General features: G+C 48.5%; 4 protein-coding genes across 6 annotated transcripts; 2 read left to right on the top strand and 2 right to left on the bottom strand.

Annotated features, from left to right (window-relative positions):
- Window positions 1-15,450: 15,450 nt before the first annotated feature.
- Window positions 15,451-17,103, bottom strand: LOC133925837 (stearoyl-[acyl-carrier-protein] 9-desaturase 1, chloroplastic-like). The gene is made up of 2 exons (XM_062371589.1): window positions 16,312-17,103; window positions 15,451-16,218 (listed from the first exon to the last, which is right to left on the bottom strand). Exons 1-2 carry the CDS (start codon window positions 17,086-17,088, stop codon window positions 15,649-15,651), a joined length of 1,347 nt encoding a protein of 448 aa, XP_062227573.1. The 5' UTR covers window positions 17,089-17,103; the 3' UTR covers window positions 15,451-15,648.
- An 18,064-nt stretch (window positions 17,104-35,167) lies between these two features.
- Window positions 35,168-39,667, top strand: LOC133925813 (protein trichome berefringence-like 7). 3 transcript variants are annotated; one of them, XM_062371566.1, is made up of 4 exons: window positions 35,168-36,493; window positions 37,426-37,584; window positions 38,427-38,704; window positions 39,361-39,667. In XM_062371566.1, the coding sequence occupies exons 1-3, from the start codon at window positions 35,676-35,678 to the stop codon at window positions 38,605-38,607; spliced, it is 1,158 nt and encodes a 385-aa protein (XP_062227550.1). In that variant the 5' UTR covers window positions 35,168-35,675; the 3' UTR covers window positions 38,608-38,704; window positions 39,361-39,667. The 3 variants fall into 3 exon arrangements, with proteins under 3 accessions (XP_062227550.1, XP_062227557.1, XP_062227563.1); XM_062371573.1 differs by lacking the exon at window positions 37,426-37,584; XM_062371579.1 differs by lacking the exons at window positions 38,427-38,704; window positions 39,361-39,667 and having other exon boundaries at window positions 37,400-37,536.
- A 5,433-nt stretch (window positions 39,668-45,100) lies between these two features.
- LOC133925804 (probable pectinesterase/pectinesterase inhibitor 51) lies at window positions 45,101-54,108 on the top strand. Its single transcript, XM_062371556.1, has 2 exons — window positions 45,101-46,484; window positions 53,038-54,108. Exons 1-2 carry the CDS (start codon window positions 45,566-45,568, stop codon window positions 53,721-53,723), a joined length of 1,605 nt encoding a protein of 534 aa, XP_062227540.1. The 5' UTR covers window positions 45,101-45,565; the 3' UTR covers window positions 53,724-54,108.
- Window positions 54,109-57,970: 3,862 nt separating this feature from the next.
- Window positions 57,971-63,475, bottom strand: LOC133925793 (UDP-glucuronate:xylan alpha-glucuronosyltransferase 1-like). The gene is made up of 5 exons (XM_062371547.1): window positions 63,225-63,475; window positions 62,662-62,794; window positions 60,494-60,694; window positions 59,733-60,367; window positions 57,971-59,386 (listed from the first exon to the last, which is right to left on the bottom strand). Exons 2-5 carry the CDS (start codon window positions 62,700-62,702, stop codon window positions 58,371-58,373), a joined length of 1,893 nt encoding a protein of 630 aa, XP_062227531.1. The 5' UTR covers window positions 62,703-62,794; window positions 63,225-63,475; the 3' UTR covers window positions 57,971-58,370.
- Between the last annotated feature and the right edge of the window lie 7,161 nt (window positions 63,476-70,636).

Below are 70,636 nucleotides of genomic sequence, written 5' to 3'. Positions count from 1 at the left end.
ACACACATGACACAGGGCAAAGTACCAACCGCAGTTCGTTGAGAGGTGCTAGAACTGGGTGGCCATGCATAACTACGCCTAGTCTATAGGCAGTCAACCGGTAAATCAAGCCCTCCCGTTAGACAACGCTCAACAGTTTTATTCGGAAACGAAAATTTCGTTTCTTCCGGCGTTTCAATAATTTCTCTTTACGGTTTCAATTATGAAGAGATTTTTAAAATCACTCCCTTCAAAATAGGATTCTCTCTCATTTTCTTTTACGATTTCCTTCAAAGGGAAGCTATTGAAGATAAGAGAAAATAAAGAGAATGAGAACGAGAAAAGAAATCAAAAGGAGAATTAAATGAAGGGAATATGATTGTCGGAGAGTGAACTCCTGTCGCAGGGATCCCGAGAGACCCCTTTTTAGAGATTCGGCCGGGGGGATGATCCTGGAAAAACTTGTTTGGGAAATAAGCGGGAACGGAAATAAATGCGATGGCTGGCGGGAGACGATCACCCTAATGCAAGAAAAAGTGGGTACGCCGGGTTTTAGACAGGTTCGGGCCGCACGGAGGTGTAACACCCTACTCCTGTATGAGCACTATATTTATCCTTGAAGGGAATTCTTCAAGGAGGTATCTGGTTCTAAGGGGAGAGCTGTTTACAAAGAGCTTGAGGCTCTTATGTTCTAGCTTAACTTGAGCTGGGTCGAGTGTCTGTCGATCTATCTTTGGCCTGGTTCGTCGGAGATTGTTGGTCGTCTGGTGGTCGAAGGCCTTTTTTTCTTTTTTTTTAGTGTTCTCCATCCTTTCCTTTTATAGGCGCGCCGACCTCAACATATCCTGAATGGGAAAGAGGGGACGCGAATGCCAAGGTGCCACGGAGAAAGGCGTAATCATTTCATTTTGGCGAAGTGACAGGGGCGGTGGAGAAATGCGGCGCGCATTCGACCACCAGCCGTTGCGGAAGCCTCGGGGCGCCCTAAAAGGGGCCCACCGGTCAGCCCCAGAGGTGCCCAGTGCGCCCACCCTGTCTTGTTCTTCTGCCAGGGCAGGGTGGCAGGCGGAGTGCTTTGATTCTGGCAACGTTATCCCGAGGCACCTGGATGAAACGGGACGGGACCCGTGCATTTAATGGACCCACGGCCCCCTGCTAGTGCATGGCAGGGTCTGACACTGGGGCGTGGGCAGCTGAGAATGTCAGGATGTCAGACCGCGCGTGCCTATTAAATGCGGCATTGGGCCTTTGACTGGATGACACCCTGACGACGGGACCCTTCGGGTCGTTGAATGATCTTGCGCGAACCTTCGGGGCACCGAGTCCTCGGGGGCTGCCACGTGCAGCCCCGAACACTCTCTCCCGAGTACTGCGGTGGGACCTTCGGGGCACCGAGTCCTCGGGGGCTGCCACGTGCAGCCCCGAGCACTCTCTCCCGAGCACTTCGGTGGGACCTTCGGGGCACCAAGTCCTCGGGGGCTGCCACGTGCAGCCCAGAGCACTTTCTCCCGAGCACTTCGGTGGGACCTTCGGGGCACCGAGTCCTCGGGGGCTGCCACGTGCAGCCCCGAGCACTCTCTTCCGAGCACTTTGGTGGGGCCTTCGGGGAACCGAGTCCTCGGGGGCTGCCACGTGCAGCCCCGAGCACTCTCTCCCGAGCACTTCGGTCTTAGTATTTGGACCCTGCAGATCATCGGGGAACTAGGGTGCTCGGGAACCAGAGGCGGCGGCCCCGAGCACCTTCTCCCGGGACTTAGCGTTTTCTTACCTCGCAGGGTGGTGACATGTGGTGGATAGCCGGCCTGGCCTCGGGACTTAGGGACCCCTGGTTCTGAATACACTAACAGTAGCCCCCGGGCCCGTTGGTAGCCGATGGGACGGAGACTGCGAATGGGCCCTTCGTCGCGACCGAGGCCAAGGCTAGCGCGGACGCCATGTGGCAAGCTTTCGAGAGGTGGCCCTTGCGGACCTAGACCTCAAGTACGTTCCAACGGGAAAATGAGTGGATGCGTGTCCACACAACTTCCGAAGGGTATGATAACCATACGGGCGGCACGCGCGGTCGCCGCGCAGATCGAGGAAAATACGCCTGGCAACCGCTGACATCGCGCGATCGGCGGGAGATTCGTCTGACAGTTGCGTCGATCGAGGCGACGCTTCGCCGAGCGAACCGTCTGGGGCGGCAGTTTTCGAATTTTGAGATATAAAAGGGGGAACGGATCGGTCCGTTTCCCCTTTTTACGCTCTCTTGCACTTGCGCTCCTGCCTTCTTGGTGCTCCGAGGCCCTCAGGAAAATCCCAGGCGACCGGAGCATTCTCCCTTCTCCCTCTTCTCCACCAAAAAAACACCTTCCACCCTGTTGAGATGACGAGGGTTGGAGGAGGACGCCGGGATAGGACTTCGGACAGCATCTTGCCGGAGTCTCGTCTGAGGAACGAGGAGGCGGCGGATAAGATTAGGAAGCTGTTGGTACCGGAGGGTCAGGAAGGTGCCGTGGTGGTGAGGCCGGCGACTCTGACGCCGGCGACGACCGTCCCTGGGCGGATCGTTCTCTTCACCTCTTTCGTGGCGGCGGGGCTAGTGCCGCCGTTCTCCGCCTTCTTTCTGCAAGTTTTGGAGACGTACGGCATACAAATGGCGCACCTAAGCCCCAATTCCGTCGTGGCGTTGGCGGTCTTCGCGCATCTCTGCGAAATGTTCGTGGGGGTGATGCCGTCGGCGACGCTGCTTCGCCATTTCTTCGTTCTCCGGCCGGTGGGGAAGAAGAGGGGGCACTCCACGGCGGACGTCGCGGGGTGCTGCAACCTTCGGCTCCGGGAAGGCCTGGGGGATCATTACATTCCCCAGGTGCTGCGCAGCAAGTGGGAGGAGTGGCGGTGGGACTGGTTCTTCGTCGACATCGACCCCCACGAGCGCCTCGAATTGCCAGAGAGGGCGGCGGAACCTCGGCGATCGACGTGGGAGGCGCCGCCGCCAGAAGACGCGAGGCTGAAGCCGGTGCTGGAGCGCATCGTGGAGCTGCGCGAGTCCGGGCTGACCTCAGTCATGGTGGTTGTGGACTTTCTGCGTCGTCGGTTGGCACCCTTGCGAGAGCGGGCCCGACCAAGCTGGTTCTACACCGGGCCGGAGGACATCACCAGGACCCAGATTGGCGCGAGCTGGGATCTGGGGCAGGCGGAGCTGCGAGGGATGACCCGAGTGATCACCGGGACGGAGGACATGAGCCGGGCGGAGCTCCCGTGGCCGGAGATGGCGCTCTGCGCCAATCTCAACCGGGTGGCCATCATGGCGGGGCTGCCGGAGTTCGATGCCCAGGGGCCCGTGGACCGGCCACGAAGCCGGAGTCCCGAGGCCTCCGACCTCCCCGGCCTGGAGGAACTTCTTGGCGAGGAGGTCGCTGGTAGTTCGGCGCGGGCTGGCGACGGGGCTGCCGCAAGCAGCAGCCGCCGTGCCGGAGAGGAGGGCGCCACTGAAGTTGTTGAAGAGTTGGCGCCGGGAGACCGGGGAAAGCGACCCCGGGCCTTGATCCTAGTGCCGGATTCTCCGCCGTCGCCGACGGCAGCGGCGGCATTTCCGGTGCTGGAGCCGCGCCTGGTGCGGATGGGGCCTGCATCGACGCCTGCGACCTGTACGGCGGAGACCGAGACCCGTCCGGCGGCACCCGTGGTTCGCACGACGGCGCCCGTGGCCTGCGTAGTGGCTCAGCCGAGCCCCCAGCGGAAGAGGCGGCGGGAGGAGTCCGGACCGACGGCACCAGACCCGGACATCAGACTCCCAGCGGCCAAATGGCGGTATCGGTGAGTCTTCTTTCTTGCTTTTCCATGGGCATTTTCGGCCCGAACTAAGTTTTGACAACTTTCACTTGTCTCCCGCAGGCCAGCTGCAGGCGCTGCTGTGACGGAGAGAGAGCAGGCGCCGGAGCCAGAGCCGAGCCTGCCCGCTGCGACGGCGGAGGCCGGCATAGGATCGGCGGAGGTGCCAATCGACGTGGCGGCCCCTGGGAGAGAGGCGGAGGTGGCAGCCGAAAGAAGGGTGCCGGCGGAACCTACCCCGGGCGCGGAGAGCCCGGGGCGGATAACGGTGGAGGCGGATGTTCTGCCGGGGCCGGTGGACAGGGCGGCCGATGCGGGAACGCGGCCGCCGTCCGAGACCTTGGCTCCGGCGGAGCCTACCCCGGGCAGGCAGAGCCCGGGGCGGATGGCGGTGCAAGGCCCTGCGGAGAGCTCGTTCCCCCTGGAGGCACTCTGCGGAGAAGCCTGGGCCCCACCGGTGCCCGGTCAGCCCGCCGATCTTTTCCTGGCCGTCATTGAAGGCGTTCAAGTAGCGGTTGGGCGGCTGGGCGCAGTGGTGAACGCCAAGGAGGGGGAGCTCGAGGCCGAGCGCGCCCGCCTTGCACTGGAGAAGGCGCAGCTGGCGGGCGCCCAGGAGGAGGCCCGTGCGGCAGCCGCGCGGGAGCAGAAGCTCCTAGAAGACATCCGCGCGGAAGCCGCGCGGGAACGAGAAACTCTGAAGACCGCGCGGGCAGAAGCCGCGCGGGAACGAGAAGACGCCGCCCGCTTGGCCGAGGCGTCGAGGCAGCAAGCTGCCGAGGCCCTTGCCAGGATGGGGCAGGCGCAGGAGAGGGAGGTGGCAGTCGCAGCCCGGGAGCAGGCTGCGGAGGAGCGGCAAGCCGAGCTGACCCGCCGGGAGGGCGCGGCCGAGAAGACGCGCGCCGACCTCCAGCGCTGGGAAGACGACCTCCGGAAGATCAGAGAAGAAATCAAGCGCTGGGAAGAGGAAGTCTCCATCCGGGAAGTAGACAACGAGCTATCGGCGTCTGAACTCGGTGTCCGGGAGGATTCGGTGGTCCAGCAGGAGGATGTGCTGGCCCGGCGGGAGAATGAGCTGAGTCGCCGAGAGGGCGAAGCTGCTGCTGCGGTGGCCGCCGCGGCTACCAGGGCGGAAGAGAATGCGAAGCACGAGGCGGAACTGGCCGCCCGTGAGCACGCCTTGTCCGAGATGGTGGCCAAGGCGAAGCAGGCTGCCGTCCCCGCCGCAGCTGGCGGTTCTTCTGGTCCGGCCAGGGACCAGGGACTCGAGGCACAGCTACGGGCCGCCAAGGAGAAGCTCGAGACCGCCTTTGTCTCGCGGGTCAACCTTGAGCATATGCTGGAGGACATCCTCCGGCGGATGCGACGGGCCGTGGAGAAGGGTGGTCTCGGACGGCTTGTCGACGACAAGAAGGGCGACGGCCCCGCACGACAAGTGTTGGGGCTGCAGCAGGTCTGCGAGCGCCTCGAGACCCTGCCCTGGGCAGTTCAGGAACTTGCCGCCCGGGAGGGACGTGGCTTGGCACGTGCCGTGGCCGAGCACGTCCTGGCCTGCTACCGAAGCAGGGACCCGAACTTCCCATTGGAGCCGGCGCGGGAGGAAGTAGTCGAGGCTGAGGAGGAGGCCGCCCGGGCAGCGGTTAGGAGTACCGCCTCCGTGGTGGCGGCCGGCTTCAGGCGAGAGGTGCCGCCGCCGCCAGCCCCCGGGGACGACTCGGAGGATTCAGCCGACGCGGAGGATTCAGCCGACGCCTCTGCCGCCGACTAGGCCTTCTGTGCCCTCTTTTCTTTTGTTGTAGATGTAGGAGTGAATATTAGGAGTGAACCCTTAGAAAACGCCTTGTATATGCCTTGTGAATATAATGGCAGCTTTTCCTTGGGCTCGCAACTCCAATTTCTCTGTGTGTTTGATGTTTCTTCTGGTGCTCTGCCTGGAAGTCCCGGGGAGTACTCAGTCGGGCCGTTCCCGACCTTCCCATCCCCGAGAAATGAAGTTGTTCCGGTCGCTGGCGTTGGCGCAGCCAGCCCTCAAGCTCTCGCGAGTCCGCACTGCCTAGGTTAAGAAACGAAGACACAGACTCCCCTGCCCGGGAGATAGATCGATCCTGCTCGGAACACGCCGTGCCTAATGAACACTTTTTCACTTTGCGACCACTCAGTTAGTAGAAGGGAGACGTGTGCGGGCGAGAATGTGACCAAGAGTCCTCGCGGTCCGGTGCTGCCCGGGCTTGAAACAGGCCGGACCGAGCACTGACAGCCTGCCCCCGAGACCTGAGCTCCGGACTACCCGAGTAGCTCGAGCGATAGGATTACCCAGGGTACCCGAGGACTCGGTAGTGCTCGGGGTCCATAAAAGCAGACCGAACACCACGACGACCACGAAGGGCTTCGGTCAGACATTATCGTAAGCACGGTACTCCTTTCTACAAACCGCTATGTCGTTCTGGGAAAAAGTAGACACGCGGCAGGGTTTTTGCGTGCAAGGAGACCACCTCGCCGAACAGATTAAAGCGCGAGAGCCCCCGAGAATGACTCGGGAACATAAATTTACTGAAAGCAGACTTGTCTGAATATAACCACTCACCGAACAGCTGTTGGCCTTCCGGCCAACCGATCCAGGAGGGGTGTGCTTCCGAGCTCGGGGGCCCGGGGACTTGATTCTTTCAACGGAGCGCCCGAGGGCCCAGAGGCATACGAGGCTCCTAGGGTCGGGTGGCCTCGACCACCCAAGCCTAAGTGGTAGGACCACTCGAAGACCCTTGGGGCCGACCAGAGACCGGGGCATTGAAGCCCTCGCGGCCGAACTGCTTGTGATTGCCAGCCTGTGACTTGAGAGAGAATATAGAATTTCTTTGTCTGGCGCGCTCTGTTAGTGCGGTACTTGCTATAGACTGTTCTCGTTTTTGACCCGAGACCTCTCGAATATCCAAACCGGCGAACAAGAGCGGACAGAGGCATAACCTAGAGGTCCTATGGTTCGGTGGCGTCCGGGTATGACAGACCAGACCGAGCACCGAGAGCCCGCTCCGAGGGCCCGAGCTCCGGACTACTCGAGCAGCTCGAGCGATTGGATTACCCAGAGCACCCCGAAACTTGGTAGTGCCCGGGAGCCTGCCACGACACCGAACACCACAGCCTACCATGCCGGACGTAGGTCAGCGGCGACTGCTCGCATGCATACCGATTGGGATTCTTTTGTCACCGGGAAAAAAGAGAGAGCGAACTTTTTCTCGCACAACCGAGCTCCTCACCAGACATATTAAACATACGGAATCCAGAAAAAGTATTTTGATATAGCGATTGCTTATTGAAAAACTTAATGTGCAATATTTACAAGGTTGGGTGACATCGACTTACCCCACGGGGCGAAGCCTTCAGACTGCTCGGGCGGGGAGAAGCCCCCGGCCTTACTAACCTGAACCGCGAGCACGACCATCTACGGGTAGAAGCGTCGAAGATGCTCGATGTTCCACGGATTCGGGAGTGGCTGTCCTTCCTCCGTCGCCAACCTGAAAGAACCTGCCCGGGGGACCGCGATCACGGTGAAGGGACCTTCCCACACAGGGGACAACTTATTCATTCCTTCGCGCGACTGGATGCGTCGGAGAACTAGGTCCCCCACCTCGAGAGACCGGGCCCGGACATGGCGCAGATGATAACGCCGCAGACTCTGCTGGTACCGAGCCGCCCGGACAGCAGCACGCCGCCGGCGCTCCTCCAGGTAGTCTACGTCGTCGCGCCTTTGATGCTCCTGCTCACCCTCAGAGTATGCATGCACTCGAGGGGAGCCCAGAGTGAGCTCGGAGGGGAGGACTGCTTCGGCGCCGTAGACGAGGAAGAAAGGAGTCTCCCCGGTAGCGCGGCTTGGTGTAGTCCGATTGGCCCATAGCACGGCTGGCAGCTCGTCCACCCATCCCTTCCCGTGCTTAGCGAGCACGTTATAGGTCCGGGTTTTGAGGCCCTTTAGTATCTCCGCGTTGGCGCGCTCGACCTGCCCGTTACTCCGAGGATGAGCGACGGAAGCGAAGCAGAGCTTGATGCCGAGATCTTCGCAATAGTCGCCGAACAAGGCACTTGTGAACTGGGTGCCGTTGTCGGTGATGATTCGGTTCGGGACGCCAAAGCGGCTAGTGATGCCGCGGATAAACTGGAGCGCCGTGTTTTTGGTCACCTTGATGACTGGGACCGCCTCCGGCCACTTGGTGAATTTGTCGATAGCGACATATAGGTATGCATAGCCCCCGACTGCTCGGGAGAATGGACCCAGAATGTCCAAACCCCAGACCGCGAAAGACCATGACAGGGGAATGGTATGGAGAGCCTGAGCTGGCTGGTGAATCTGCCTTGCATGGAACTGGCATGCCCTGCAGCGCCGAACCAGCTCGGAAGCATCCTGGAGAGCTGTAGGCCAGTAGAAACCTTGCCGGAAGGCTTTCCCGACCAGCGTGCGGAACGATGAATGGCCACCGCACTCGCCCTCGTGGACCTCAGCGAGAAGATCGCCGCCTTCTGCCCGAGAGATGCATTTCAGGAGGATACCTCCTGCGCTACGTCGGTAGAGATCCCCATCTACAATGGCATAGCGTTTGGACTGCCGAGCAACCCTTTCGGCAGACGCCTCATCCTCGGGTAGGAACTTTTCTTTCAAGTACCCTCGGATGTCAGACATCCACGAGGCATCTTGAGAACATTCGGCGAGCACAGCGCACTCGTCGGACGGCGGCGCCCTGACGGGGCTTCCCACTGAGGGCACCGCCGGGGTCTCCTGAATTGAGTTCGAGGTTTCCCCTTCATCCTGTTCGGCAGGCAGGACGGAAGGCCGTGCGAGTCTTTCTTCAAAGACTCCGGCAGGGACGCGCGCACGTGATGAGGCCAGGCGAGAGAGCTCGTCGGCCGGAGCATTGTCGCGGCGAGAGATATGCCGCAATTCGAGGCCGTCGAAGCGTCTCTCGAGCTTTCTGACTGCAGCCACGTACGCCGCCATTTGAGGATCCGTGCACTGGTACTCCTTGGACACCTGGTTGACGACCAGCTGGGAGTCCCCTTTGACCAGGAGGCGACGAATCCCGAGCCCCACCGCAGCTCGGAGGCCGGCGATGAGACCTTCATACTCCGCCATATTGTTGGATGCGCGGAATTGCAACTGTACGACGTACCGGAGCTCTTCACCCGTTGGGGAGGTGAGAACCACTCCGGCCCCTGCGCCTTTCAGCGAGAGGGAGCCGTCGAAGTGCATGACCCAGTACCCGGGCGCGTCGTGCCCGGGATAGGCAGAAACCTCTTCTGGGACGACGCAGGGGACGGGCGTCCACTCTGCCAAGAAGTCGGAGAGTGCCTGGCTTTTAATTGCCTGGCGACTGACGAAGTGTAGGTCGAACTCCGCCAGCTCTACTGCCCATTTGACAACGCGCCCGGTGCCTTCCCGGTTCTGGAGAATGGGTCCCAGTGGATAAGTGGTAACCACCGAGACTTTGTGCGCCTGGAAGTAGTGGCGCAGCTTCCGGGAGGCGATGAGCACGGCATAGAGCAGCTTCTGAGCTTGGGGATACCTTGTCTTGGCCTCCCGGAGGACCTCGCTGACAAAGTACACCGGTCGCTGTACCCGGCGGGCCCGGATGGTGGCCCCACCCGGGGGGCTGCCACAGCCCCCAGGGTCGGCGGTATGGTCGAGGTTGGCCGGGCATTCGAGCTCGATTCCTTGGCTGGGAAGAGCAGTGTGCTCGGGCTCGACCCCTCGCTCCGGGGGAGCCACGAGGACAGGTGAGTGGTCGGGGGCCTCTGGGAGCTGGGACCCAGCACCCGGCCCTGAACACTCGTCTCGCTCCACCACCAATACTACGCTCACAACCTGAGGAGTGGCTGAAACGTAAAGCAGCAGGGGCTCACCTTGAGAAGGAGCCACCAACACGGGTGGCGAAGTAAGGTACTTCTTTAAGTCGCGGAAGGCCTGCTCGGCCTCCGGCGTCCAGTCAAAATGACCGGATTTCTTCAGAAGCTTGAAGAGGGGGAGCCCTCGTTCCCCGAGCTTGGAGATGAAGCGCCCGAGGGCGGCCATGCAGCCGGCGAGGCGCTGGACTTCCTTGAGTCGAACCGGGGGTCGCATCTGCTCGATGGCCCGGATCTTCTCTGGATTGACCTCGATCCCTCGGCCAGAGACCAAGAAACCAAGGAGCTTGCCCGCCGGCACCCCGAAGACACATTTCTCCGGGTTGAGCTTGAGGCGGGTAGAGCGGAGACTGTTGAAAGTCTCGGCAAGGTCCTCGAGCAGGGTGGCGCGGTCTTGGGTTTTGACCACGAGATCGTCGATGTAGGCCTCGACGTTGCGGCCAACCTGCGAGTTAAGAGTGATACGAATGGCGCGCTGGAAGGATGATCCAGCGTTGCGCAGGCCGAAAGGCATTGACATGTAGCAATAAGTCCCCACCGGGGTAGTAAAAGCAGTTTTTTCCTCGTCCCCTACGGCCATGCGAATCTGGTGATACCCAGAGTTTGCATCTAGGAAGCACAAAAGATCACATCCCGCAGTTGAATCTACGATTTGATCAATGCGAGGTAAGGGGAAGGGATCTTTAGGACAAGCCTTGTTAAGGTCGGTGTAGTCCACGCACATGCGAAGCTTGCCGTTGGCCTTCGGGACGATGACTGGGTTTGCTAGCCAGTCGGGGTGGAGGACTTCTCGGATGAATCCGGCGTCGAGGAGCTTGCGGACCTGCTCGCGGATAAACTCCTGGCGCTCTGGCGCCTGCCGCCGGACCTTCTGCTTCACCGGGCGGGCGTCCGGACGCACAGCCAAGTGATGCTCGATCACCTCCCTAGGGATCCCGGGCATGTCGGACGGTTGCCAGGCAAACACGTCCACGTTAGCCCGGAGGAAGGCGACGAGCGCGCTTTCCTATTTGCTGCCCAGGTCGCTGCCGATTCGGACAACCTGGGTAGCGCCTTCGCCCACCTCGACCTCCTTCGTTGGAACAGAGGTGTCGGCGGCGAGTCGGGGTCTGGATGAAGAGGGTCCCGGGCCCCCTGAAGAGCCATCAACCTAGGCCTGTGCTGAGACCAGAGCCATGTATGATTGTTCGGCGCAGGAGACGGCGCCGCGGGAGTCGGCGACCACGGAGATAGAGCCTGCGGGGCCGGGCATCTTAACCGTAAGGTATGCATAATGCACGGCCATCATGAACTTGGCAAGCGCCGGACGCCCGAGGATGGCGTTGTAGGGGAGAGGGAGCTCCGCAACATCGAAGAGGACGCACTCCGTGTGGAAGTTGTCCCGGCTCCCAAATGTGACAGGCAACTCAACCTGCCCGAGGGGTAGGGAGTGCCCGGGAGTTACTCCACAGAAAGGGAGTGACGGCTTTAGGCGTCGGGAAGATACTTGCAGCTTCTCAAAAGCCTCCTTGGAGAGGAGGTTGAGGCCGGCACCACCGTCGATCAGCACTCTGCCGACCTTAACATTGCAGATAGTGGGAGACACAACCAGAGGTAGCCGTCCCACGGCTGCAGTACTGACGGGGTGATCTGCCATGCTGAACGTGATCGGAGCATCCGACCACCTCAGGGGTCTTGTGGCCTCCTCGCTCGGGGTTGCCGAGCACACTTCGCGCCGCATGACCTTGATGCCACGGCGCGAGCAGGGTGTGTAAGCGCCCCCGTCGATGAAGGCAACCGCATGCTCGGGCTCCTGGAAACCGAGCTCGGCGTTGTTGGGGACGACCTCGGCATCGCCTCCTCCGTGGGACTCGTCGCGCTCCCTCTGGCGCTGCTCCACGAGTCCTTTGACCGTACGACACTCCGTGAGGTCGTGCCATCTGGTCAGGTGTATGGGACACCATTTACCTGGCTCGGGCCCCGCGGGAGCGGGGACCCTCGCTGGAATAGGAGCTCGGCCAGGGGCCGGGGCTCTTGCTGGAGCTGACGCCCTAGCCGGTGCCGGGGCCCTCGCGGGCACAGAGGCCCGAGGAGGAGCCCGAGCAGGGGCCCTGACGGGGCGCCGATCGGCACCCGGCCGACGCTCTTGCCGGCGATCGGGCTCTTGCGGCTCCCTGTGAGCGGGGACTTGGGCTAGCTCAACGGGAGCGGCCTCGCGCTTCCTTCTCTTTTTCTTTTCCCGCTTATCAGAGCGGGAAGAACTTGGCTGGTCGGAAACGGGGCGAGGAGCATGCCATGCCCTGGCCTCCGCAGCCTTGGCGCACTTATCGGCCAGTGCGAAAAGCTCCGCAGGGGTCTCGATCTCGTGCGTACCTAGCTTCTCGAGCATCCGCTCATCACGGACGCCCTGCCGAAAAGCAACAATAACAGCATGGGGGGCCACTCGCGGAATAGTGTTGCGAACCTGGCTGAAACGCTGTATAAATCGCCGTAGCGTCTCCCCTTCCTGCTGTTGGACGACGTGGAGGTCGCACTCCCGACCGGGACGTGCGAACGTGCCCTGAAAGTTGGCCACGAATTGGTGGCACAGGTCATCCCAGGAGCTGATAGATCCTGGGGGTAAGTTCATAAGCCAAGAGCGGGCGGAACCCCTCAAGGCAACATGAAAATAGTTTACCATCACCTTTTCGCTGCCTCCGGCCGCTTGGACGGCCGTCGTGTAGATCTGGAGGAACTCGAAGGGGTCGATGGACCCGTCGTACTTCTCCGGCAGCTCGGGGCGGAACTTGGAAGGCCACCTCACCCGGCGGAGCTCGGCGGTGAAGGCACGGCAACCGGTGCCGTACCCCGCAGCCCGAGCGGGGGTTCTTGGTGGCGAGAAGCGGCGAGCCGGGGATCCCCGGTGGTCGTGGGCCGGGAGAGAGGAAGCCTGGTCCTCTGCCCCAACCCCCTGCCGGGTCTCCCGCTGACGTTCGAGAGTGACTCGGGCATCTTCGTGGCCCCTCCGCTCATCAAGGTGCAAACGAAGGTCCCGGGCTCCGGACATGGCCAGGGGGACGGCACTCCGCCTGGAGACCCCTCGGCCCGTGCGGGTGTTGCCCGCTGGGGAGCCGGCTCTGGCGGCACCGTGCTGAGAAGTGGTGCGAGGACTCCCGGCCTGCACCTGGCGACGAGCAGTGCCGACCAAAGCGACGACATCTTGCATCCACCGGCCTTCCGGAGTGTTTGGCGTGGCCTGAATGGGCGGGTGTCTGAGGAGAGCTTGTGCTGCAAGCAACGCGCTCCCTGGGCTGGCCTCACTGAAAGCGAGCCTGCACCGAGGCGGCACCCGACGTGGTCCAGAGGCAGACCTGGCGGCCGGGGTCCCGACCACCTGCTGGGGGTCGGAAAGTACGTTGGCAGCGACGGCGGCGCTGATGGGCCCAGCGCCTTGATCCCCTTGGGCGGGAAAAGCCGCACGCGTGGATGGCGGCTGCCGCGGGTACGCAGCAGCGACGGGGCTTTCTTCGTGGGGCAGCGTTCCGTTACTGGAAGCGGAGCCGGAACGCTGGAGACGGTGCCCACCTACCATCTTTTCCTGTGGAGAAAAAAGTGAAACAAACAATCCAGGGATATTCCCCCCTACCTGGCGCGCCAGCTGTCGGAGAGTGAACTCCTGTCGCAGGGATCCCGAGAGACCCCTTTTTAGAGATTCGGCCGGGGGGATGATCCTGGAAAAACTTGTTTGGGAAATAAGCGGGAACGGAAATAAATGCGATGGCTGGCGGGAGACGATCACCCTAATGCAAGAAAAAGTGGGTACGCCGGGTTTTAGACAGGTTCGGGCCGCACGGAGGCGTAACACCCTACTCCTGTATGAGCACTATATTTATCCTTGAAGGGAATTCTTCAAGGAGGTATCTGGTTCTAAGGGGAGAGCTGTTTACAAAGAGCTTGAGGCTCTTATGTTCTAGCTTAACTTGAGCTGGGTCGAGTGTCTGTCGATCTATCTTTGGCCTGGTTCGTCGGAGATTGTTGGTCGTCTGGTGGTCGAAGGCCTTTTTTTCTTTTTTTTAGTGTTCTCCATCCTTTCCTTTTATAGGCGCGCCGACCTCAACATATCCTGAATGGGAAAGAGGGGACGCGAATGCCAAGGTGCCACGGAGAAAGGCGTAATCATTTCATTTTGGCGAAGTGACAGGGGCGGTGTTGAAATGCGGCGCGCATTCGACCACCAGCCGCTGCGGAAGCCTCGGGGCGCCCTAAAAGGGGCCCACCGGTCAGCCCCAGAGGTGCCCAGTGCGCCCACCCTGTCTTGTTCTTCTGCCAGGGCAGGGTGGCAGGCGGAGTGCTTCGATTCTGGCAACGTTATCCCGAGGCACCTGGATGAAACGGGACGGGACCCGTGCATTTAATGGACCCACGGCCCCCTGCTAGTGCATGGCAGGGTCTGACACTGGGGCGTGGGCAGCTGAGAATGTCAGGATGTCAGACCGCGCGTGCCTATTAAATGCGGCATTGGGCCTTTGACTGGATGACACCCTGACGACGGGACCCTTCGGGTCGTTGAATGATCTTGCGCGAACCTTCGGGGCACCGAGTCCTCGGGGGCTGCCACGTGCAGCCCCGAACACTCTCTCCCGAGTACTGCGGTGGGACCTTCGGGGCACCGAGTCCTCGGGGGCTGCCACGTGCAGCCCCGAGCACTCTCTCCCGAGCACTTCGGTGGGACCTTCGGGGCACCAAGTCCTCAGGGGCTGCCACGTGCAGCCCAGAGCACTTTCTCCCGAGCACTTCGGTGGGACCTTCGGGGCACCGAGTCCTCGGGGGCTGCCACGTGCAACCCCGAGCACTCTCTCCCGAGCACTTTGGTGGGGCCTTCGGGGAACCGAGTCCTCGGGGGCTGCCACGTGCAGCCCCGAGCACTCTCTCCCGAGCACTTCGGTCTTAGTATTTGGACCCTGCAGATCATCGGGGAACTAGGGTGCTCGGGAACCAGAGGCGGCGGCCCCGAGCACCTTCTCCTGGGACTTAGCGTTTTCTTACCTCGCAGGGTGGTGACATGTGGTGGATAGCCGGCCTGGCCTCGGGACTTAGGGACCCCTGGTTCTGAATACACCGACAATGATGGTCTTACCAAATTACTAAAAATTCAACATAAATAAACTATTATGATAAGTCATACGTTCACATGACTAGTGGAAATTTCCTTCTCAAAACCCGATACCAACAACCGTTTCCTCCATTATATGATGTTATCAGAGTAAAGTTGAAAATTTACCCAGGCCTTAGCTATGTTTTACTTAGACTAGCCCTAGGTCTGGATTATATAGTGATAACTTGTATCTTGATTCCTATATGGTTATATTTGTATACTTACGTTCTGAAAAACAATATAAATACTAATCATGGACATACGATGCCAAAGGGGCATCAGATTTTTCATTATCGTCGGCATTCTTTTTCTCTCTATTTTTTCTCTAAACTTGAGCTATTACAGTGAGTTGGCTCTCGCCGTACTTGTTCGTGAAAGATTTTTTTTTTTTGCCAACAGTAGTCAATATATTTCTAGGATTTTTTTTTTGCCAAAATGGACGCAGGGATATGAAATATATGAGATGCACATATCTTCTCGATTTCAAACTTGTAGTCTTGTAGGAAATCTTATTATAAATCCAATGATCAATGGATGCTTATTGGCTTTCAATTATCCCATGTCCGATTAACTAAGTAGTGGGTACTGGGTACTGACTACTGAGCCCACAGAATGCTAAACATTTTTTGCTCCGTTTTATATGCTCGTGTCAGTTACTCGTAGGATCGAAACCGAACAACCGAATCATATCTTGTCAAGATTCCAGAACATACATTCTGCTGGCTTTTTTAAGGGCTTCGAGTATCAGAAAGCATAATTACGGCATTGCGGATACATAAACACAGTGTGACAATGGCACTGACAGACAGCGCCATGGTGTGATCCTCTCAGACTCGGAAGTCAGCAACCAAACCAAGTGATTAGACAATCACTTCCCTATCAAAGATCCAGCTGAACTTGACATTCCTGGGCTCATCCTTCTTGGCCCTGTCCTCAGCTCGCTCCGAGGCCCGTCGCATCCTCTGCGCGAGCCCGCAGACGAAGTCCCGGGCCCTGCGGCCCTCGCCGGAGAGCCCGCTCTCCAGGGTCTCCAGCTTCCACCGCTTGACAAGGAACTCGACGATGTCCGCATAGTCCCGGGCAGTATACACGCCGATACGCTGCGCGACGGCGGCGAAGTGTTCAAACAGGTTCGTGTCGCGGCCGTCGTGCATGAGGTGCGCGGGCATTGTGATCCGCTTGCGCATCATGTCCGCGATGGCGAGCATGGCGCCCTCCGGGTCAAGCTGCAGCAGCTGCTCCACGATTCTCCCGTACGCCGTCTCATGCCGCTTCTCGTCGGCGGCGATGGTGCCACAGGTGCGCGCCAGGACTTCGTCGCCGTGCGCCTTGGCGAGCCGCGCGGTGTTGCCGTGCGAGACGGCCGTCGCGCGCTCCTGGAAGCTCGTGTACACGAAGCCCAGGTACGGGTTGTTCTCCGTCCTCGGGTCCTGCAATTCAAAGCCCAGCCTCAGCGATCAGCACGTGAGGCTTCAAAGAATGCAATAGAGCATTGCAAGACCCAAGATGATGGCGATCCGTACCATGCCCGAGCCGATGAGGTACTGGACGGTCTTCTCGACCATGCGCATGTCGACGCGGCCGGAGAGGTACATGTACTTGCCAAGGATGTCGCCGTGGCGGTTCTCCTCGGCAGTCCACGCGCGCGTCCAGACCGCCCAGGGGCACGCGCTGGCCCCGGTCTCGTCGCGGACGCCGTCGAGCGTGTTGATCATGGTCTGGTACGTGGGCAGCGCCTCCTCCGTGACCATGTCCCCGACCAGCACGACGAAGTACTCGTCGGGCAGCCCCGCGGCGCGCGCGCGCAGCTCGCGGACATCGTGCTGGAACATCTCGGAAGAGGAGTCCGGCAGGAAGTCCGTCGGCTGCCAGCACTCCTCCACGGGCTTGAGCAGCGGCAGCAGCGACCGCGCCGCCCAGCCCTCCAGGGATCGGAACACCTCCACCTTCTCCGGCGGCATCGAGTGCGTCACGCGGGCCCGCACGGCCGGCGCCGCAACGGCTGCGGACACGCGGCACTGCCGGCGGCGCGCGGGGGTTGGCGCCATCGCCACCGGGCCGCGGGCGCGGACGACGATGCCCTGGGCCTGCATTGTTAGCTGTGCACGGTGCGCGGGAGGAGGTGAGTGACTGTGGAGTGACAGTGAGTGAGTTGATTTCTTGGACTGCGATCGCCGGCGCGCGTATATAATCTGGAAGACGGGATGCGACAAGCTGGAGCGTGGCTGGTGGGCGGAAAACCCGTGGGTGCAGTGGTTTTGCGAGAGGTTTCTGCAGGATGCCTGCCTGTCTGTGTTCATGGGCTGCCTGCTTGGCTGGTGAGTTGTGACGACCGGGCCGTCGGCCGTCGGCCGGTGACCCGGTGGATTGTGATCTCGGCCATCGGTCTCAAATTCGACGTGCAAATGGGTCCGACCTGTCTGGGTCAAATTGGAAACAGATTTCTGAGTCGAGTGCGACTACTGCAATTGTTTTTTCTTTTTTCTTTTTCTTTTTTGGCCTAAATACAATGGGTTGACTCCTGGTGGCCCTGGCCGCTGTGACTTGGTTGATTTGCTTGCTTATTTTGGCGTTTACCGAGTGGCTGAGTTTAATTACGGGAGGCGGATTAAGGTGAAACACCGTGGTCCGCCCCTCGATTTACAGCTGAAGTGAATGGCCGCAGTTGCCAAGTGGCCTTGTACGCGACACGCGCTGCAGAATATTGTCGAGTCGAGCTCACCACCACCGGCCGACAAGCTCATCCACTCCTGTCCTCTTAACTGTCCAGTGGCTTTGGTTTGCACTCAAAAAGAAGAAAAACGGGAGGCTTTCGTGGTCTCGTGGGGATCAGCGTGGCGCGGAGTCTCAACTGGCACTTGCCTCACGTGCAAGTCTGCGATCGCGTATCGTACAAATCGGGCGTGCGTCCTGCTGCCTTGAGAATGGCCGATCCTTCTGGAAAACCGGTTGTTCTTCGGCTCTTCCGGGCATCAGTCTCGTGTCTGGGGCACGGTACGACAGCACGCTACGCTCACGGGAAAATATCTTTGACACGAGAGCGATCGTCGGGTTTATGAGACTGATTCCATCCAGGGTTCTCACGGACGAATTGGAAACCACAGGTTGCTCCGTGCTTCACTTCAACGAAGACGTAAAGGTTGATTCTGTTGATAGGAAAAATGGTCCGATCTAGCTTTATTTTAACGTATAATAGTTCGGTGTGGAGAAATTATAGTCTTGACTATCCGATGAGTTACGTTAATTATTGCCAAAAAAACATATTCTTCGATAAATAGTCTCGTGAGGCGTGAAAGAAGTGTCGGATTATCCGATCAACGTAGCTCAAGTTTGTGTTGAAAACATAGTCTTTGAACAAATTAGTCTAGTGGTACATCCAACGGAGGTTGGACTATCTGGTGCTTATAGCTTAATCTTCGCTGAAAATATGCTTTCTGCAAGAAGTAGTCCAGTAAGGTATGCAGAGAACGTCGGATTATCTGGTGAGCGTATGGACGATCTCTCATAGAGAATTGCTCTCTGGAAAAATCACTCTGATGTATGTTATGGTGAATACATCGGATTATCCGGTGAGTGTAAAGACGATTTTGTGTAGAGAAGTTTGCTCTCTAGAAAAATTAGTCTGGTGTGTTATCCGGAGTAGCGTCGGATCATCCGGTGAGATTAATCAATTTCTTGCAGAGAGTTTGCTCTATAGAAAATATAGTCTGGCAAGAGACTCCATTGAGTACAATTCACATGTCGAAATATCTGGTGCAGATTAGGAAAGAGTTCAAGACTCCAGCTAATTGAACTCGTCAGATGGTCCAGCGTTAACATTTTTGTTCTTATAGGACTATCTGGTGTTCAGACCAAATTCGAGTCGGTTTAGATTGGAAGATCTGTTCAGGTTTTTTTTTTTTGCGTTTTTAGTCGAACAGAACGTGTTTAGGGTCGGAATAGAGTTCTAGTTAAATTTTATTCCAATCAAATGATATGTGGCGGCCAATACATCTCGGGGTAACAAGAATGTATTATTCTGAGGGAAATCAAGATTTAGTCTCCGATTCATATTTCATCGACCATCTCTTCCTAATTCATATATTTTTTTTAAAAATTATGTTATAATTCCTCACATAAGGACTCCGAAAATATTAGATCCCCACCTGCAGAAGCAAATTGTTGATAAAACTCCAAAATAGTTTTTTCTTTTGACTCGATCCTCTTCTTCTCCTTGGCATTTGGGAAAGACAAAAATTTATGTAGGAAACATTATCTAAAATTTCTCTTAGATTCAAACTCTCTCTTTTTTTAACAGAACGTGTTTAGGGTTAGAATAGAGTTGTACTTTGATTTCTTATGACTAAGACCATATCCCCTTTATAAATAGTTGATAGTTGCAGCTGATTACAAGAAACAACTCAGTTAATCGTAATTATTGCATCTACTTTTCGTTCTATTTTACTTATGCACTTTAGGGTAGTTTTAGAGTAGTTCTTCGCTGCTATTTTGAATCTCCGTGATTTGAGGTGTAATTCTTTATCGATTTGCTCGTAAATCGTCTGGACGACGATCTCTAAAGTTGTCGATCAAAATCCTTTGCTTATTTGTTTATAAATAAATCATGTGTCGCTGTGAAAAACGATAGTTATACATAATGAATTCATGTGTTGCGTGGGATTGTCAAATTGCCTCCCAACAGATTCTTTGACTTATAGTTCTTGTCTTTCGGTTTAACAGGGGTTGCACCCATGCTCAGTCTTATGGAGGAGCTTCAGCAAGAATGTCGCGGTGACGCATGGATGACCGGATCCACTACAAGGAAAAGAAGATCCTACACGCGAGGCGCAATCGGACAGTAAAAGTGGGCTCATGGATTAGCTTCTCTCGATTTCCAAATCACCGAACACCCCGTTTGGATCCATGAATTGGGCCCTGAATTGCGGAATTAAATCAGGCCCAATTTATTCCAGTTTTTTGATATTTAAGTGGGTAGCAATTGACTTAAATGGCCATTTCCACGGAATTGGATAACAGTTGGTCCAAGCCCTACAAGATTGAGAGCCTTAGGATGAGAGTGGTACCGAAATATCCTGTCCCGTTTTTTCTCCATCATTTTTGTTTTTTCATTCTTACATAGGAACGGGAGGGTGATGTCCGAAAACAGGATCAAAAATGATTAAGACTTCATCCCACTTGTTTTTATCGAAATCCCCCTCTTTATCCTAATTTACACTTGTACAGGCCCAGCTCAGACAACTCGCCAAGTTAGCCCACTGTCCACACACCCTGAGTCAGCGCCTCTCCGGCTCCCGAGTCGCACTGCCACCACTCTGCGTCTCTGCCCGTCCGATGGTCTTGCTACCCCCACGGCGCCACCGGCCTCGCCTCACCCTTCGGCCCGCCGTCGAACCATCTTGCCCCACGGCGTCGGCACACCGCCCATCCGTCCCTCCTACCTCATGGCACCGGCGCGTCGCCCGTCCGCCCGTCCTACCCTGCGGCACCGGCGAGTCGCCCATCCGCCCGTCGTGCACCACGGCACCGGCACACCGTCCATACTGCCCCGACGAACACCACCGACTCGCCCTCACTGCCTTGCCTCGCCCACTGTAACACCTTGAGTTTCAACATTTATAAAATAGTCAAAATTCACTCCTATTTTAATTGTTTCCTAAATATTAAACCATTATAAAATCAAATAAATATATATTTGAAGTATATATACTTGTATGCATATATTCAAATATATTATTTTAGTTAAGTATTCCAGATGAAGGGATCGGTGACGTCCTAAGAGGAGGGAGGGGGTGAATTAAGACACTTAGAACTATTTTAGCTCCAAAAATAACACAAGATAAACCTATATCAAATTCTATCTGAATGTGCTCTAGGTTTATCTAGTGTGTCTACTCTACTGATCAAAATACTTGTAACCTATCTAAGAAGGTTAATTGTAAGAATGTAAATGCGGAAATGTAAGTAAGGTAGAGAGAGAAAACTCGGTACAAGGATTTTTTTTCCCATGGTATCGTTGGCATGAATGCCACCATCTCTAGTTCACGTTGGAGCTCCATAAAGGATTTGCTTCCGGTCGACACCCGGTCACGACTCTTGAGCTACCAAATTACAAAGACAAGGCCTCCAGCTGGATGAGCCATCAAGCCACCAAGGCAAGGTCTCACAACTAGCCTCTTCCGATTCCTTGCTCTCGTGATCACTTCGGAGCTTAAGCCACCAAAACAAGAGTCCCTCTGTCCCCGCACAATCGCCTTGTTGCCGCTCCACACAAGGTCAGAGGGTCAAGTGAAAGGACAATGATGTCGCCTAGAGGGGGGTGAATAGGCGTTTTACAAAAATTAGTCCCCTTTTTCAGTTGGCCTAAACTTGCAGCGGAATATAAACTAACGGGTTTTTCACAAGTGAAAAATCTAAATATGCTAGGCTCAACTAGTGCACAATCACCCTAAATAAGTGTGGAAATTACAATTCTAAAGTGACAAAAATTACTCTAATCTAGCAAGAGATATGCAATAAAACTTAAATTGAAAAAGGCTGAAAACACTGTTCATATACCTGAAATTACTGTTCATCGGATACTCCGGTGAAGACAGGAGTCTCCAGGTTGTACAGGTCCGGAAACTCCGGTGAACTCCGGATTCTCCGGTTTCTGTACAGAACAGAGCCCAAAACTGAATAAAAAGGATGGGTAGAGAGTTCTAGCTCAAACCAAGTGATGTCGTGTGTTCCTGGAGATGATTTCAAGTAGATCAACGGAGAACCTACACTCAAATACACACAAACAAGTAGATCGAGCAATATGTACAAAGATTTGAGCAAGAACTTAAAAGTAAGGAAACAAAAGAGGAGACACAAAGATTTATTTCCCGAAGTTCGGATTCACCACCGTGAATCCTACGTCTCCGTTGAGGAAGCTCCAACGAGCTGGGTCTCTTTCAACGGCTTTCCTCTATCCACTCTTGATTTCTTCCCTTGCGGAGGCGAAATCGAGCCCTTCACAAACTTCCGTGGCAACCCACAACCTTGGGTGCTCATCGGCGACGCCTAACCGCCTAGGAGGCTTCACCTCCAAAAGTAACAAACACGACGACAAACTTCTTACCGAGAACTCAAGTGCTCAAGATTGGATTTTAGCTCACTTGCACTCAATCTTTCAATCTCTCAACCCAACTCACTTTTCTTCTCAAATCACACACTAGAATGGAGTGGGAGAGGTTCTTTTGACTCTAAAAATGTGTTCTTTCGTGCCCTTTGCAGCAGCCCCAAATGATGGGGTGAGTGGGGGTATAAATAGCCCACTTCAAAAAACTAGCCATTAGGCTCTTTTCTGGACTTTACCGGAGAATCCGGCCTACACTGGAGTCTCCGGCCACTCCAGGTACCGGAGAATCCGGTCTTCACCGGAGTCTCCGAGTATAGCACAGCTGACCTCCGAAAAACAGCGATAACTTTTGATCCCGGAGTCCGATTTCGATGATTTTGGACTCTATGGAAAGCTTATTCAGAGGGCTACACATCCCAACTGAATTCATGACCTAAAACACATAGGATCAAACTAGGAACACTCCAAAACCTATTTTGGACACTTCCACACTTTCCGCTTCGGACTCTTAACAACAAACTCTCACTTTGGGTTTGGTTGGGAACTCTTGAGTACTGAGATGCGACAATTAGCTCACGTTGCATCCCTCTTAATAGTGCAGCATACCTATACTCAAATTCAAAGATAAAACTCGTTTGAACCACTTTGAGCTTTTGAAAAACTTTCAAGTACCGCTTCTTTCTTCCAAACCTTGAGGGTTGCCAACTTTCATATATTCTTCACTCCATCTCTTCTTGATTCTTCATATGATTGATGTGAATCATCCATAGCTTCCCATGGTCTCGCACGGTCCATTGGCGCAAAGCCTTTACTCGCTCTTCACTACCGCCTTGGTCCTTCGGCGCCAAGCCATTTGCTTGCCCTTCACCACGGATGGTCCATCGCAGCCGAGTCTTGCTTGCCCTTTACCGTCTTGCCATAGAAAACTATTTTATATTCGACATCATCAGAGAATTCACTTTTTCATATGTGGAGTCCGCTTTTGTTCTTCACTCTTGACATATGTGATTTCAATTCAACTTATGCCTTCTTATAGATCCTAAGCCCAACTCACTCTCAAGCACAAAGCACATGGGTTAGTCCATAAAACCTAAATGACAACATTTATACCTTAAGTTACTTGATCTCCACAAGTAACTTATTAGCCTTCATACATACTGTCAATCTTCATATAGAATCTAACCTCACTCATTCTTAACCACATAGCACATGGGTTAGTCCATAAAACCTAAATGACAACATTTATACCTTAAGTTACTTGATCTCCACAAGTAACTTATTAGCCTTCATGCATATTGTCAATCTTCATATAGAATCTAACCCCACTCATTCTTAAACACATAGCACATGGGTTAATCCATAAAACTCTATTAACAAATCATACCTTTAGTTACTTGATCTTTACAAGTAACTTAGCTTTCAAGCTTATTGCTAATCTTATTGAGCTTCTTCTTCTTCTTATGAGCATCACTAAAATCTCAATGACTTTTGATGCAATTCTTTGAACTCATAGCATTTCTCAAAGAATTCATGCTTCATCATTTATGCATCTCCTATGGAATAACCTAATAGCAATTCTCAATATGATTGTTAGTCCATAGGCATTGTCATCACTTACCCGAGCATCACTTAGAGCTCATTCATCTTGATGTACTTTCAATCTTCCCATTATCCTAGAGTTCATGCATGTCTCTTCCCCATGCATCACCTATTGAACAACCTACTAACAATCTCAACAACATTGTTTGTCCATAGGTATTATCATTAATTACCAAAACCACACATAGGGACTAGATGCACTTTCATCAAGAAGTTTACCAGCGAGTCACCAAGACTTTAAGGTACCAGCGTATCACTTAGTACAAGGTTGGATAACTCCTTGATCCACTCTCTAGACATCAATCATCTAGTAACACTCTCTTTATGCCTATAAGCACTAAACACTCTCTAATCTTGTGCTTAATCATCTTGGATAATCACTTTAAGCACTTTGGTGGTTTGGATATCTTCTCAGGTGTCCATGAACTTCTCTGGACTCCAGCACCTTCAAATGATCGATTGGCTAGGTATTATAGCCTCAAACTCGCACACTAGTCGTTAGCACAATGGCTCTGAAAAGTTGTTAACACCAGATGATCCGGTGAGGACAATGATACTAATACCGGATCATCCGGTGAGTACTCTCACAAACTAGCTATTGGAACCCCACTCAAGCCTCTATGAACATCGAAAACACCAGTGTATACTTTATCTCCATAACCGGACTATTCGGTGAGTTATCTTGAGTCAATTGAGCCTTTCCTTCTTTTCTGTGTATATTACTCTGGTGTATGCATCCGGTGCACATCACTTTATCACTGGACTATCTGGTGAGTTAACTTCATCCAATCGAGCCAATGCAACCCTCTCTGAAAATAATACTCTGGTGTTACATGGCCTTCATCACCGGATCATCCAATGCCTTGAACTTCGTTCTACTTCTTTGCACTGTTCATTGTCCGGTATATTGTCTGGTGTTCATTCCATTCACACTGGACCATCTGATAGGTTGAACCTTTGATCTTCAGCGGTTGTATCCTTCTCTGGTAATAATACTCCAGTGCATTCATCCTTCTCAACACCGGACCATCCGATGGGTTGAGCCTTCTCTTCTTTTATCTGGAAATGCTCTGGTGCAACTCCCACTGATCACCGGACTCTCCGGTGAGGCTTAACCTTCATTCTTCAGCACAACACCTTCTCTGGAAGAATTACTCTGGTGAGCATTCTGCTCAAACACCGGACCTTTCGGTGAAGTCTTCAGGCCTCTCTTGTATTTGATAAATATACTCGGGTGAGTTCAAACACCCAGAGCACCGGACTATCTGCTGAGGCAAATCTTCCTCGGACTTATCCAATTCAGTCCAACTTTGTCCCGACTGTGGTGACTTCTTCATGTATTATATCTATGAGACCTACTAACATATATTTTTGACAAACATGTTACACCTACTGACTATGTTATCATTAATTACCAAAATCACAATCATAACCTAAAGGGGCCATTTTCGCTACACCAGAGAGCACCAAATTAATTTCTAAAGTAATCTTTGCAATAAGTTGAGTATAAGTATTTTAGTTTATTGCTTTTATGGTTCTTTGAGTGGAGATTTGAATTTAAAAGTCTCTCAAATTCAAATATATTTCTTAGATTCAATTTAGCTAAAATTCAGCTTGAATTCAAATATTTTGAATTCAAACCTCTCTCAAATCCCGAGGCTTCACCTTCAAACCTTTTCCTAATTCAAATACTCTTATTTGGATTGATGCCAAATCCAAATCCAAATCCAAATCCTAAATTCAGATACTCCTATTTGGATTTAATCCCAAACATCTCAATTCCAGACTCATTCAAATCCTCATCGAATTCACATTCCAATGCAATTCGAATCATTCGAGACATATTCAATTCATTCCAGCATTATAGCTTCGCAATTCAATTCATTACATTCAAATCAAAGTTCAAGTTCGAATCGCATATTCGAATCATCGTTCCAAAATCATGACAATTTTTTATTCAAATCCAATTTGAATTACCACAATCAATTCAATTTGAAGTCATTATTTTCATCATCATACATTTGATTTCAAATTCAAATACATTTATTTGAATCATCTTACATCCAGTTCAAAATTGGTTTCATACAATTGTTTTGTCATCCAAATATTCTCTCTCAAATCTTTACCCAAGATCATTCACTCTCTCGGCCATTTCTCTGCACCGGCCATCACTCCTCTCTCTGCCTATGATATTCCACTGGAAGCCAAAGCCAACTTCTTCTCCTCCTCTCTCTTCCTTCACATGCAAGGCACTCTCCTCACGCCATACATACACACACATGCATACATACACACAAGTAGCAACACCGGCACCCTCCTCTCCTCTCCTCTCTCCCTCGCTGCTCCTCTCCACACATGCACCACGCCACCATGTCCTTCTTCCCTGTTTCCATCACACAGCCACGCACCGTGTAGTACCACTGAGCCCACAGCCCAGCTGGCACATGCAGTCAGCCGGCCTTCCTCGTTGTGCCGTTGTGTGCGCTGTCGCTGACGTCGCCCATCCTTCATGCTGTCGGTCCGCGCGCCATGCCGCCCGACCGAGGCCGCATCAAGTTGCTAGCCGCATGCAGCCACGCCGCGTCGCTGGTCCGCCCGTGCCGCTGGTACTTCACCACCGCGCACAGACGCGATCGCGCCTCCGTCGTCCTTCACACCACGCCGCCGCTTGACCACATACAACTGCAACATGATCGTCCCGGCCCTTCCCTGTGGAGCCGCCGCCACTTCGCCATCCGCCACCAGTTTTTTCTTAAGTTCTTAAGTTTATAAAACAATTAGGCTAACAACTTGATCTAACTTTACTTAATAACCTCGCTAGATTCTATATGTCAGATTCGCTTAGCTTAGAGACGCATATTGGACAAGGTGGTTGAACACCCGCACATACTTCATGACTAACTTGCCCCTCTGCTAGAGGTCCAGGAATTCCCACTTCTTGATTTTCATCATCCCCTTGGGAATCTAATAATCGCGAAAGGCTTGGCGGAACTCCGCTCATGAGACGCGATGATCGGTGGCGTCCATGGCAAGATAGTTCGTCCACCACGCACTGGCCATGCCTTGGAGTTGATGTGCGGCAAAGAGGGTCTTCTTGTGGTCCTCACACCTAAGGAAAATGAACTTCTGCTCGATGGTGCATAGCCAATAGTCTACATCGAGAGGATCCTCGGCACGCGTGAAGGTGGGAGGACTAGTACGGAGAAAATCCTAGTAGTCATGACGGCGCTTGGCTCCTCCTCCTCCTTGAGGGGCCGTATTGTGCACGAGTGCCTCTAGCAAAGTGGTTTGCTCTTGGTGTTTCTGCTAGATTTGCAAGAGCACATCCGTCATGCTCGGCGGCGGATGCGGCACATGATTGTTCTCATTAGAACCCTCAGGAAGATCACCCAAATTACCGCGAGTCCTCATCCTACCATCAATTCCAAGATTAGTGACGACAAGATCTTGACAAGGAAGATAACGAAAAGAAATTTACGATGGCAAGGAATGGATAAACAACATTAATACGGTCAGGCTCCTTAAAGCCCATGATAACTAGTTGCGTGCAAAATGAGAGATAGGAACTGAAGTATGCTCAATCCTAATCTACGTATTTCTTTCTTGAGTGCATCACTCCCCAAACAAATCTAAAAATCACAATCATCACCCTTTGCGCGAGAAAGAAATATTTTTCACGCGAACATTGCTTGTGTAACTCATCGCACAAGCGACGCTTCATACATTGTTGCTAACGCATTCACTTTCCGTACCTTTGTCTTACGGGACACCCTATGTAATCGTCACATGGGTAGACGACCATAACTACCATCGTATGGTAGATGCTCATACATTATTGATAACATATTCGCTTCTCGTACCATCGTCGTACGGGACACACTAGATCCCTGCATCACACTAGTTGAGCCCCCGATATCAACCGCTATCGGGACGCGTCGCTTACCTTCTTACCTTTGTCGTCAATTACGTTGATGCAACATGAGTAAAATAATAGCACAATAAATAGCAATCAATAGAATTGAAAGATATATTAAACAATCATAATACTCATACAACACAAAGTACATCATAAAAGTCTCATACATAGGGCATAGTATAGCTAATTTTTAATCGTCCATAAGTTTCACGAATATAAACTACGTTCTATTACATAATACTTAAATCCACCAACTTAAAACCACTCATGATATAGATCCCAAACAAAGTCCTCCAGAAACTCATCAAAAGATGATGTTGGGGGAGCCCGTGTCGTCAATGGCATCGGGGTGGGTGAAATGTTGCGATTTGCCTAACAACATTTCCCTCATGTAGCCGGAGTTGTGGAACTACGGCACTTGCAATCCATTGGATGCCCTCGCACCTCGGCCACGGGGATGAGGTACCCGTGCGCATTGCACCACTGGAAAGCGGTGAGTTTGAGGTGCCATGCGGAACGATGTCATATGGTCCTCTCCATACAACACCCCACGGTTCACCAATCTGCAACGCACTTGTGGTTCCATGATGTGTTGCAGCTGATTGTAGTGCCTTCGCGTCTCCCAATGCTTGGTCGCCACACAACTGTAGGATTGGTCCAAGGAGCGAACCAACTCTGCCATACGATGCTCATTCAGATGGGCCGCATCCGGGACATCTTCGAAGTAGTTGATATTGTTGCCTTGAATTGGAAAGTAGATGAACGACCATTCATGCAGAACTGACAGCTCATCTCGAAGGGCAGCCATTGCCTTGTACGCCACAACTTGGACCACCATTTCTTTCGAAGTTCCAACTGCCTCATAGTAGTGGGGATTAGCCCGAATGTCTATGATCGTCAAGTAGTCCACCAAATCTGGACCGACTCCTCGAGCATACACCATGTACTCCAGCGCATAAGTAAAAATCACGCACCAAAGCATCTAGCGGAGGAGTGCAGGAAAACCTTCCACACCCTCAGCACGAGTAACCATCACCAACGCAAGAGCAGCCATCCTTAACCCATTAAGACAGAGATGAGTTAGAGTTCATGTTTAAACAGATTATCAGCAGGTAGAGGTACGAAAAGATCTAAGATAAGATGAGGAATAAAATAGAAAAAATACTTAGAGACTAAAGATAAACTTTAGTGGGTTGTCTTAGTGAGGTTGACATATTTTATTAACCCATCCCAAGTATTTTTAGACTACTTTATTAAACCAAGCTCTGATGTCACGTTGTGGGGAACCGTCCAAATAGTATTCGAACTAATCATTAGGACAATCATTTTTCCATAATAACAACCATAATGATTAATAGGAATACCGCCATGGTAGTCCTGACATGTGTTTACTTTCAGAATCAGAATATACGTCTTTCCAACAAGCACATCATCACAAGACATGATAAAGAGCGAGTAATTAAATCGAGTTACAAACATTTAAGTAGATTTAACTTTACATCAAAATACATAACCCGAACATTTGCTATAGTAGCTACGCAACGGAATAAGTTACATAACGATAAAAGATGGGTAGTGCCATTTGCCCTAAGACGCCACCCCAAAATAACAACACACGAGTAGAATGACACTACTCCTACCCATTGCCAACATCGACGGGCGTAAAATAGCCAAAAACTAAATTTTCCTCACCTAAAAATCAAACAAAGCATGTGAGTACGAATGTACTCGCAAGACTTAATTTATAATGACCACTTATAAATAGCGTGACTCCAAGGAGAATACATATGGGTAATTAGAAAGGACTCGTCCACAAAGGTTAACTAACTTCATACGCAAAAGCGATTTGCACTCAAGTGTAAGCATCTACACCTAACCAAACACCCTTGTATCCTGAGATCATCAACATAACAAAGCTGTACCTTGTACCATATCAACTATTCATGAACATCACCAGCTATGTCCCAATATTCCATCACAACATAACAAAGCTGTAACTTGTACCATATCTACGATTGATGTAAATGGACAGAAGCATGCTCATAACCGAGAGCACGGTAATTCGAATTAATCTTACACCCTGCAGTGGGGTACATCTTTACCCACACGATATGAGGACCATTCAGCTTGTGTCATCCGCTAAAGTGCACACAAGGGAGTACCCATGTCAACCATTTCTAATTGAGCTCCGACCATTTGAACATGTACCTATAGGTGCGGAGGTCCACTAGAGCTACTCTCGGAGCACCCTAGTTATGCCTAAAGGTGTGGAGGTAGATAGAACTACTTATTATCTACATGATCAACTAAAACTTGACTTATTATCGCATGTGTTATGTATTGCACTTTTACAAACTACTTATGGCAGTTAATCCTATCAAACACTTGTCATGCCTTAAGTATCATCATCCAGAATACATATCACCCTATGATTTACCTATCATTATCTATATTAACGTTGGACGACGTTTTGATATCTTGCATGCATAGGATTGAATACGTCTCCTCGGAGACGCCGCTTTTAAAATACGTCTCTTCAGAGATAACAATTTACTATTATTAATGTTAACTCATATACCATGAATCCTTGATGGTTGTGAATTGTATGATAGTTGTGAAATCCTTAATGTCATGTGGGATATGGATGGTGATGTGTAAAAATAGGTGAAAACTGTTTTAGCGCGGACATGTAGAGTGGTCCTCTGGGGAGTATGCTCCTGGAGGCTTGAGTTACTTGATAGTATTCATTGCCAATAAAGATATCTAGCCCAACCGCTTAAGGACCGAGTCATTGTGCCATCATGCTTAGCCACCTCTGTGCAACCATGCGTCATATATAGGTAGGACTTGACTTTTCATTTACCAGATTGGGTTGGGCATTATACTAGGAGGCTGAGGAGCAGCGAGGAATCAAGTGACCATCTGTCCCTTTGTTTGAATGTTTCTAGAACCGGCCAACAGCTTAAAAGGCGGCGGGGGGGGGGGGGTAACATTCAGTACAAGGTCTCTGGTACTTGAGCTATCTCGTAGAAAAACTTGTCAATGAAGTGGCTCGGTATGATTCGCTCCGCCGCTTGCAACGGTTTGGAGGCTGAGCATATCATGTGGATACAGTGTACAATATCTGCAGAGTGTAAAACTATTCGAATAACTGTGTCCACGGTCATGGACATGCAAAAGCAGTAACCCTGATTACTAGACTCACGGTGCGTGTGTCTTGATGAGTAAATATATGGACTAGATGTCGGTGTGATGAGGTTACTGGCTCAATCCATCAGGAGTTATGTGGTACTAGAGGTACACCAAAGATGATGAAAGGGATTACGGAGCTAGGTGTAACCCCTCCCAGGACCCAAAAAACCCTTAGATATAACTTCTTACTGTTTTCTAGATTTAAAACTTTTTCAAAAGTTTTGTTACCAGGTTACATTATTTAAAACTGTTTCAAAAGCTTGTTATCAGGTTACCTTATTTAAAACTGTTTCAAAAGCTTGTTATCAGGTTACCTTTGTTTTAAACGGTTAATAGTAGAGAATATAGATACCTGCATAAAACCTGCTTTACGCTTAAAATTATACCGCTTGATTAACTATTATGCACTTATCAACCCCTTGAAGTAGTATATGACTTGTTGAGTAACCTTCGTACTCGGTCTTACCACCTTCAGATTGTTGAGATGGAGATCAACCTCAACCCAGACGAAGTTAAAGCGAATAAGTCTAAGTTTGTGTCCGTACCCGAGTTACCTGTGGCATTAGGTTGTTCCGCTTGTTTCGCTCCGTTCCGCTGTAGGCTCTTCTGCCTAGCTGGTCTGTTGTATATCCTTGTCCACAAGATCATCTTCTGCCACTTTTAGGTAATTATTTTATTCACATTATGTATTGATATCATTCTGAAGAATTCTATGTGTATCAGCTACTTGATACAGAGACTGATATAGGAGGCACAGGGGAACCCGAGGTCAGGGCCCTGACACCCACCGTCCTCACCTCCTTGGTTTGTCCGACACCATTCTAGAACTTGGATGCTTCAATTTGGACATGTTTAAAGATTTGTTTAGTGAAGTGCAATGACTGCATTTTCATTTTCATCTCCTTCATACAGGAAGTTATCTCCACACCATCTACCAAGAAATACAACTAAATTATACTTTGTCATGAGAGATGAGGAACTAAGGATGTTTAAGACACTTGCAAGAAAAATGTTAGTTGTGCTTTATATTCACCTAATAATGGAAACTAAAAAGATCTGTTATCTATTTATTTTTGGCATTGTTGATTTCCTATGTGTATCTCACATACTCTTTTCTTCTTCTCACTTGATTTTGCAATCATAATAATTCTGTTCTTTAACACTCCTACAGAACACCACATATGTAACGTCGCATCAGTGCCGGTTCAACAGTAACCGGTACTGTTGATGTATTAGTGCCGGTTCTTAAACTCCTGCGCGCGAACAACCACTGAGGAGTTAAGAACCGGCACTGATAGACACTATCAGTTCCGATTAGATATACCAACTGAAACTAATGAAGCGTTGTAGTATAAAGCCCCCTTTCTCCCTCAAGCGTGACCAGAGCCGCCGCCATCCCACCAGAACAACACCGATTGCTATTTTTGCCATCTTTACGGTTGAAGGATTCAAGATTTGGAGGAGTCAAGTACTCTAAGGTTAATAGGATGATCTATATTTCTTTTTTAGATAGATTTACTTGGTAGATTGCTTTAGGGTTGATGGTTGGTGCTTGTTCTATGATTATGGATTTAGAGATGCAATTGAAATCTAATTTAAGAAAAGTTTGTAACTTTGTCATTGTTAGATGTATAGAGATTATCTACATTTGATTCTTAGTTGGATTTAGTTGCTATATTGCTCTAGATTTGAATTTAGGTGGTTGTTCCTTGGTGTTGAATTTTGGAATGAGCAAGAGTTCCAATATGATATAAATTAGAAAAAGATCGCTATTTTGTCATTGTAGATGATTTAAGGAGTAGATTAATAGTCACATATAAATAGATGTGGGTGCGTACATTAAAATCTATGGACAATTACAAATTTGCCACTACTTAAACCGTTATTGCCATTAAAAAATTATAAAAATACCACTAGAACTATCATTCAAGTGGCATCCTTGCAAAGAATGGGGAAAAGCCCTTGTTCCATTTTAATGCTAACTACTGGGGTGGAGATGAAAAAATTAATGATGAGGTCAATACTGATCTAACTAGACCTTTCAGAGTTGAGGAAGTGAAGCGTGCGGTTTTCTCTATGGAGAAAAATACTGCTCTAGGACCATACCACTTACCTCATGAATATGTTCCATGATTTCTATGAGCATAATCTAGTTAAAGCCTAACCCAAATAATTCCCCTATGTGGAATGATTTATAAAGGGAAAAAGTTTCTACCTGGCTAGTAGAAAAATGAGGCTTGGAAATGGTACGAAAACTGACTTTTGATGAGATGCTTGGTATGATGAGGTGTCTTTTATTGAAAATTTTAAGAATCTCTTTGAGATTTGTAATGAGCAAAACATTTATGTAACTATAGCTGCCTCGAAACAATGGAACTTGTCATATAGGAGATGGCTTAATGAAGATCTCCAATGTCAATCAAGAAGATTGAGAGATATTCTTATTACCTGTGCTTTGTATCCTGAGAAGGATAGGCCAATATGGAATTAGGGGAAATCTGAAAATTTCTCTGTGAAGTCTATGTATAAGCATTTATGTAGAAACCAGAATGGGTTGCCATATAATATGATTTGGAAAGCCAAAATGCTTTTGAAAATCAAAAATTTTATGTGGTTGTTGCACCAAAATGCTATTCTTACTAAAGACAATCTCACCAAGAGAAAGTGGAAAGGGGACTCGAATGCATTTTCTGTTTTGAATCTGAAAGCATTAACCATCTATTCTTCAGTTGCACCATGGATAAGTATGTGTGGAGTCTAGTTGGGATGGTGATTAGGGCTAACTACCAGCCAACAAACATTAAACAGTACTTGATTTGGGTCAATCAATTTCTTCCTGGTGCTGAAAAGTTATACATGGTGGGCCTAACAACTATTATATGGGCTATTTGGAGAATGAGAAATAGAGTGGTATTTGATAAAAAAAACTGTTCAATCTTAAACTAAGATAGTGTGTTGTGCCTGCTCTTCTCTGCATTATTAAGTAGGGCTCCAAGAGGGGGAACACCAGGACGTGCTGATGGCTAGCGTCCAGACCCTGCAGGATACGACACTTCTCTTCCACCCCAAGAAACAAGAGGATGAAAATGCAGCCAGCCAAGCCGATGCAATCATCAAGCTTAGCTAGTAGGATCGAAGATGGTGGGGCAGTTCAATTCAAGAGACTGTCTGAAGTCGTGTTTGGTCGCTTTTGGGTGTCTAGCTGCATGTTTAGGCTCACCATTTGTACATATTAATCTGATATATGCTGGTCCCATTTGTTTGTAGTATGATGGGTGTGTACGTTGGTTTTTGGCGGGTTTTGGTTGGGAACAACCCTAAGTCTTGTGCCGGTAATCTCGAATGTTTGTGCAATATCTTTTGTTTGTGTTTCTGTTCTTTGATTGCTGAGACATAATGTAATTTCTTTGCCTCTACGTAATGAAATTCAGGGACAACCTATTATGGAAAAAAGTTAGACAAATTGTTTGGTATAGAAAGTAGAGAGTAGAATAGATGATCATATCCTCCAGTATCAATTGCATTGTTTGACTCCAATATCCATTGTATTATTGGATTGTACTTTAATACAAGATGAAGGTTGTAAGTTGCGGTTGATGAGACATCTCCCTCCAACTGACAACGATAACTGCATATAGCAGTTATAAAATGAGTGAATCGCTCAAAACACTACGCTTTAGTGTCATATTCTCACATTGCATGATGTTTATACTTTCTTGCACAAAACACAATGTTTAACCCAATCATTCTCACATTACTCCAGATTTTACATCTCACTTGCCTTGGACCCCATATGGCAGTGACACAAGTACTTTGGATGCGCCACATATGCTGCCACATCTGCACAATTGATGTGGACGGCAAAGCCACATGACGTGAACCCTATGTTTTCTTTAAGTGGTGCTCCCATTGTATTTCAATCGCCCACAAAGAGACCAAGTCAGAGCAGCAGTGACTGAGTCAAAGCAATGACATTTAAATGCCGCATTTTAACTGCTATGATGCTTCAAATTTTTATGTAGCAACAACCACTATGGCAATAAGGCTTGGTGCCATTTTAGCCTACCATCCTTCTGCCAAATTTAGGCCAGCTACACACACGTGACACACATGTGACAGTCAAGGCCACTCGAGAGGTAAAATCTAGTGTAATGTGAGAAAGTTCAGGTTAAAACATGGTGTTTTGTGCACAAATGTTTAAAATCCGGTGTAATGTGATAATATGGCATCAAAATCTAATATTTTTTACAATTCACTCTTATAAAATTGATTAACCGTAACACAAACAAAGTGGATTATTGGGAGAATAAAATGGACCTTTTCTATTAGGATATCTGGTTAAACCTTAATAATTTTTAACATACATTAATATCATTTAATACGTGCTAATCCCACGACCACGGGACATCGCGGAGGTCAGGCAGTGCAATGTGGGCCCCACGTACTCCCGTTCCCCACATGCCAGTGAGTAGTAGCCTTCTCTTCAGGCCAGCGGAATTTCGGAGACACCCTTGGGTCACCAGCAATTATTTAAAGTAAAAAATCACCCACTTGACAAGTCACAACCACCACAAGTGTCGCCTCCCCAGCTCCGCGGACCTGGCCTCGCCGCGACGCGCCCGCGCCCGCGCGAGAGCTCACCAAGTCACGGCCTCCCCCAAGCAACGCGCCGCACGCCGCTGGATCGAGAGTTGTTTCTCAGACCCTCCGGCGACCGCTGGAAAGGAAGTGGCAATCGCCGGAGTCCGGTGAGTCCCTGATCTTCCCTGGTGTCCTGTTGATTCGGAGACTCGCTGCCTTTGACCTACAACAACCGGATCGGAGCTCCTTTATCTCAGAGCCACGTGCGAGCTTTGGTGACTCGCAGCCCGATCCGGTCAATTCGCCTGGCGAATTTGAATCCGGGAGGGCGGAAGCAGTTATCGAAGAGATAGCTCCTGGATTGGGAGCAAACAGCGCCTGCGAGTTTGGAAGCCATTTTTGGTTTGGTAGGCTTAGCCGTGAATTGGTTTGAAGCGGATTCGGCAACAGGGGAGTTGTGGAATGGGAGATCGGGCGGCGGCAGCGGCGAAGGTGAGATGGTGAGCGGGAGCTTTAACCGGAGCGCATCAGCGCGGCTCACAGCGAGGGGCGGCGTCGGGAGCCCCCGGGTCTCCACACCGGCGGCCGCACACCGCAACTGGTGGGCGCCGCCGTCGGGGCCGTCGTTCGAGCGCATCGCCTTGGCCTTCTTCCTGGCCTCTGTCGCGCTTGTGCTTTCCTGCGCGCTGTACCTGTACGTCTTGCGCTACCTGGGCCGGGGCAGTGTCGTCGCCGAGTTCGCCGGGGAGAATCTAGAGTCCTGCGACGTGTTCGACGGCAGCTGGGTGCCGGATGAGAGGTACCCTTTGTACAACAGCTCCCAGTGCCCGTTTGCAGAGAGGGGGTTCAATTGCCTAGCCAATGGGAGGAAGGACACGGAGTACCTCAAGTGGCGGTGGAAGCCGCGGGGTTGCGACCTGCCGAGGTTCAGTGCCCGGGATGTGCTGGAGTGGCTGAGAGGGAAGAGGGTTGTGTTTGTGGGGGACTCCATGAGCCGAACGCAGTGGGAGTCCTTCATTTGCATGCTCATGGCAGGGGTGGAGGATCCGAAGACGGTTTATGAGGTTAATGGCAACCAAATCTCAAAGACAATCCGATTTTTAGGAGTGAGATTCGAGTCATTCAACCTGAGTGTGGAGTTCTTCCGGTCTGTGTTCCTTGTGCAGCAGATCCCTGCGCTTCGCCTCAGGCGCAAGAAGGTCCGTGCGATCCTCAAGCTCGATAAGTTGGATGATATAAGTAGGAAATGGGCAAACTCAGATGTGCTTATTTTCAACTCAGGGCATTGGTGGACTGCCAGCAAGTTATTTGACATGTGAGTTCTCTTCAATTCACGGCACCCTTTGTTCTTAGCTAATTTTTTAAGTTATAACTAGCAGATTTCCACCAGTCTAATTATTTTTCAAGACGTATCTGTTCATTCATCAGAATCCATGAAAATTGATGTTTTGTCCATGGTAAGTCAAATAGGCAGCGTAGTGTTCCTATGGAAGATGTCATCACCATTTAGTATTTGTAACTTCTAAGCAACCCTATAGGAATAAAGGAGGCTAGACAGTGTTATTTTTCACAATAATTGAAGCAAGTTATACTTGTTGCTGTTGTGAATCAATGATGAGGTGTATTCTTAGCAGAAGAGTGAGGAACTGAGGATCACAAATTTTGAACCAGGTTACCAAACTGATGAGATTGCCTTGAGCTTGAGAGCCAGTGTTGTATCAGTTCTAGCTGTTTCTTGAAGTCATAGCAACACAAAAGCGTGTTAGGTTCTCCTGTCATCTCATTCATTCTGGTTGATGTTGATACATCATAGTCTTTGCCTGAATACTGGCTAGGTACTCTCCAAGTGGACAGTATGACTTTAATGATGCCAGTTTTAATGCTTCCTTCACTCGGCATTATATTGTTTTCTTGTGTTCCTTTGGCTTGTTGATGTGTTCAGTATTATATAAGAGCACTGGCTACATTGTTTTCATGTTTTTAAGATCACGACATAGCAAATGTTAATGCAATTTTTTTTGTAATATTGAAACTTCACTTTTTTTTTAGAAAATGAATTTTTAGAATTGTGATAAAAAAAACTTGCATTCTTAGCTTTGATATCTACAGACTACCCCTCAGTGGAATTGTCGTTATAATTTTTTCCTGGTATTCCTTGGCATATAATATAATCCATCTGTAGTTTGTGGATTTGCATTGATGTAAGCTTCATATATCTCAGATATTTGAGCTTGATCTTTGCAACAGGGGTTGCTATTTTGAGTCTGGAGGTGTGCTTAAGCTGGGAACATCCATTAACGCTGCTTTCAAAATGGCACTGGAAACTTGGGCTTCATGGGTGAAAGAGAGAGTCGATTTAAGCCAAACACATGTCTTCTTCCGTACATATGAACCGTCTCATTGGTGGTGTGTTTTTCTAACATACAACAGAAGCATTTCTTAGTATATTTCTTGCTTTTTTATTTGTTGTATTATAGGAGCAAAGCAACTACAATTTGAACTGAAGATATTAGATTGCTACATCATCTAAATATCATTATGATTATGGAGTTGTTTGAAAAGTAGACTTGCATTGTGCACAGGTCGTTTTGCGAAATAGTATACACTCATTGAAACTTTCTACTGAATATCTAACTATGAGGTATATATGTGTAAGGAATACACCATACATGGACTGGGTACACTACGCGTATACTTAACAACTCCGGATATTGTGGAACTGAATCTACGGTATCTAATATACCCGGAAATCTAGAAGATGTATACTAGAAAGGTTTCGATTGGTTACCCAACTCGAGTACGACTAGTATCTCGGCTGGATCTATCTGATTTGTCTTGACGGACAAAGTGAATGACTCCCTATCGATTACGGTTGGATATGAGATGGTGCATCAACCCTATGTAAGGTAGGGACCCAGACCCCTGGAGACGGAGGCAAGCCAGATCAACACATACGTAGCTCGACACAAGCACCAAGACCCTAGCATATGAGATACTCAGCAACTTCATCTCTAGCTTAGTTTAGATCCGGTCTACTCCTTTTAATAGGTCTAGCCCCATTGCTTGTACTCGAGAGAATACATATACATCAATATCCATACAGGATGTAGAGTATTACTATTTCCGGGAGACCCGAACCTGTCTACATAGTGTGTCTCATTTCGTGCTCAATCTCTGATCTCGAAGGTGCCCTAGTCAATTACGGACATATTGTCAGAAATTAATCTTCGACACTTTCGTATTTGCAGTGGCTTAAATCAAAAGGTATGTGAAGTAACAGAACAACCTACAGCTGAGGCCAAAGGAAATGACAGGAGAGAATTTGGGGATATACTTGCTGATGTTGTGGCGAATATGAGTGTCCCTGTCACCATACTAAATGTGACTTTGATGGGGGCCTTCAGAAGTGATGCTCATATTGGCATTTAGAGTCATCCTACCACCATACTTGATTGCAGCCACTGGTGCCTTCCTGGAGTTCCAGATGCTTGGAATGAACTTGTATTTTCCCACCTTTTGACGAATGGTGGGTTCCTTATTTATGATAACATTCTTTTGTGATGTTTTCTGAGAACATGTGCCTGAATCAACCAAGCCAACTATTGTGCGACCACAGTTGTTTCATCTCACAATTTTTTTTCTCGAATACGCAGGAGAGCTGTGAATCTTTGTATTAGATATGGAAGACGGGTCCAAACAGAAAAACCTCCAAATGGAGGCACACACACACATACCCTTGTATAAGTTCATCTCACAATTCACAAACCATTTTTGCTTGTGAGTTAATCCAGAAATTCTTAGCCTTGTATAAGTGCAACACGCATATTTTGGTGCTGCGATTCCTTTAAAATGTCATGTGTCATAGATTCCTATACCTGAACTTGACAATTGTAAAGAGTCTAAATGAAATAGGTTGTAATATTGTAGAATGTACATGTATATGCATGAGTAAATTCAGAATACCTAAGCTTTAGTAGCTCATTGAAAATTTTATCCTGAAGAATCTTCCAGAAAGTGTATATTGGAGTAACATAGAACTCGTCCACTAATATCAATCTGACTCTAGAATTCCAGATAGAGTTTCATATTGCTGCCCAAGTATTTGTTTTTTGTTTTTACTTGATGAATTATTTTGATTGAGTAGAATGGTGATTTGATGCTTTCTCTCGTCCGTTTCCACAGGTTGGCGAGGACTGGCTAGCTGACTGTTGACATGGTGTACTCAATTCTTTTTCTGCTTGATAATTTCAGATTCATTTGCTGAGTCTCATAGACAACAGCATCTTCTGGCAAGTTGTGTTATATTCTTCTTTTTTCTTCAGTTGCTCACGCAAGAATGCACATCTCCTGAGATTGATTTTTGTACCATTTCCTCATTTGGCTGTTTAGGTATAGAAATTCATCACAACCGGTAACCTGTATGTAAAAGCAATTCGTTTGCAAAATTTTGGAAATTCATTTCTTATGCATTAAGCGTGTGTTTGCAGCCTTTTCTTGCGTCAGGCATGTCATCAAATGGAATAGTTATGCATATGCAAACTCTGTATCAGATGGCTTCTTTTGCAGCTCTTCCAAAAGAACAAAATGTGTGGCCTGCTCAAGAAGGTAGCGTTTGGTTGGAGAGTGAGGTGAGATAGAATGATTTTATTTATATATTTGAGGATGTGATGATTTTATTTATATATAGACGCTTGTTTGATGGGTAGAATGGAACAAGTCTATTTTAGTACTTTGGGTTCATCCTTAATGTCACGTTTAAAGTGTAATGGTCACGTAATACCATTTTTTGGAACGATTCCGTCTTAAATCTTTAAATAATATTTTTTTATTTAAAACTATTCTATCCTACTGTCCTTCGTCTAAATAGTTAAAAACAAGATAAATTCGCTTCTTTCTATTTCACGAACCAAACATCTAAGTGTACGCCGGCCTGCCGACCATTCCGGTGATCCCGTGACCACGTCCCGGACCCGGTGGGCAATCCGGCAAAGGTAAGGGAAAACTGCCCATCTCTATGCCGCCGGCCGTGCTATTATCCCGTGAGTGGAAAGCTTCTTGAATCTTAAAGATAACTCCAACGTCACATGACACACAGAACATACAAATTGCTCTGTGGCAGCAGGCCATGGTGCGAAGGGCACTAGACGTGTTCGCCTGGTGTGGTAATCGCTTTGTCGTTTTCGTAGCCGGCAGCTATCGTGGCGAGGCAGGCAGTGCCTTCGCCGTGCAATTTCAAGTGTCCCTGCAGTGCCGGTTAACGTAAGCCTCAGTCGACGGGTTAACTAATGATGAACACATTTTAACTGAAATTGATAGAGCTTTCAACTTAAAGCTCAGACTTTTGACTTGAAAATTTGAACTGCCAGTTTAAAATTTAAAGCTTTCTTTTTAATTTTTATTTTTGTCTTTTTTTACTACCGGCCCCTTTAAAGCCTTTTCACAGGAGGTGAGTGCAGCGGGGAAACGAACCCCCCCCCCCCCCCCCCCGAGCTTCCAACCTTGGAGCTTGCCACCAGGCTACTTGCCTGTCTGTTTGGAGATTATGCATTGCGGAGATGAGGGTGGCGGTTGTAGTAGGACGAGTGAGGGTGGCAGTTGTAGTTGCAGACTCGTAGCAGGACGAGGGCATTATTGAAAAATTGTTGCTACCGAGTGTAGTTCAGCGATTTTTCATAGAATGATTGCAAAGAGAGATATATGACCTGTTTGGTAGAACTCTCCCTGATTCAGATTCTCTACAGAGAGTGATTCTTTGGGGGAAGTGATTCTGTGGCTGAAGTTGATTCTCTTGTGATTATCTAGAATAAACTATATGGAGGAAGTGATTCTATGCGGGAAGTGAATCAGGCGAAGCTGCTTTTTTCAGCTCTCCAGCTTCTAGTTCATTTCAGAGAATCACTCTCATGGATTCCACTCAGGGAGCTAAAAGCTAAAAGCTTAAAGCTGCTGTTCAGCAGAGTTCCCTCTGATTCCAGCCGGGAAGCTACTCTTGGAGCTCTATCAAATAGGCCATAATGCAGGAGAAATGTTGTTTATTCTTTATTCATCTATGTTTACAATAAAAGATGTTTCCCCGTATATATAGTACAAAAATCTTTAAGAGATAGAGATCTATTCCAAGAAAGCTAAATCTTTAGAGATCAAGATGGGCTCAAGTACTATTGTAAAACTCCAGATTTTCTAACACTCCCTCTTGAACACTTCTCGTAAAATGCATATGTCTCATCAAACTTTCCAAAAATTAGGAGAAATAGTACTTAGCTCGCAATATGGTCATAGAATTGCCTCATTAAAAACTTTAACATGAGAAACTTCAGGAAAATTCATCTAAGGGAAAAAGAGTACAATTCACCCAAAATGTTTCAAATAATCTTCATGATTAACTTTGGGCACATAATCTTTTTGACTAAGATTTAATTCTTCATATCGATATTAGTGAAAATTCTTCCTCTGAAAGGTGCAACTCTCTAAGTATCATTATCCCATTACAACAAACACATCTTTCAAAAGTAGATACGAGAAGAGACTTGGTGAATAAATCTACAAGATTTTCATATGACTTAGTATTCATTACCTTTATTTATGTTCATCTTATGTAATTCATAAGTATAAAAGAACTTAGGGTTGATATACTTCGTTAAGTTGCTTTTCACATATCCCGATTACACTTGTGCAATACATACATCATTACATTCATAGGGGTATTAGTAGTGTTCAAACCATATGACTGATGGATATGATTGATCACTCTTCTAAGCATGCGCATTCTCATACGACTTCATATAAAGCTATTATTTCTGAGTGCTTCGTCGAAGTAGATACAAGAATTTACTTCAAGATTTCTAGCATATTGCAGTTTCATCACATAGAAAAACATAACTAGTCTGTAATTTCGTTGTATGCGGGTCTAACAAGTACCTAGTATCTGCGTATCCATCTAGACTTAGGTCCTGATTCTTTCTGTAGAATAAACCCATATATTTACTACTTTTCAAGTAACGAAGAATATCATTCACGCCCTTCCAATACCTTCTAGTGGGCTTTACGCTGTATTGAGAATTCTGGTTCCAATACTTCCTCCCTCTCTTCTCTAGGTCTATATGGATCTTGATCTGCATGCAATGATCTTCTGACCATGGGGGTTTTAGCGGGAAATGATTTTTCAAAAATCAAACCGCTCTAACACCTTCTGAATGTACTTTGACTGATGTACTAAAATTTCATCTGTCACATACTCTAGCTGCATGCCTAAGCAAAACTAGGTTTTACCCAAATCTTTCATTTCAAATTCATACTTCACGTATAAGCTTGTCTTCTATTTCTTGTTTTGTACCATTGATATTCAGATCATCTTCGTATACACAATCCATCCTAGGATGTGACTATTTCAATCAATATAGTGACTTCTTCAATTGTACGCTATAAATATGTCTATTTCTTCTATCCTGATTTGACAATTGTATTCCTTCAGATACTTTTATGTAAACGTTCGAATCAAGGCGACTGGATTCATCAATTTTATTTTGAACTTCAGGTTGACTGCCATTGAGATTAAATATATGCGGTCACAACATCCATCAATTTTATTTTGAACTTCAGGTTGACTGCCATTGAGATTAAATATCTAAAGGTAATGTCACTCATCATTGAGGAATAAGTTTCTTCATAATCAACGCTTGATCGTTGAGTGGAACCTTGTGCCACTAGTCGTGCTTTGTACCTTATAATTTCATTCCTCTTACGAACAAAAACCTACTTGTATCCTACTGGTCTGATGTGGAGATGTGTGCGGCATACTAGCCCCAAAACATCTCTTTTGTTCAGGGATAACAGTTCAGCCATTATTGCATTCTATCAATCTTCCTAATCTGACCTCATTCTACATTCAGTGAGCGATGCAGGCTCAAGGTCATGATCTATGACTATGGTAATTTATTTGCGAAGTATGTGTCGACTATTGTGGTTACTCTATTTAGGATTCTCCTAAATTTATATAGCTTATTGCTATTTTATTATAGGTTGCATTTTCAGGTGCTTCTATATCTTGATCTTCATAATTTCTTTCAGGTGTACTTTCAGGTGTTTCTTCATTATTTCTTATTATTGGAGCAAGGCCCTTTAGCTTAACAGCATCAATTTTAATTTCAGCACATGTATTTTCGCTGGTTTCTTCCTGCTTGGGAAGATTCAAATCTGGTATGCTTATTTCCTGATATTCCATACAATCGTCAGGTCTCAACTAGCTCCCCTTCATTTTCCTTTGAGGAATTTTTATGATCGGCTGTGATAAGATTTCATTTCCCATTTTCGCCAGACGTCTCTAGCTATTTGTGACTTGAGAAATCGAATTTATTATCCTTTTATTATTATTCGGAGCTTCTAGGACAAGATGAGAGGTACCCTCTTTTGGTACTTTCACCCTCTCCGGTGCATGGCGTGCAGGTACATGCAATTTAGTCACACTCTTCAAATCACAAAAATGATAAGGAATGTCATTTGCTAATCTCTGCAAATCAATAATTTTCTGTAATTCATCATTTGCTTCACTAGTGCGAGGATCATGTGCCCTAATTCCTTCAGTCTGCCATATAATTTCCTAACATTTTTCATCCAAGGGTATATTTCCTTCCCCTGATGACGGAAATTTATTTTCATCAAAAATATAGTCAGCGAAGCGAGCCGTATGTAGATTTCCTATTGTTGATTCTAAATATCAGATTATAGATGCAGTCTCATAGCCAACATATATTCCAAATTTCCATAAAGGTTCCATAGTGGTTCGTCGACGGCACGTTCCTTCGTTTTCCGATCTGTGTAGAGACGGCGGCCGCCGGTAAGGTGGTGACTATGAGCCCCACTGATCGTGTTTGTTGCAATTAAGCGCTCCAAATCGATCGTACATTTCAATCCTTGCGAGTGATTTGTACCGCATAGGGCATATAGGCTAGGCCGTGACCTGCTCACTTGACGACGATATCAATTCAATGCAAATCGGTCACGGCAGATTCATTCCGCTAGCTTGGTCTCTGGCAGAGCTTCGTGCTGATAACATGTTGACAAACTACTGCTACCGAGTGTAGTCCAACGATTCCTCGAAAAACAATTGCAAAGATAGACACAATGTAAGGGAAATCTTGTCTATTATTTATTTATCTGTGTTTATAATAAGAGGTGATGTCCCATATATATAAGTAAAAAACCCCTAAAAGATAGAATTAATTTTTAAGAGATAGAGACCTATTTTAAGAAGGAAATTTTTTTAGAAATCGAGACGAACCTAAATTCTATTGTAAAATTTTAGATTTCATAACAGGCATCACTAGAATAAGGACGGGTTGTGGTGGTAATGACGAGACGGTGGCAGGGCATATGGGCCAAAAATTCAAAATTAGACAACACATATGAACGTATTTGCCGAAATAGACAATATGTAGTCGTATTTATTAATTTAGCATCCGTATTTGACGCACAATGTACCGAAAATAGACATCGTGTACCGAAAAAGTCATTTTCGGCACACGGTATGCAAAATACGACACTGTTGCCCGTATTTGATACACCGTGTGCAGAAAATGGACTGTATTCGACACATGATGTGCAGAATACAGGTAACAGTGCTGTATTCGGCACACCGTGTGCCCAAAAACACTTTTTTGTTACCAACATGACCGTGTACCGGAAAAACAGATGTGACATGATCGTGTACCGAAAAAGTATTTTTGGCACACGATGTGCCGAATACGGTATTGTTGCCCGTATTCGGCACACCGTATGCTGAAAATGGCTTTTTCGGTACACCGTGTACCGGATACAGATGCTAAATTAATAAATACAACTACACATTATCTATTTCGGCAAATACATTCAGATATATTTTCTAATTTTGGATTTTTACCGGCATATGGAGTATGTTATATGTGTCTAAACTACCATGATACCGGTTTGAATACTGCAGTACACGAATTATGTGTACAAAATTACGAGCGTATGGCCGCATGTGTACAAAATTATTGGTGGTTATGTTGCTGAACATGATAAATACATTTCCTTATTTGAAGTAAGCAAAACCAAATCAACGATAACAGAAGCAAGATCAATAGAAGGTATGTATATATCTCATTATCTGAAGTAAGGAAAACCAAATCAACAAAAAAACGGAAGAAAAATCAATAGAAAGGATTCAGATAATAAGAGACATGGATGCTTTCCTCCTACTTCCTGTTACATCTCCACCCATCCCTCATAATCATATTCATCCCCTTCTCCAACCGAGCCTGGTCGTCTCCGTCCCCAAGATAACCACCCCGGCCACCCACACACTCCAGTAGGCAGTAGCGACTCCACTCCCAGCCGCGCGCGGACGTACAACGCCATCCAACTATCAGCAATGCCTCCCTCGGCTCGCCTCCTTTCCTTTTTCCTCGTCCTCCTCTTCCACCTCCCCTTCTCTCTCTCCTTCCGCAACCACCACCGCAGCCCCTCCCCCTCGCCGGCGTCCTCCGACGCGGCGCCGCTCGCCGTCCTGCTCGCCTGCAACGCCACCCGCTTCCAGCCCGCCTGCGTCTCCACCCTCTCCAGCGCCGGCGCCGACTCATCCACCTCCGACCTCCTCGCCGCCACCCTCGCCGCGCTCCGCGCGCGCCTTCCGCCCGCCGTCTCCACCGCTAAGTCCGTCCTCGCCGCCGCCTCCAACGTGAACCTCTCCAACGCGGCCACCAACTGCCTCACCTTCCTCGCGCTCTCCTCCCACCGCCTCTCGCCGTCCCCCTCGCCGTCGCTCCTCTCCGCCTCCACCGCGCTGCTCCACCTCTACGACTGCTGGTCCGCCTACAAGTACGTCAACTTCTCCCGGACCATCTCCGACGCCATGGCCTACCTCGACGACACCATCGCCGTCAACAGCAACTACATCTCCATGCTCGCCGCGCGGCAGCGCTACGGCGACGACACCTCCCGCTGGGCCCCGCCGCAGACCGAGCGCGACGGGTACTGGCCCCCCGCGGCGGCGGCCGCGGAGGCTGACATGGACGCGCTTGGAGTGCCCAAGGGGCTGCCGGCGCGCGTGACGGTGTGCGGGGCCGGGTGCGACTACAAGACGGTGCGGGAGGCGGTGGCGGCGGCGCCGGACTACGGCGCCGCGATGTTCGTGGTGCATGTGAAGGAGGGGGTGTACAGGGAGACGGTGACCGTGCCGTGGGAGAAGACGAACGTGGTGGTCGTGGGCGACGGCATGGGGCGGACGGTCATCACCGGCAATCTCAACGCCGACACGCCCGGCGTCTCCACCTTCAACACCGCTACCGTAGGTACGTATAAATACACGTATTTCTGTCTTTTCCTTTTGTTTTCTTCTGTTGTACGATCTACGTATTGCACTGATGAGCTGCTTTCGGCAAATTTGGAAATTTAGACAACATACGCGACCATATTTGCGAAATTAGACAACATGTCGACGTATTTGCAAATCTAGCACTCGTATTCGGTACCTCAAATTCCGAAATTTGGATTTCAGAAACTGAAATTCCGAAAACACCGTATTCGGCAACTGAGGTGCCGAATACGGCACTGTGGGCCGTATTCGGCACCTCAGTTGCCGAATACACCCTGTACTCTGCTGTATTCGGCAACTGAGGTGCCGAATACGGCCCACAGTGCCGTATTCGGCACCTCAGTTGCCGAATTCAGTGCATCATGTCGCTTTCACGTCCTGTCGATGCTTTCGGTGTGTGCGTGCCAGCGGGATGCTGCTTTTGCGCTTAATAAAAAGCCCTGGCTCGCAGAAGAGAGAAGGGAGAAGAGAATAGAGCAGCAAAGGAGAGAAGGGAGAAGAGAAGAGAGCAGCAGTGGAGAGAAGGGAGAAGAAAAGAGAGCAGCAGTGGAGAGAAGGGAGAAGAAAAGAGAGCAGCAGTGGAGAGAAGGGAGAAGAAAAGAGAGCAGCAGTGGAGAGAAGAGAGCAGCAGCGGAGCAACGCTAGGAGAAGCAGCTCGAGCAGAGGGGGGCAGCCGGAGAGGATCGACGCGAGCAGCAGCCGCGCTCAATTTTCTTAAGGTAAGTTTTTAGATTACGTAGTTAATTAGTAATTGTAATTAGATTTTTCTTAGTTCGTTCAGAAGTATATTAGTCATTTCGTCAGTATATTGTTAAATTCATTCAAGTACATTTAATTAATTATATTATTTTGGTAAATTAGAGTATTTAAATTAATGATTTAGTTGGGTTATATAATTTTTATTAGTAAGTGTGATTAGATTCTTTACTTAATATAGTAACATGAATTTACGTGATTTAATCTAGGTAATTAGTTTTATTAAAGTAATATAATTAATCAATTAACTTGATTAATTAGTTTAATCACTTAGGTTTGGTAGAACCGTAGAAGATAGTGTCCAGTAGCAATAAAGATGCATATTAGTTGTATATTGCACAATTTAATTAGTATTATTTTTGTACTTATTATTTATTACATGTATATTTATTTAGGAGATACGATATGATTTTCCATATTTATTATGGAGAACGTCCCACAGTTTTGCACGGGAGACTTGTAACAATTCAGAACTGCCAGCACATAGAGAGTTCGGTTGAGGTACCTATTGATCTAGATGGCCTGAAATCACATATTATGCGCCTTTTGCGTGTGAACCAGCAGTCCCATACTGTTGTCTTAGAGGGTGTACGGTAATATAAGGACTAACCGGTACGAAAGCTAATTAAGTGATTGTGTTGCTCCTCTTCTGCTGATGCTTCTCGCGTTCCTCTGCTCCCTTCTCTTCTCCCTTCTCTGCTCTGCTGCTGCTGCGACCTCAATTTATTCAGCAGACCAGCGATCTCTCCGCGTGTAGCGCCAAAACAACACATGCATGCACCGGCCGAAAGCATCACGGGAGGGAAGGGAAAATTGATTGATGTGACGTAAAAGAGATTGATGCGACGCAGCAAAAAGCGGTGGCAAATCAGTCGGCCGGCATATTCGGCAACTGAGGTGCCGAATACGGCACTGCGTATTCGGCACCTCAGTTGCCGAATACGGTGTTTTCGGATTTTCAGTTTCCGAAATTCAAATTTCGGTATTTGAGATACCGAATACGAGTGCTAGATTTGCAAATACGTCGACATGTTGTCTATTTTCACAAATACGGTCACGTATGTTGTCTAAATTCCCAAATTTGCGGCTGCTTTCTTGTGCGGTCGTACACGTACGTGCATGAAATGAATGCCGCAGCGTTCATATGGTGCTCGTGACCCACCCGGCCCTCCATTAAACTAGCCGTTTCTCTACACCGAAAACGCTTTCCGTGGATTCGATGTTGCGACGTGAGCCCTGAATTATTTGCTCTCCTACGTTGCATCCGGCATGTCACATGAGCACATGACGATGTGAATGTAGAGTCGTCTCAGCATTCACAATCGTAGCAGGTACAACTTAGCTTAACTAGCGTCATTTACTTGTCCAAATACATCGCAGAGCTTTTCAATCGATGTAGGATAACCGTTGCATCTGGATAGTGCGCTCTTTCTCTCTTCTTCTTTCTTGCGTATGTTTCTTCTCCCCGCACGGCAACATGAAAAGCTCACTCGCTCACCTGCCTCAGTCTCTGGTGGCATCCTCGCCGCCTCGCTGTACCCTGCCTCTTTCGTCAAGCCGGCCTGTCGTTCAACAACCTCCCTTTAAGCCCACTGCCCATCGGGAAGCTGCCGTCGCTAACTCCATCGGCTGATGGTGCCTCCTAATTTTAAGACAGGCCCTTTTTTCGAACGTGGCCTGGTTTGGATAAGGTAGCTGCACATTTTTAACACTCGAGATAGTAACTGTTGTCAGTAAATATCTGCTTTCATGTAGTCAATTAAGCGTTACGAGCAAATCAAAATCGATTCACTTACCAACAGTAGTGACAAGTACTACAATACGTGACTTGTGGTCCATGCCGGAGGCGACAATGCGGCGTAGCGTCACGAGCCTGCTCCTAGGTTGCCAAAACACTCGACTTTCCCGTGGTTCGGTCGGCCCTACAAGCGAAAAGGCGTGCCCTCGTGTTCGTCGTGTAGCTAAAATACAACACCGGACGCGGACGGCAGAAATCGACAGTGTATTTATGGAGGGTATTTATCGGAATAGATAATATATCGATGTATTTATAATTTTAGCATCTGTATTCAGTATCTTATTTTAAAAACGATTTTCGGTGCATCTTACCCTAAAAATACACGGATCCGGCTATATTCGGCACACGGTGTACCAAATTTGATGCCGACGTGTTGTGATTTCATGTAATTATCAATTTTCAATAAAATTTGTAATTATTTGCTAACTTAAATATACATTTCAAAATTCCTAATTTACTATGCATGTAGTCTCTAAGGCAGTGGACAGTCTTAACACTTAGGTATGTTTGAACATGCGTAATTTAAAATATAATAGTGGTAATATTCCTCCTTGTATCATTAATCATCTCAAGATAACGGTGGAAAGTGACGGCGTAAATTAGCGGAAGAATGCTAGTTGTGCCAGTCAAAACTATCAGGGTAAAATAGTTGTTATCTATGAGGTGGTGATTGGAAGTTGTGAGGATGGATACAAGCAAATCCATCATTATCTTCACGGTCATCAATGCCCTCCGAAGATAGATATCTCGGAGGGAGTGGTCGTTGTGGCATGAAATCGTTATCCTCGTCGTCATCTTGAGCTATCACGGTAGGAGCACGTTCTATTTTCTTGTTGGTTGTACACGATATCGATGTGGTGTGTGAACATCCTCTTGCAGTGTTTGTTGAACCTTCTACTATATTGTTGCTGGAACATCGAGGCATCGGTGGCATGAAATTATCGTCATCATCGGCCTCGTTATTTTCTGGTTGAATAATAGAGGGCGCCCTTGTATCCCTTAGGTTCGCTGATCTTCGTCGTCTTCTACTTGAACCGGGCATCACAACCCCGTCGAAGAGTAAATGCATCACCAAGAAGTGTGGGATTTCTTTGTTGATCAACTCTGCGTCTTCCGGGAACGCCTAAAGCATAAGATGAGTGTTCGAATCAATGTATTTAAGATAAACAGGGTGACAAAATAGAAAATGATGAACCTGGATGTGGGATGCTGTCGGTGTATTCAGAACCAGGGGTCCCTAAGTCCCGAGGCCAGGCCGGCCATCCACCACATGTCACCACCCTGCAAGGTAAGAAAAAGCTAAGTCCCGGGAGAAGGTGCTCGGGGCCGCCGCCTCTGGTTCCCGAGCACCCTAGTTCCCCGATGATCTGCAGGGCCCAAATACTAAGAACGAAGTGCTCGGGAGAGAGTGCTCGGGGCTGCACGTGGCAGCCCCCGAGGACTCGGTGCCCCGAATGTCCCACCGAAGTGCTCGGGAGAGAGTGCTCGGGGCTGCACGTGGCAGCCCCCGAGGACTCGGTGCCCCGAAGGTCCCACCGAAGTGCTCGGGAGAGAGTGCTCGGGGCTGCACGTGGCAGCCCCCGAGGACTCGGTGCCCCGAAGGTCCCACCGAAGTGCTCGGGGGAGAGTGCTCGGGGCTGCACGTGGCAGCCCCCGAGGACTCGTGCCCCGAAGGTCCCACTGAAGTGCTCGGGAGAGAGTGCTCGGGGCTGCACGTGGCAGCCCCCGAGGACTCGGTTCCCCGAAGGTCTCACTCGAGTGCTCGGGAGAGAGTGCTCGGGGCTGCACGTGGCAGCCCCCGAGGACTCGGTTCCCCGAAGGTCTCACTCGAGTGCTAGGGAGAGAGTGCTCGGGGCTGCACGTGGTAGCCCCCGAGGACTCGGTTCCCCGAAGGTTCGCGCAAGATCATTCAACAACCCGAAGGGTCCCGTCGTCAGGGTGTCATCCAGTCAAAGGCCCAATGCCGCATTTAATAGGCACGCGCGGTCTGACATCCTGACATCCTGACATTCTCAGCTGCCCACGCCCCAGTGTCAGACCCTGCCATGCACTGGCAGGGGGGCGTGGGTCCATTAAATGCACGGGTCCCGTCCCGTTTCATCCAGGTGCCTCGGGATAACGTTGCCAGAATCGAAGCGCTCGGCCTGCCACCCTGCCCTGGCAGAAGAACAAGACAGGGTGGGCGCACCGGGCACCTCTGAGGCTGCCCGGTGGGCCCCTTTCATGGCGCCCCGAGGCTTCCGCAGCGGCTGGTGGTCGAATGCGCGCCGCATTTCTCCACCGCCCCTGTCACTTCGCCAAGATGAAATGATTACGCCTTTCTCCGTGGCACCTTGGCATTCGCGTCCCCTCTTTCCCATTCAGGATATGTTGAGGTCGGCGCGCCTATAAAAGGAAAGGATGGAGAACACTAAAAGAGGGAGGAACAACCCCCGACCACAAGACAACCAAGAGACCAGATAACCAACAATCTCCGGCGAGCCAGGCCAAAGATAGATCAACAGACACTCGAACCAGCTCAAGTTAAGCTGGAACATAAGAGCCTCAAGCTCTTTGTAAACAGTTCTCCCCTTAGAACCAGATACCTCCTTGAAGAATCCCCTTCAAGGATAAATATAGCGCTCATACAGGAGTAGGGTGTTACGCCTCCGTGCGGCCCGAACCTGTCTAAAACCCGGCGTACCCACTAGCCATCGCATTTATTTCCGTTCCCGCTTGTTTCCCACACAAGCTTTTCCAGGATCATCCCCCGGCCGAATCTCTAAAAAGGGGTCTCTCGGGATCCCTACGACAGGAGTTCACTCTCCGACAGATGCATACTGGTCAAGCAAAATAGAAAATCAATGTATTGGTCAGCAGGAACGATAACAGCTTCTGTTCTGCATTGACTGCTTTGCTCCTACATGTAACCACTGACGACCTTAGGACCCTCTTGCACGAGCGGCGCCAAATGTATCTCAGGGTGTACGAACTAGCCGATCATCCTTCTGTGCCAAGTTTCTCTACGAGGCAAACAAAAATGACGATGTTGCCCGACCAGTATGCATCTCATATCCAGGTTCATCATTTTCTATTTTGTCACCGTCCTTATCTTAAATATATTGATTCGAACGTTCCTCTTATGCGTTAGGCGTTCCCGGAAGATGCAAAGTTGATCAACAAAGAAATTTCACACTTCTTGGTGATGCATTTGCTCTTCGGCGCTCAAGATGGCGACGATTTCATGCCACAACGACTCCTCCCTCTGAGGCCTCTATCTCCGGAGGACACTAATGACCGTGGGAATGATGGTGGATTTACTTGTACCTATCCTCACAACTTCCAATCATCACCTCATAGATGACAAACATCTTACCCTGATAGCCTTGACTGTCATAACCGGCATTCTTCTGCTAATTTACATCGTCAGTTTCCACCGTCATCTTGAGATGATCAATGAGATATTGTCACTATTACATTTTAAATTGTGTATTTCAAACATAACTAAGTGTTAAGACTGTCCACTGCCTTAAGGACTACATGCATAGTAAATTAGGAATTTTGAAATGTACATTTAAATTAGCAAATAATTACAAATTTTATTGAAAATTGACAATTACATGAAATCATAACACGCCGGTATCATATTCGGCACATCATGTGCCAAATATGGCCGGGCCAGTGTATTTTCGAGGTACGATGTACTGAAAATCATTTTTGGTAAATGAGGTGTCAGATATGGATACTAAAATTATAAATACAGTGATATATTATCTATTTCGATAAATACACTCATATATATATTATCTATTTTTTATTTTTGCCGACGCGGACGGGACCAGACATCATGCTTGTGTAGTCATTTCACCGAGAAAAAAGTGCGTAGCGACCCGCCTCTACAACTCTGTCGTGCACTCTGTTACGAAATGCGATGTATCCCAGCAAGTTTTCACGTTGCGGAGCGCATGATTTACGCTCGCTCGCCTTGATTTTGCAGGCGTTCTCGCGGACGGCTTCATGGCGCGCGACATGACGATCGCCAACACCGCGGGTCCGGACGCGCACCAGGCCGTGGCCTTCCGCTCGACGGGGGACCGCACGGTGCTGGACACCGTGGAGCTCCTGGGCCACCAGGACACGCTGTACGCGCACGCCATGCGCCAGTTCTACACCCGGTGCCGCGTCTCCGGGACCGTCGACTTCGTGTTCGGCAACTCGGCCACGCTGCTGCACGACACCGCCCTCATCGTCCTGCCCCGGCAGCTGCAGCCCGAGAAGGGCGAGAACGACGCCGTCACCGCGCAGGGCCGCACCGACCCCGCCCAGCCCACGGGGATCGTGCTCCGCGGATGCGTCGTCAACGGCAGCGACGAGTACATGGCGCTGTACCACCAGAAGCCCGACGTGCACCGTGTCTACCTGGGCCGCCCCTGGAAGGAGTACTCGCGGACCGTGTACGTCGGGTGCACACTCGCGGAGATGGTGCAGCCGCAGGGGTGGCTAGCGTGGAACGGGGACTTCGCGCTCAAGACGCTCTACTACGGCGAGTTCGACAGCGCAGGCCCCGGCGGACGCGACGCGAGCCGGAGGGTGCCGTGGAGCAGCCAGGTGCCCAAGGACCACGTGGACGCGTACAGCGTCGCCAACTTCATTCAGGGACACGAGTGGATACCCAAAGTGTAAGTAAAAGTGTAAAACTGGTACTCCTATAGGGTCGATGCATTAAGAATTTAAGATGGTGCCGTCGACGTGGAGTGCTGCGTTTAAGAATGCAAGTGATCAGCAATGAACCGGCGAAATCTCGGCCCCGTACGCGCGAATCACGATGACCGTGAAATCTTGCACAAGCAGTCGTTAATCTCAGAAACGAACTCGAGAATTGGCGGTCGTGGCCGGAAGAGTGGCTTGGAAGAACGGCGGAACGAAGCGGTGGCGTGGCAGAGCATGAATACGACTCCCCACTTCAGCACGTCGTGTCAAACAACATCATCATCTCGTAGCTTTATGCTCTAGCTCGTGGTGGTCCATGTCCATCACCGCAACACTGCATGCATGCTTTCTATTGCAGCTGCATCCTTTCACTGCGCCGTTCTTTCATCACCGCGTGTGCAAGGACCGACCCAGCGAAGCCGGGCGTAAAGCCGGTCAATTGATCACAATCCATCTGCTGTTGACTAGAGCTAGAACTTTGGGCCGTATTTTTTGGGCCGGCCCGAGCCCAGCACGGCTCGGTGCAGCTTAAGCCCGATCCGATCCGAGCTCTGATGGGCTGGGTCAGCCTGGCCCGATTTATGGACCGGACCTGACCTTGATATGGGGCCCAATGGGCGGTCTGGCCCGGTAAAAAATGGGTTCGCGCCCTCACGCACGGTGGAGTGTGGTGGTGCTAGACTCGTGCCAGCCCGGCCCGATAAGGCCCATCGTGCATTCGGGTCGGGTCTAGGCTTAGCTGAAGATGGATTGGGCCAGCTCGACCCGACCCGAACAGTTTACCGGGCTATCCTAGCACGGCCCGAAAGGCCCAAAGCCCGAAGGGGTCGGGTCGGGCCAGCTCGACCCGACCCGAACAGTTTACCGGGCTATCCTAGCACGGCCCGAAAGGCCCGAAGCCCGAAGGGGTCGGGTCGGGCCAGCCCGACCCGGCCCAAGTCCCACCTCTACTGTTGACGTTTGTTCACGCGTGCGTCGCGTGTCACATCGCATGCGACATTCTACAAGTCCGCAGCCTTTTGTTTTCTTTCAAGGGTGCTGTGCAGTACAAAACTGAGGTTGCTTTCTTACCCAAAAAAAAAGAAGAAGAAAAGAACTCTGAGGTTCTCTCTCGGGAGGGAACAGACATAGGCCCGCTAGAAAGCAAAATACAAGCTGTGCACAGATGTGCCGAGCTGGATTTCGACGTGGAACATGGGTTCGATTGGTTGACCATATGAGAGCAATTTGGTTTGATGAATGAGTATAATTTTATACAAAAGTGTGTTTGATTTCACGTATATACTGTTACAACTTGGTCTGACGAATATAAATGTAAGCTTACAGCATGGCCCGATAGATACATACATCCACTGATAGTGAGTCCATTTATCAGTGTCATAAAATCATTTTTATATGAACAACTAATCATAGTCTCAGTACTTACATCCACTTATACAGTCTCAAATTCGATCAAATAAACAGAAATTCAGTTTAATCTATCTAAACATATACAACTAACTAAATATTTTTTTCAACAAATATAACTCTACTTACCTATTTTCTGTTAACTTACGTATATAATATATACAAACAGACTCATGCGAATAACAGTCACACTCTAGATGTTTTCGTCAGAGCCTGGTCACCCCCACTTCAGATGGGCCAGCAAAAGCCGACAATGCTTTCGCAAAAGTTACGTCCACGGCCACATTGGGCTTCGTTGCTACGATTGTAAGCTTAAAGTTAGGCCCTGCATCCCAGAGAAAATCGGGTTTTTTATTTTTTTATTTTTTATTAATATCTAAATAAATAGACCCCTATAGCAATATTAGTATAGATAGATATCTACAGTCTTTTGAAAGGGTTGTATGATAATATTTATATAAATAAATGTCTACCGTCCTCTGAAATTACAGCAGCCCTTTCAGAAAACGGTACTGATGACATGGTGGCAACGTCACCCCTTACCACCGTCTTGGAGGGCAGGTAGGGCCCACCCCTGAGCACGGCGCCTTTTCCATCCTTTGAGAGGGCGGTTAGCCCTTGTCATCCTTCTAGGGGCGGTTAGTCCTATCGCTTGTAAATTTGATTTTTTAATTTAATTTTTGTATGTGTTAATTTTAAAAATAGTGCATATTCATTCGATAAAAAATGTTAATTGTATAAAACATGGTCAAAACGGTATCACAGAGTAGTTACATTTTAGAAATTTAGGATCGATATAAATTTGTCGATATTAATTTATTTATTTGATGTAAAATTATATGAGTAATTTTTTAGCGACGTAATGTTGGGAGGATACAAAATCTAATTTTTCGAACGATTGTAGTTGTATAAAACACTATGAGCATAATACCCGAGACGAATGTTACATATGCTGACAAACATTACATGAAACACGGGATTTATCGTTACTGCGTGAATAAATCCTAACCATAAAGACATGACAAAAAAAAACGTTGACATGTATGGTACACCTAAAGACCTGATTTTTAGTTTTTTATACTGTGAGGGTAGTGGAGGGGTGGGAGTGGGGAGCTAACCACCCCTAAAAGGGCGGGTATGAGAGACTAACCGTCCCCTGAGAGGGTAGCAAGGAGGCTACCTCTAAGAGGCGCGGTACGACCGACGAGCATGAGGGTAGGTTCTAACCGCCATCTAAAAGGGCTACAACTCTTTCAGAAGATGATAAACGTCTATTTATATAAATATTGTCCTTATATATCTATTTATTTAAATATTAATAATAAAAATTAAAAAAAAACTCGAGAAAATCGACACGAGAAACTTAGGCAGCGCAACCGTTGGGCCGTAACAAAAGCCGAGTTGCTTGACCGTATCGTAGCGGCCCATTCACGCCCGAATCAGCAACCGCGAGCACCGCCGCCCATCAGACGCCGCCCTTGCCAAAAAAAAGCGGCCGTTTGTCGTGACAACCCGCACCGGCCCCGAACTGAGAGTTCTGAGTCCGTCCGGCCGCCGCAGGGACCGTAAACCTCGGCCTCGCAGCCGGACTAGTGGTTGGTGGCGCACCGGCAACGCGGGACCGCAGCCGCGTGACGCCGAGAGGCCAACCAGGCGCGGGATTCCCCTCCGCGTTGCACACGGCATGCCGGCACTGGTGACGAGCGTGAACTGCAGCAGCCAGTGCTCGTATCTGTCCCACAGCCACAGGACGTCGCCACGACCTGTTTCTTTCTCTACCCGGTCAAAGCTCAAAAGCTGGAATCTCACGGCTCTCCTCCTCCAGGCGGCAGTGCGACAAATGTACGACGCAAGTGGAGCGTGTCAAGGGGCCGGCCCTTGCGCGGTGATCTCTGACAAGCAGAAGATGGCGTTAGATTGCCGCGTCCCTCTCGTGCTCGCCCAAGGGGAGAGAGAGAGAGACACCGGGGCTCCCAGCACCACCGCCGCGTGTGCGTGTGCGTGTGCGTGTGCCTCGAACCCGTTTGCCTCAAACATATTGTAGTACCCCATGGTACGGACTACAGAGCATTTTGGACTCTGGCTCACACGGTGGAATAAACTAGCGAGCTCGCAACGCGACGCGCGTGTCATGGACTCATGGGATGGGAGAATAGTACGAGCAGTAGCGGTTAGATGCAACGCCCTTTCCATGGTTTTGGTGTACTAGTAAATCGTGCGCCAGATCTGGACGCATCCCTCAATTTTCCTAGTGACAATTGAGAAGAACAACCTACTCCTGGTCACTTGCAACGCAAACATCCAACCACTCCAATCTTAAACGACAAGGGAACGGAAGTCTGGAGTAGTATGTACAGCGTCTTGGAAAAACAATGCTACCACCGGCGCTTGTACAGCCTGATCCCCGTGCTTTTTAGGTGTGTTGCTGTTGGAAAAGCCGAAAGCGTGCAGGATGACGAGCTAGAAAAGACTCTGCGTCTCGAAGGAGCGGAACATGACGAGATAATCGATGCTAGCTGTTGTGATCTTTCTCTCTGGCAGAAACAGCACTGCACCGAACCTATCAATGGATGCAATGATGCATGTTCTACGCCCGTACGATGGAGGGAAGCACGGCAATTGAACGCTGCCTTGTTAGGTGGTACAAACGTGCTACAACAGAAAAATGAGGTTCGTGACTTTGGCACATTCTGTTCTAGAGGAAACACACGACGCAGATCTCCCATGCTGAAAGGGCTCCATGAGCCATCGATCAAAAGAAAGGGCTCCAAGAGGAAACACAAGTAGTTGATCTAATCCAACATCACCACAGCATTAAAGATGACATCATATTCATGCCAAAATCAAGCAGTGTTTTCTGGTCAGCATTCTCATGATGCATCACTCCAGATTCATCACTGAAAACTGTCCAACCACCATACACATCAAACCAGGCCGTTGCAGCAGAGCAACAGCCAATGAAGCAACAGAACGGGGAAGCCTTAACCAGAAAAAATACCTATACTGATGAATTATTAGCAAAAACCAAAAAAATTGTCAGCCGTCAAAAGGCAGCAGGAGGGCGCTGAAGCAGTGACGGCAAACAAGGTATAGTCATGCGGGAAAGACCTAAGCATAGCTACCTTTACAAAGCTGTTGCTATGTATGTATGGAGCTTTCGAAGTTTGTATCTGGTATACTACTCTCTCCAGCTATCTACAAATCTCATGAGTTTCACAGGCTGGCAGTAGGCGTTGCCGGCACCGGGTTCTGCTTCGTGGAGTTGGTCTTGTTCTCACCCCAGTGCCATAACATACTCTCCCAGAAGCAGAACTTCTCAAAGCAAGTTTTCAGCCTTGGATCGGTTATGTTCCGTCGCCAATGCCCGTCAGTGAAGTTTGCTTTCTCAGCCTGCCGCCGTTCCCACTCCAACCCAGCCTTCAGCCTTGATCTCAGAAGGCAATAGCCCTGAAGTTTCTTTGGCATCTTGTTGTGCACCTTCCACCAGCGAGCATGAGCAACATCACTTGCAAACTCCCGCAGAATTTCAACATTCCAGTTGCAGTCGTAGTCCCGGAAGCACAGCCATGGTTTCCGGCCCAAATAGTGCAGGACATAGAGGATTGGTGGGTTAGCACCAAATAACCGAGTCTTCTTTGCCTTCACTTCCTCTTCATCACCCTCCCAGAAATGCTTCAAGAAGTTCATGTGTTTTGGAATTCGATGCCACCATGTGAATATCTCGTTCAGATACCCTTGGTCACCACCGTTGTAAGATGTTATCTCGTTGATGTGCTCCATCAACAACTGGAATGTGCAATTTGAGGGCTCAATGACCATGACACCAGAGTTGAAGAGCGTTGCATTGTTGCCCGTTGCAGTAATTTCTGGCGTAGCAAATAAGAAATCAATATTCCTCAGGATGAGGAGGTCAGCATCGATGAATATAACCTTGTCATAATCTGTAAGCTGCCATAACCGGAATTTGCTGTAGTTCCATTCATTGTAGGCATCACGTTCAGCCTTAGGATTCCGGATCCTCTGTATTATTCTGACCTTCCACCCTGCAGATTCCAGTCCCTTTCGGTGGTGGTCACTTATGGTCTCATCAACAAGAATAACAAGGTCCCTTGTTGAACCTGCTTGGCGAATGCTTTGAGCTGCGGTGATTGCACCACAGACATATTCACTTGCTGAATGCAGTATTGTAGCATACGCTTCTCTGCGTCTGTCTACTGTGTAAAGTCGTGCTGCAAAAGAAAGGAAAATTGTTATCTACTGGAAATTGTTGACCATTCAGAGAAAAAAAAAAGAACTAGAAGGTGAATAGGAATATTCTGACTTTTTCCAACAGAAGTTGATCATGCATGCCTAAATAAAGCAAGATAGACAAACTCGCCATCATGTTTCAGAAAATAGTGAATTCTTCTTCAATGCTTAGCACTTGCAGCACTATTTGTATCTCTGTAGAAATTTTCAGACATGCAATTATACAGTTACTGGGTTCCCTGGATGAATGCGCTTTGGGTACACTAGGAAATAATGAGTGTCTTCAGATGGGTAGCTATTAAAAACTGCACAAAATAATCAACTTACCTTTTGCATTGAGTGGAACAGCAAGCTCACAGGATCCAACGGGAAGCTTGACCTTCTCCTTTAGTGCCTTCACGTCAGGTTTGTACAGCCAAGCATTGCCTTCATGTTTGACAAGGTCCTTGCAAGAGAAGAGATTCGGAATAGGGAAGCAATCAGTCACAAAGAGCACATGGACTCTACCATTGCCTCTGGCGCTGGCCACCGCCAATTTTGCTGCCGATAACTGCAAATGCAGCCGTGCAACATCTCTAGACCAACCCTCCACTCGAGTACAGGGAAGTTTAACAGCAACAACATCAAAGTGTGTCCCTCTTGGAAAATTAGGATCTGGAAGTGATGGACAAGATGGTATCTCTTTTTCTTCCTCCTCATCTATCCATTCAGGATACAGAGTCTGCCAGGTAATGCTTTCGTTGGCATGCTCTAGTCTTATGATTGAAAAATCACTTTCTGGGATCATTTGTGTCCAAGAGCCATACTCGGTTCTGTTAAAATTCAGGAGTCCAACTTTGAGCTTTTGTTCACCACCATTCAGATTTTTTACGGTTCCATATACATCCTCCCACTGAATGCTGGTAGAAGATACATATCTAGGATCAGAACTTCTCTTATCCCATATCCACCCATTAACAAGCCTGCAAAGCATATCAACCAGCATAAGCACCATGGTAATAGACACTGATCATCATATTATATACTACTCAGCTCAATCTCGGAAAGAGTCTACTGCATTGCTGGATATTGTGTGCAGGTATACTCACTGAGAGCTCGACTGAAATTGATGTTCATACACAGATGGTGTGTATAGCAGTGTCAGAAATGCAGCAGACATGATGGCGAAGAGCAAAAGTTGCAAGGATCGGAATTTGCAACCGGAGCTTTTCTCCAGTACAAAAACATCAATTTTTTCAACCTCTTTGAAACTTTTGCTTTTCTGGGTCCTTCTCTTAGCTGTGTCTTCACTGAAAAAGGTATAAACCAAACACAGTCAGAGATAGCGAACACCTTTCACGCAAGTATCTGGACAGCAATTGGTAATTATTTTTTGGACAACTAGCAATTAGTAATTCTAGACAAGCAAAACAAACTAGTACTTCTTTTTTGGAAACTAGCAAGTAATAAAAATTTCACACTAGATTCGTGTCATAGTGAAAACAATTCTTGGGTGCTGATCCCATGAGATCAGCAGTGCTCCGTCTGATCCCAAATAGACTTGTATTGGAAGCAGAGGTAGCATGCAGGAAGATAACCCTTTTTACCTATTTACTATGGATTCTATCACAACCATTGGTGGACGCTAGACAATCGTCAGAAGGGAGAACTCCATCAGGGCAAAAAAAAGGTATAGACTGAAAACGAATGAAGAAATAAGTACGATTTCCGGCTTATGTGATTACTGTTTCCCGCTAAAGTACATGCAAGTAATTCAAACTGTTCATCAGGTCCACTGTCAAAATAACTATTGTGAAATGATGACACTAGTAGAAGGTAACATAACCTCGTCCCCACGGAACAAAAAAAAAACACAACCTCGTCCCAACTTGTTACCAGAGCTTAGTTCTAAAAAAACACAACCGGTGCCGGTGTTCAGCTTTCCTTAAGTTTGCATTGGTCATATATTTTCACTTGGGAGGTGGGTACACTGCCGTGTGGTAGCATCTTTTGGCTATGGAAGAAAAAAGGCTAAAGGGAAAAACTGCCCCCCAGCACTGAGAATTAAAAAGGAACCAAAAGCATATTAGTGCACTCTCATATTCCCCAGGCCTCTAATTTTTTAGTCACATCTTTTAGAAAAGGAGAGCCTCATTAAGCACGAAGATGCCAGGTACCAAACCCCCATCTTTTAGGATCAAATCACGAAAGAACGCTTAGCGCCAGCGTTTTTTAATACCGTCAAACACGCAACGAAAAAGCTGCATGGATGATTAATCCCAGATGCAGAGAAGAGAACTTTGCAGTACAACCGTAAACATCAAGAAGATTGATGCAGGATATGGACCCGACCAAGATAGCAGGAATCACCGGTTGGTCACACAGCGAAACCCGGGATTTTCTACACGCTACGCGCGCTAATTCAACGCTCCTGGGCCACAGTCACAAAGCAGCAGCAGTAGCAGGCAAACGCAGCATCCGTAGCAGGCAGTCTGCAACATGAAACTAATGCGTGCAGAGATTTTAATAGCGTTGCTGACACATGGAGCAGTCTTTGGGGCCAAAATGCCAGCGAGAGCACATGGCCACCGACGCCTGGCTGCGCTTTACAGCAAAACTGCTGCGACCAAATTTTTACTCGAATGTACTCCACAAAAGTAAGACTAACTTCCGGTCAGGAGAACAGGGAAACTGAAGAGCGAAGATAGCCAGATTCACACGTCTAAAACACATCGACAGCAAACCATCAGCAACCACACATATCAGGAGCCACGGCACAAAGGGGAAAAAGGGCAGGTTTCTGCCGCTTCTCCAGCTCTAGCTGGGAGCGAGTGGCAATATGGGAGAACGGATGGATGGATGAGTGTCATAATGTCACAACTACCACCGCCCACACCACCTATAATACCAGGGAAGTTAAGGAGGGAAGGGGCATGGCGGACGGAGACCAAAGGAGACGAACATCCTGCACAAGGTACAAGGCTGCAGTACAACACTCCTGCGAGATTACATGATGAGAGCGGATGGTCACCACCAAGGCCACAGCGGAGGCATCAATACCAGCTTAGATACGAGTCAATCCAACATGCAGCACATGACCGCACATGCCAAAGCAAAGCGCACATCTGAACCTGAATGGATTAGCACGCAAACCGCACCGAGGATCGAGCATAACCAGCTCAAAAGCAACACAAGCAGGCGAGTGGGGGTGAGGGGAGGAGAGGGGAAGGGAGCTTTGGCTTTATAGATCGAGGGGGTTTGGGCAGAGAGATCTTACGCTGCCCCGGCCGGCCGGTACCGCGCCTCCAAGGAACCCATGCGCTTTAGCTTCTGAATCTTGCTCGGTGTCTAGTGACTCCCAAGGCTCAGGCTGACCGCACTTCCGCCGCCCCAGTTGCGCCGCTTCTCATCTGCAATGGAGACACCGAACAAAGGAGGATTCGTGAGCTTTTGCGGTTCACTGAAGCAAAAAACGATGCCCAAATGCCACACAGGAACAGAACGGAAGTGGAAATCTCCTTAGATGAACAGCAAGGAAGAGAACAAATGGACAGATAAAAAGAACAGAGAAGGCGAAGTAAAGTTGGAAGGAAAACCGAAATCTAAGGGGCACCAAAAAACAACGCAACAAATCAGCGAAATAGGAAAAAGGGTGAATCTGCCGCACAACGGGAGCAAAGAGACAGGTATCACCAGATCAGGCAAATGGTGGCGCCACGCTGCCACCAGCGAAAAGAACCCAAAGAACCAAGAACAGATCAAGCGCCTCCCGACAAGAACGCATCAAAACCAGATCAGAAGGCCAAGACCGGCACAAGAACCGGAGGCGGCGGCGCGTACCCAGAAGGCGGGCGGGCGGGCAAGCGAGGCGGAGGAAACTCGAGGAGGAGAGGGCTGCGGCAATGGCGAGCGAGAGCAACGGGCAGAAGCCGACGCAGTCGGTGAGGTGGCGTCTGAGTGGCTCCGGTTGCCTCTTCCACAAAGCTCTGAGAGAGCGGAGCAGCAGCAGGGGAATTATATAGAGGACGATCTATAGCCCACCCAGGCGGCCAGGCCACAAGAGGAGAAACGAAAGGGCTACAGAGCTAAGCAATCAAATCATGCAGATGAAAATGGGAGACGCGAGCGAGCGCGGCAGTTTAACCATAATCTTTGCCCGTCTTCTCAGGTCCACGTCGTGTCGTCGTGCCGTGTCGTGTACCGTCAAGGGCCAATTCTTCCCAGGGGGGTCGGGGGTGATTAGCGGAGTCGGTGAGAGCTGTTAGGCGCCCTACTGGCCCATTGCACTCATTAGTAAGCGAGAGACTTTATTTATGGATACAATAGAGGAAATCTATACTCTGTAAAATTATGACAGATCTAAATAATATTTATCGTATATATCTTATACAATTAAACAATCTCCTCTTAATTGTTTTAAAAAAAATCAATCAGTTTGAAAACGTAAATTAATAGACGTTATTAGTATTAAAAAGTATTAATATGTTATTATTTTTTCTATTTATATTAATGTATTCTTAACTTTTTATTCAATTTTTCTCGTGAATTGTTTCTTATAAATTTCACACGTGTGAAACAGATGTGGTTACTATTAGTCACGCACTAGTAGTGGAAATTGATGTTTAACGAATTGCAGAGGCAATAAATATTTGAGCATGGCTACCAACTAACCAATGAGTAACTCCCAATTACTCCAGCCGAATCTAAATACGAATCATTCAAAAAAAAACTTTGGCAGGAAGTACAAGTCATTTTACAACTGTCAAATACATTTATCTCGTTCCTTCGCAACTCATTAAAAGATGAGGTTCCTTTGTCAGTCTTTGTCTCGTTCTCAGTATATTTAGGAGAGAAATCCCTAAAGCTGAGAATAAATGAAGGCATGGACAAAAACATTAGCCCGACAAGAAATGCACTTGTTTTTCTAGGAGACGGAAATGCACTTGTTATCTCCCATTTCAGTCGTCAGACGGTCCGCTCAGGATGAACATATAAGTATGTTAATTAGAGCAAGTGCTCTAATTTGACCCACTTTGAAATGCACTTGTTATCTCCCATTTCAGTCGTCAGACGGTCCACTCAGGATGAACATATAAGTATGTTAATTAGAGAAAGTGCTCTAATTTGACCCACTTTGACCGGTCGACTGTTTACATCAACTTTGTGTGTTTGGGAATTCAGTGTGAAGCCATGCTCGAGAAACATATGAAGTACAACCATCAGTTACCAAACTTGATAGCTTTTAATGTGTTTGCTTAGTGGTGATTACTTGTTAGGAATCTTCCTGTACAGTTCTGATCGTGCTACGTCAAAGATTTCCAAACAAACCATTTCGCATGATCTTTTATTGTTAACTTCCACCTTGTTTGACCCTCAAACTACTGTCTTCATTTCAGGAGCATCGTTGCAAAATACTTGTCCGTCGAGGAAAACAAGGATTGTATTTATTAGACTATTTCACACTCTAAATGATGCATCAAAAAGGTAAAAACGTGTTTTTTCAGGTTATTTTTGTTTCTGTCAGAAGCTCAGTAGTTAAAAGTCTAAATAAATAGGTTTGCTAAAAAGTGACTTTTGTAGAAGCCATATATCTGATAAAATAAATTAGAAGCTAAAAAATTAGTGGAGAGTAGCTTTTCTGAAAAATAATATGCTGAGAAGCTTAAAAAATATTGTAAAATTCAACAGCTAAAATCCAAAAATAAATTTTTAAAAAAACCAAAAATATAGTTTTTTGATAAATTAGAAGCAAAAACCAAAACAAATAGATCCTAAGTAATCACAGCATGTCACTTAAAAGGGTTTGTGTATTTACCACTTGAATCTTAATTAAACTCGGTGCTTACTTGTCTGTACAACCGTAGTACAGTGGAACAGAGGTAGCCGAAATGTGTTTAGGACTTACGTGGTTACTCACTTAGCGTGTGATTAGTTATTTATATGAATCTAAGTAGAGTTATATTTATTGAAAAGAAAAATATTTAGTTGATTATTGTATGGATAGATTGAGCTGAGTTTCTGTTTGTTTGATCGAATCTGAAGTTTTAAGAATAGATGTAAGATTTGTGTTTGTGATTGGTTGCTCGTATGAAGATGATTTTGTGACACTGATAAGTAGGTCGCTGCATAAGCGAATACAAGAGTCTGCATCTGTCGGGCTAGCTACAGAGCTCCCCTCTCGAGTCAAACTATGGACGTATATTTGTATCCGTCAAACTAAACTAAAATATATATACAGGTAATAAAACAAAATTTTCTCATAGATTATAGGTATACACCAGAGTCAGGGTACTTACTCTAGTGCAGCAACCGATCACACCCTTACCGACGCCATCTCTATTGCAAGCAAGTCTTACCATTCTTAAGCAGCTTCCACCGACATTCCAATGTCACATCCTTGTAAAAATGCCACCATAATCATGAATTCAAGTGGCTCTCCCATTCCAGTTTCTTCCCCCCTGCAAACTCATAGCATTTGTGGGCCAATTCATGTGGTGATGGCAATGTCTCGGCGTCCCTGGGAGGTGTCGAGGAGCCCATCCGTCCACTGCATCTTTGCATGGTCTCTAAAGCACCCAATGCCGCTTGGTTTCCTCTCTCCTTTTTTCCCGAAAACAAAAGGTGAAAAATGCTGATCCTTGAAAAGAAAAAAAGGTGAAAAATGCTGGTACTCCTAGTACCAGTCCACAGTCTTTATTGGACGGGTGAATTCCACCTGTGCGGGGAAATTCAGTTCACATCCCTGACGATGCTCTACTCTAGGTGAGATCAAAATGGAAAGTAGCAGTGGCACTGCAGCGGCACCATGGAATACTACTGCGTTTTTGTTTAGGCCCGTGATCTCGTAGAATAGAAGGGCCCGGTCCGGTCCGCTGACTTCACAAGCGTGAAGCCAGGGGGCACAGTAACATGTGCGAAACACTATAGCAATCTGCAGCTAAGTAATATAGCATAACTACTGTTCACAAAAATCCTAATTTGATTTTAGTGTTTACGGGATAATGTAGCATTAAATCTTGCCTATCTGCTATCACCGTGACTTCATTTCGGGAGAAGTTAAGAGATCCTTCCCACCACCACCGTTCAACGAGAGTTGCTTTGCCTACGGCTCACCCATGGCGTGTTCGCCAATCTGCCACCGTGGTAAGTTGGCGAGAGATGACGTTGGTCGGTTTGCATGGAGAGGGCGGGAAGAATGCAAAACACGCACCCGAGGCTGTAGTTGTCGCGCTAGTTCTAGATCTACGCGCCGCGGCTACACTCGCCAACTCACGGATGGGATTCGGCGTACACACCTGATACGTGTATTGCCTGGCGTTCGCATCTTCCATCGCTGGACCATTCGACGCATATAAATTTATCAGAGTCGATTTGTAACCTCTATACAAGAAATGTTCCGGTGTTCATTGTGATCAACCTCTATGCTCCCTGTGTTAAAAATAGTCGAGCTTGAGATGAAGCATTTTCCGTCATGAAAACGCACATTAGTTTATGCAGCGCTCCACCATGAAAAGCATGTGTCATTCTTTTGGAAAAAATTGAGCTCAGCTCCGGTGAGAAGTGCAAAGCCTAAACTTGTTTGAAAAGAGCATGAATTTTTTAGTTTTCGAGTGACTTCAATCTGAAACCAAAGCTCTAAAGGGTGGCTTGTAGCATGCTGCCTCCCTTTTTCTCTCATCGCACGCACGAGGCAATTCCTAGTGACATTGATGAACAGCTCAGGGCCCTCGCATCGTCTCCTCCAAGGCAACTCGGGGGTAAATCTCACAGCGCGGCGCTAGCTCCCCATCGGTGGTTCTTGGTGCTGCCGACACCGCCAACGCTGAGCGGTGAAGGCAGCGGTGGCACCAAGTGGTAGCCATCGTGGGTTCCCCTTTCCTCCCTCTCCACTCCTCTTCTTCTTGGTGTTGTTCGCATCGTCTGTGTTCCAGATCCAGCCGCCACTCCGTTGGATCTGCTCAGTTCCTTACGCTCTGTAGCTGGGTGCGTACCACCGGTGTGGCCCCATTCCTTTGTTCTTCACGTGGCTCCATGCGGTTGGTTTCAACTGGTCATGGCACCCTCGGTAGCTGTCACTCGTGCTACCTACTGTTCTGGCGGGTTGGCAGCGCGGTGGGCCGATGGTTCAGCAATCCAATGGCGCGACCTAGCTAGCGTGGTGTGCTATTGGCCTGGAGTTGCACTCGTGGAGCCCCGACGGCATGTCAATGTGTGGAGGTGCGGCTCGTGTCCTTCCAGGGTGGTCGTGGGTGTTCCATCTTGTTGGACCGGTGGCAGGGGCCTTGCAACGGCCTGTTTGTGCGAGGAACCACCTCAAAAGGAGACTTGTAGCGGAAAGTTTTCATTTGGCGGCGGTCGTGCTCTGGAGGTTTGGTGGCCCACAGGCCCTTGCGGTGTTGCCGCTATCATGGCTGGCGGTGGGGCTTCCCCATGTCTCAGGGGTGTGGTTGCGCTGCAATGCGGTGGAGCTGTGGTCTGGTGGCGCGGAAACTCCTCTTCTGTTGCTCATGCGCTCCCTCAGCTTTCATCTGTGCTGGTCCCAACTCCCCCTCAGCTTTTCGAGGTAGTGCTGGCGATAGTGGGCGCCGGCCTGAAACCAGGGTGGCCGCCCCTCCTTCTGCTGCTCCGGCTGACGCTCGATGACGGCAACATCGTGTTGTTCTTGACTCATGGTGTTAGAGTTGCTCCTCCCCTTGTTCGACCTCCACCTCTTTTGTAGGTTGGGCTCGTGAAGAGCTTCGTGACGTTAGGATGGTCGTGGGACGGTGTGACTGCGAGGTGGCGATGGTGCGTTCGGTGGCGGCAACACTGTGTCGGCCCCGGCTCCTGGCGTGTGCGTTGCTCCTCTCCTTACCCAGCATCCTCCTCTTCTCCAAGTTGGGCCGTGGAGAGCTTCGTGATGCTGAGATGGCCGTGGGACGGGGTGGATACGAGGAGGCGGTGATGCTGCTTCTTTGGATATGGCCCTTGCGCGAGCTGATCGTGCGCGAGGGGCAGGAAGTGGGAGCCGCTGACGAAAGCTATGGCTGATCTTTGGCTGACGCTCTAAGGCACCATTATCCTCCTTAGAGGCGTTGCCAGGGTATCTCCCCACTCCCCTCCCCTGGAGACTGTGGGTGAAAACCTAGTTCGAGCAACTGAATGAGCGACAGCGGTGACTCAACATCGCGTCCTACTTAGAGATGTCACTCTAGTGATCCAGTTCTCTCACTACGGTGGTTATCGGCTTAGTGGCGGCTTAGTCGGGTTGGGCATTGGCACATATTACACTTGTCCTCGGAGGAGGGCTATAAGTTTCAGTAAGTTGTGGTCCGTTTGTGTGGAAGTCAGAGTTGTCGCGCCGTGGTACGAGCTAGGCAACGCTAACCTACGTCGGACGTTCTTAGTTGGTAGGGTTGTGTTCAATGCTATGTCGGCTATTGTTGGGTCAGCTTTGATCTAAAGTCATCTAGTTGTTTGGATTTTTCGTCAGTTTTTCTTCAAATAAACCGTGTAGTTATAAGGTTTTTGAGTTCGATTTCATCTAAGAAACTAAATAATTCTACTTTAATAAAATAGATAGAGCTCCTGCGGTCCTTTCGATTCCTAGTGACGTTCGCCAGACCAATTCAAAGACACCTCCGAGAAGCGGCAGTCAAGCGTGGATTGACGGGAGCCAACGGGCGCTTTCACATGATGTGATGATGGACATGCAAAAGCAGCTTTGCCGGTGCCAACACATTGATTGGTTGCTCGAGCCCTGGCTAGCTCGTGTAGTTACCTCTCAAATTCGCCATGGAAATGAGAGAGGAAGGTGCCTTGGGCCATTCACCCCCTCAATGGCGGTACCATGCACATCGGCCCAACTGGTATTATGTTCCACCATCTTAATTCGATGGTGACCAAGGAATCAATCCCCTATCTAATCATCTGATTCGTACTCTAATATGCACTTACGCTCGCATTAATCACCCTGCCCCTGAAACGGATAGTGCATGCAATTTTGTTCCATGCTTTCACACTATTTCCGTTAAATAAACCGTGATTTTTAGCTCTATTATAGCATATTTAAAAGACTATTTAAAACTTACTCTCAGTATCATCATATAAAGAGTCTTCCCAGTAAAATTTATTTTATCTTAAATCTTTTTCCTCTTCAACAAACTCTCAATACCCATTCCCTATATTTCTTCTTATATATCACCGACAAGTGGATCCCACTAGTCATATCTCTCTCTCCTATCTTTTCTCTGTTTGCACGCAGAAGCCACGCGCTATGCGGTCGAGCTCGCCTGCACTCATTTTGACGCCGTCTAACATCGTGAAGTTCCTCGTCTCTGCCTCCTCCCGCTGTCTGCCAATGTCATCGGCCTGCCATCAAGAAACCCAATCGGTTGGCCTTATCCTCCTGATGTGGCTCTCCCTACTCTTCTCTCTCTCATTTGCTCTCTCGGCTGAACATGGTAAGTAGTAGATTCCCTCCTCATCTGCCTCTTCTGTGACCAGATCCACATCATACAACTATTGCGAGCTCCTACCTTCCCCAGCATCTGTGTTTCCTCTGCCATCGAGTGAACCGAGCACACGGCTAACTGCTCTAACGCCGGTCATGACAGGGCACTAGACTCCGTCACCGAGAAAGCCCACGACCACCAGGCCCTCTCCAACGCCGTCCAGAGCAGCCGCTCCTCTGCTAAGCCAGTGCGTAGCCCATGCTATAGTCTTCCTTTCCCAAGCCTGGCACTGCAGCAGGGCTCCGGCACCGAGGAAGCTCGCCACCGCTGGCAATCGCGTGTGGACGAGGGGGTGGGCCTAAGGCCGATCAGGTATTTTTGGGAGCGAGGGGGCGCTCCTAAAAGTAGAGAGCGAGATGAGTGATTTTGGGGATTGGTACATATTGAAAGTGGTATTGCCGTATTGGAGAGCAGTTGAAGCTATATTTTAGGATAAAATTCTCTAAATTTGACTATAAAAAATACGATTGGAAGACTCTCCGAGATGCTCTTACCATTGCCGTTTCTCTATTATACGGCCACACCCCAGTTCTCAGAGACCAGGTCAGTGCTATAATGATTAGTTGTAGTATTAGACCGTGACTCAAGTTTCCTGTGCACGATTGACATCGTTGCATCAAATGCATAAGCCTTTTGCTCATGCTTAAGTTGCAAATATACTTATGCAGCTAACAAAAAAGAGCAGTATTCTAATTATTGTGTGCCATATTGTTGGTAGTGGTTAGCACAGCGCTTGCTTTTATTAACTCTCTGGATCGA

The sequence above is a fragment of the Phragmites australis genome, chromosome 1 (assembly GCF_958298935.1).
Source record: "Phragmites australis chromosome 1, lpPhrAust1.1, whole genome shotgun sequence".
NCBI classification, from domain to species: domain Eukaryota; kingdom Viridiplantae; phylum Streptophyta; class Magnoliopsida; order Poales; family Poaceae; genus Phragmites; species Phragmites australis.
The sequence above is the reverse complement of the archived record's forward strand: the minus strand, read 5'-3'. Positions and strand labels throughout refer to the sequence as shown.

Excerpts from the sequence above, each read along its gene's own strand:
- LOC133925793 (XM_062371547.1), bottom strand. The coding sequence starts at position 62,702 with ATGGGTTCCTTGGAGGCGCGGTACCGGCCGGCCGGGGCAGC. Across the intron at positions 60,368-60,493 it reads CAATTTCAGTCGAGCTCTCA|GCTTGTTAATGGGTGGATAT; the intron begins GTGAGTATACCT and ends TATGCTTTGCAG. Across the intron at positions 59,387-59,732 it reads TGTTCCACTCAATGCAAAAG|CACGACTTTACACAGTAGAC; the intron begins GTAAGTTGATTA and ends TTTCTTTTGCAG.
- LOC133925813 (XM_062371566.1), top strand. The coding sequence starts at position 35,676 with ATGGTGAGCGGGAGCTTTAACCGGAGCGCATCAGCGCGGCTCACAGCG. Across the intron at positions 36,494-37,425 it reads GCCAGCAAGTTATTTGACAT|GGGTTGCTATTTTGAGTCTG; the intron begins GTGAGTTCTCTT and ends TCTTTGCAACAG. Across the intron at positions 37,585-38,426 it reads TATGAACCGTCTCATTGGTG|TGGCTTAAATCAAAAGGTAT; the intron begins GTGTGTTTTTCT and ends TCGTATTTGCAG.
- LOC133925837 (XM_062371589.1), bottom strand. The coding sequence starts at position 17,088 with ATGAACACAGACAGGCAGGCATCCTGCAGAAACCTCTCGCAAAACCAC. Across the intron at positions 16,219-16,311 it reads ACCTCATCGGCTCGGGCATG|GACCCGAGGACGGAGAACAA; the intron begins GTACGGATCGCC and ends TTTGAATTGCAG.
- LOC133925804 (XM_062371556.1), top strand. The coding sequence starts at position 45,566 with ATGCCTCCCTCGGCTCGCCTCCTTTCCTTTTTCCTCGTCCTCCTCTTC. Across the intron at positions 46,485-53,037 it reads CTTCAACACCGCTACCGTAG|GCGTTCTCGCGGACGGCTTC; the intron begins GTACGTATAAAT and ends TTGATTTTGCAG.